At 36.6% G+C, this 65,977-nt stretch overlaps 4 protein-coding genes and 1 pseudogene across 4 annotated transcripts; 2 read left to right on the forward strand and 3 right to left on the reverse strand.

Moving 5' to 3' along the window:
* Nucleotides 1-6,685: 6,685 nt before the first annotated feature.
* Nucleotides 6,686-9,874, forward strand: LOC110705788 (COBRA-like protein 4). Its single transcript, XM_021883723.1, has 6 exons — nucleotides 6,686-6,986; nucleotides 7,080-7,159; nucleotides 7,534-7,990; nucleotides 8,563-8,710; nucleotides 9,018-9,295; nucleotides 9,383-9,874. The coding sequence occupies exons 1-6, from the start codon at nucleotides 6,935-6,937 to the stop codon at nucleotides 9,679-9,681; spliced, it is 1,314 nt and encodes a 437-aa protein (XP_021739415.1). The 5' UTR covers nucleotides 6,686-6,934; the 3' UTR covers nucleotides 9,682-9,874.
* Nucleotides 9,854-13,972, reverse strand: LOC110705786 (COBRA-like protein 1). The gene is made up of 6 exons (XM_021883722.1): nucleotides 13,585-13,972; nucleotides 12,243-12,322; nucleotides 11,358-11,814; nucleotides 10,953-11,112; nucleotides 10,582-10,868; nucleotides 9,854-10,468 (listed from the first exon to the last, which is right to left on the reverse strand). The coding sequence occupies exons 1-6, from the start codon at nucleotides 13,664-13,666 to the stop codon at nucleotides 10,176-10,178; spliced, it is 1,359 nt and encodes a 452-aa protein (XP_021739414.1). The 5' UTR covers nucleotides 13,667-13,972; the 3' UTR covers nucleotides 9,854-10,175.
* A 1,484-nt stretch (nucleotides 13,973-15,456) lies between these two features.
* Nucleotides 15,457-17,475, reverse strand: LOC110705281 (annotated as a pseudogene).
* Nucleotides 17,476-19,305: 1,830 nt separating this feature from the next.
* Nucleotides 19,306-20,915, reverse strand: LOC110705790 (COBRA-like protein 1). The gene is made up of 4 exons (XM_021883725.1): nucleotides 20,736-20,915; nucleotides 20,499-20,575; nucleotides 19,916-20,375; nucleotides 19,306-19,815 (listed from the first exon to the last, which is right to left on the reverse strand). The coding sequence occupies exons 1-4, from the start codon at nucleotides 20,800-20,802 to the stop codon at nucleotides 19,751-19,753; spliced, it is 669 nt and encodes a 222-aa protein (XP_021739417.1). The 5' UTR covers nucleotides 20,803-20,915; the 3' UTR covers nucleotides 19,306-19,750.
* Nucleotides 20,916-21,668: 753 nt separating this feature from the next.
* On the forward strand, nucleotides 21,669-28,241 carry LOC110705789 (solute carrier family 25 member 44-like). Its single transcript, XM_021883724.1, has 6 exons — nucleotides 21,669-21,997; nucleotides 23,857-24,238; nucleotides 24,712-24,908; nucleotides 25,240-25,381; nucleotides 27,429-27,582; nucleotides 27,676-28,241. Exons 1-6 carry the CDS (start codon nucleotides 21,939-21,941, stop codon nucleotides 27,699-27,701), a joined length of 960 nt encoding a protein of 319 aa, XP_021739416.1. The 5' UTR covers nucleotides 21,669-21,938; the 3' UTR covers nucleotides 27,702-28,241.
* Nucleotides 28,242-65,977: the final 37,736 nt, after the last annotated feature.

Here is a 65,977-nt window from a genome sequence, read left to right on the forward strand (position 1 = left end):
CGATAGTTGCGGACAGGTACGAGGTAGTTAGTCACGCCACCTATGCCCCTGGACGACTGGTTGTTTGTTTCCAGGCTAAGCGATCAGTCGGCCACTTTAAAGACTGGATCCCCTTCAACCAAGTAGGAAGGTGGTTTCCTACCTGCCTTGTTTGTTTTTTTTTTTAAGGCTAGAGACTCTAGTCGGTCCAGGCCGACTGTTCCCCTCCACATTTAATCTAGTGTGAACAGGCGCTGTATGAACACCTTTTTAGTTTTATACTAATTTTTTAAGGAGTGACCAAGTAAACATGATTGTTACCTAGTCGCCGAGTGACTGAGTAGTAGAGGTTCTAAGCGGTGGGTACCGGTTGTTCCCCTTTATTCGCCAATGTTTGTTGGCTATTAACTCATAAGATACCGACTGTTCTTATCCCAAGTAGTTCAGTCGGTTGGTTGACACGGATGGTTACTGCGAACACTTGTTTGACCTGATTAGTCAGTTAAGTGAGAGGTATCCTTGTTCAGGAAACGGCTACGTGGTTGTCTTGGTTAGACAGTCGTATAGGTGTCGTGTAATGATTTTATAGAACAATGTTCCACCCAAAAGGGAGCTGCTCTCTGCGACGAATTTCATCCGGATGGATGCCGTCGGACGCATGCTATAATGTTGGGACAGGTCGAATTAAACTTATATTTGGATCAGTTGGCTTGGCGCCTGGTTTGATCATTTCAGCCATGAGCCTTTGATAGTTCTTGGTGAACTGTGTTATGGGAGAGTAGCCGGTTGTGTGGAACAAGCGGCGTGCCCCTCTTAAGTAAGAATGAAAATTAAACATGGAGAGTAGCCGACTGTTTGTCAGTAGGCATGCCCCTCCTAGTACAAAATTGAATGAAACAACAAATTTTTATTAAGTAGCCCTCGACTATTTACATCATTCAAAAGAAATATTTCTTAAGATTATCAACATTCCAGGTTCGACGCAACGGTTGGCCGTCTGGTGTTTCCAGACGGTAGGTACCATCCCTGACCTCTTCATAGATTCGGTAGGGTCCTTCCCAGTTGGGAGTTAATTAGCCAGACTCATTAGCCCTACCAACTGCTTCCATTTTTCTAAGTACAAAGTCCCCCACTTTGAGTGGACGCCTGTGTACTTTTTTGTTGTATGATCTGGTCATTCTCAGGCGGTAAATTTCATGGCGCAAGACAACATTGCCCCTCCTTTCTGGGAGTGAGTCTAATGTCAGGCGCATGGCTTCCCAGTTTGCCTCTTCGTCATATAGCATTACTCGAAGAGTCGGCTCGTAGTGTTCAATTGGAAGAACAGCTTCCGCACCATAAGTTAGGAGGAATGGAGTTTCTCCAGTCGCCCCTTTTTCAGTCGTCCTAATGGCCCAGAGAACATGTGGTAATTCATCCGCCCATAGGCCGCCTGCTCGTTCAATCTTTTTCTTGAGACCGTCTGAGATGATTTTATTAAAGGCTTCTACCTGGCCGTTTGCTTGTGGACAGCCGACTGATGCAAATTGGTGTGCAATTCCTTGGTCACCCAACCAGCTTTTGAGAACAGGCGTCTCAAATTGGGGACCATTATAAAAAACCATAGGCATGGGAACCCCGAACCGAGTGATGACATTTTTCCAGATGAATGAAATTACATCCTTCGTCTTGATTCCCTTTACAGCCTCCGCCTCCACCCATTTAGTGAAGTAGTCGACTGCAACAAGTATGTACCTCCTTCCGCCTATAGCAGGCGTATAGGGACCCAGAATATCCATGCCCCACTTAGCAAACGGTAGTGGGCTATGAATGGTAGTGAGGTCAGTAGCCGGACGGTGAATTAGTTTGCCAAACATTTGGCACTTGTCACATTTTTTCACCATCTCCATTGCATCTGCTTCTAAAGTAGGCCAAAAGTAGCCCTGCCGCCTTGTCCGTTGAGCAAGCGACCTACCGCCTATATGGGAAGCGCAGTAACTAGAGTGAAGATCGTCTAGTATCTCTCGTCCCTTTTCTGGAGTAACACACTTTAAGTAGGGTTGAAGGTACCCTCTTTTGTGAAGTTCTCCCCTTATCATTTCAAAACTGGCTACCCGTTTTTCAGCGCAGCCGCCTGGTGATGATCATCCGGCAGGGTACCGTCTGTCAGATATGCCCTGATTGGATCCATCCAGGTTGAGCTTCTGTCTAGGATTCCAATAGGGTCTTCCTCGATGCTTCTCTTCTCCATTACTTCCCAAAAAACAGTTCGAGGAGTATCACAAAAGGCGGATGATGCTAATTTTGAAAGTGCATCCGCCTGGTTGTTTTCTGATCTCGGCACTTGAGTTAGATGAAAATCTTCAAGGGATCCGACTGCTTGTCGTACCGCCTGTAAATACTTGATCATGGCCGGATGGGTTGCTTCGTATTCGCCACTATACTAACTCACTATCAATTGTGAATCGGAACAGGCGTCTATCTTTCGTGCCCCTTCCGCCTTGCACATGCGGATTCCGGCTAGTAAAGCTTCATATTCTGCCTCATTGTTTGAGGCCTGAAAACTGAAGCGTAGAGCATACTCGTACCTGTCGCCCTCTGGCGACTGACATATGACGCCTGCTCCACAACCATTTGAAGTAGAGCTTCCGTCCACATATACCTTCCAGACTTGGTCTGGATCTCGAGAATCAGGGGGACGAGTCATCTCAACAATAAAGTCAGCAAAGGCTTGCCCCTTCACTGCTTTTCTAGGCTCGAAAGTAACTTCGAGGCTTTGTATTTCTATGGCCCATTTGATCATCTGGCCTGACGACTCCATGGTGGTCAGTGACCGCTTGATAGGTTGATCTGTATACACGACGACTGCATGTGCCAAAAAGTAGGGTTTCAATTTTTTAACAGCCATGAAGAGTGCAAGACCAAATTTCTCCACTAAGGGATACCTCAACTCGGCATTTTTCAGTACATGACTGACAAAGTAGACCGGGAGCTGACAGTCGTCTCTTTCAGCAAGAAGAACAGCGCTTAGCGCATGATCAGAGACGGCCAGGTACATGTAGAGTACTTCTAGGCAGAGGGTAACTGTTGAGTCGACCAGGTTATCAATTTTAGGCAGAGGGTAACTGTCTTTGGGGCACGCCTTGTTTAAGTCTGTGTAGTCTACACACATTCGCCAGGTGCCATTCGGCTTTTTAACAAGCACCACATTTGCAACCCAGTCTGGGAAGTAACATTGCTGAATGAACCCTGCATCAAGTAATTTTTTAACTTCGGCGGCTGCCGCCTGACTTCTTTCTTCGCCATGGTTCCGCTTCTTCTGCCTTACCGGCTTCTTTTTCGGATCCACAGCCAGTTTATGTACCACCAGGTCAGGACTAATGCCTGGCATTTCGTGGACTTCGAATGCAAAGATGTCCTTGTATTCTTTCAATAGTTTGTGAAAGTCGTCACCCAGGACTCTCAGAGCAGTCGTCCCAACTTTGACTGTTCGGTCAGGACGCGAGTCGTCTAAGATTAGGTCCGTATGCTCACCAGCCGGCTGAGGGCGGAATTCATCCGACCGCTCCTCTGCCAATGATTGCTATTTTCTGTCTTTTCTTGCGGCCCCCGTCTGGGCTGCCTTTCTCTTCTTGCCGCCTGCTTCTTGAACAAGCGCACTCTCCTTGACATTATCAAGGTCTGTTTTTCCACCACTTGACCCAGCGGCCATAACAGTGGGCTTGATATCCGAGAGATAGCACTCTCGGGCCATCCTCTGATCTCCCCTTAGGGACCCGACTGTTCCATCATCCCTCTCAAACTTGAGCAACATAAGAGATGGGATTATAACAGCCTTGGAATTATTCAGGGTTGGTCGTCCCAGAATCATGTTGTAGGCCGAGAGTTCTTCTACTACCAGGAACCGGACTACCATGTGTCATCCTTCCCCTTTTTCACCCAGGCGGATGGGTAAATCCACTCGTCCCACTGGGTGGACGACTCCTCCTCCAAACCCTACTAAAGGGTGGGATACCGGATGTATGCAATCAGTCTGATATTTGAGTTTTGACAGACATTTGCTACTGATAAGATCTGAGGATCTTTCGGTATCTATAAGGATTCGACCAACTCTCTGGTTGGCCACTTTACATTCAATAACGATAGGGTCGTCATGCGGCCCCCTTACCCCTCCTAGATCTTCTTCAGTGATGACAATCTCAGGAAATGAGTATTTGGAGGGTCGTTCTTGGTGAACGGAATTTACGTCTAGCCGCCTGATATTGTCTTTGTTTCCCCTAATAGTGGGGCCGCCTCCTGAGAAGTCGCCTGCAATGGTGTAGACGACTACATCATCTGTATCAGAGCTGTCGGCCTGTTGACTCTTTTTGGCCGACTGTTTTTTCGAGGAAGTGTTCCCCGTAGATTTCTTGACATAAGAGTCAAGATCGCCTTGCTCAGCCAGGCGGTCCAGATACCGCATGAGACTGATGCATTCGTTGGTGTGATGACCAACATCTTCATGATAATCACATAATTTTTCTTGGTTCCGGTTGCTTGCAGAACCCTTCATGGGGGCCGGCTTCTCAATTGAGATCCGTCCCTTGATTTCCTTTAGGATAGCTTGGCTATCCTTGTTAAACGCATACTTTGGGGAGTATGGTTTGAATTCTTTCCTCTTCTTCTGGGCCGGCTGTTTAGAGGAATCAGCCGCCCAAACCTCTTTTCAATTCTTCTCATCTTTGTTCAACGACTGTTTCTGTCGTCCTTCTCTTTTGTCGAACCTTTTCCCGTCCGACTGTTTTCCCGTACTACAAAGATCAGTCGCCTGTATAAAAGGCTTCCGCTTCAATCAAGGCCTCTTGAAGAGTCGCCACCCTCTTTCGAACCAAATCAAATTTGAATGTCTACCCGTCTTTGAGGCCTCTGAAAAAGTCAGTATAGGCTACCTCATCCGGTAACCCTTGAATCTGTATTCTCATCAGGTTAAACCGCTTGATGTAAGAACGAAGCCCCTCCTTCTCGCCCTTCTGAATCGTTCCTAAATCAAGGGTCGTCTTCTTCGCAGGTATATTCATGGCAAAGTTGGAGGTGAATAAGTAAGCAAGCGTCCTGAAGTTATTCACACAACCAGTCGGCAGGTTGCCGAACCATTGTTGTGCGATTCCTTTGAGAGTCGCTGGAAAACACTTGCACCAAGTGGGATCATCCAACCCTTGAAGGTACATCAGGTTGGTGAATGCCATCAAATGGTCTTCTGGGTTAGTAGTGCCGTCATAGGCGCCTACTAATACATTTTTCACTTTGGCCGGCTGAGCGGCTTCAGTAATTTCCTTGGAGAAGGCCGACGGCTGTTCCCCAAGTCTAAGCAACCGTAGCTGCCAGTCCATAGGTTGGACATTCTTTGTTGCATGCCCTCCAAACAGAGGTGGCTGCAAAAAGTATTGTTGTTGCGGTACAAATGGTAAGTTTGGTACCGCCTGGTCACTGTGAAAACCGGACTGACGGGAGGTACCGCCTGACTGACTCTCATGATGCGACTGAGTATACCTCATCGAGGTATTGCGTAGACTGTCTTGGAAGTCTGAAGTAGAGGCCGACTCTGACAATCGGTCATTCTTCTTCTGCTCTAGCAATAGCCGAGCATCTGTGTATGTTTTCTTCGACCCGTCCGCCTGAATATGACGAACAGGTTTCCTCTTTCCTGGAGTAGGAAAGCGGTACTTTGTGAAATCAAGGACAGGCGGCTCCCACTTCCTAGAGTTAGGATGAGGGGTCGCCTCTCGCCCTTGAACAGGCTTCCTCTTCCCTGAAGAGGAAGGTTTCTTAGCCGACTACTCCTTGGCCAGAGCAGGCGACTTCTTGTTGAGCAACTCTTGAATCTCTCCCTTGAAGCCCCTCATGAAGGTCACGAGTTCGTTTCTTGTAATGGGAGCAGACCGATCAGCCGTCTGCTGCTGAACAGGCGGTGCGCCGGCTAGATCACTGAGTCCAGTTTGAAGATCTTCCCGTTCTCTCCTTTCGGTATGACGGGTGCGTCGGGCCCTTAGGGTCCCGTCTGAAGCTGTGTGAGCTTCAACTTCAAATTCTTCCTCAGTATCATGGTCCGACTGAACTTGAGGGTCGTCCAGGGGACGCTTCTCTTCAGGAGTCGGTACAGACGTGGATGCCATCTCAGAAGTACTCTCCCCACAAACGGCGCCAAAATGTTTCGGGGTTTTCTGATGTCCTGCGGGAGAGTTACAATTTTGAGACTGGAACCGGACGCCTGTACCTGCAAAACAAACGGATGCTCCGGACGATTGGAGATCCGCCTCCGACGGTCAAGTTAGTACTTGATTAAGGAGTAATTAATGCGGAAATAAAAGTAATTGGGTCTCTCTAGGTGAGAGTGTTAAATGTGCGTCATCCCCCTTAATGAGGATTAATGGGCATATTTATATGCCTTGGGATGCGTGCCAGTACTAGGTTTAGGTTAAACCTAAGGCTGATTGGGCCTCCCACAATGATTGGGCCTTGTTGGCCGGTTTTCCCATTTGGCATGGGTGGACACGTGTCACATTGCAATTGGTCCAAGGAGGACGAATCTCTTGATGACACGTGGCAGGCTCCTATTGGCCTACATGAAGGACACGTGGCGAAACCTGGCTGGCCCACGTGTCGGATGCTGATTGGTGGATAAAAATCCCCTAATCAGACATCATATAAAGTCCTTCAACAACCAGTTGGTAGTAAAGCTTACCTTGCATTAAAAGTCATACAAAGAAAAACAAACTACTACTACTAGTCTACTACTATTGCACATTCCACAATTCAATCACCAAATTTTGCTTACATTGTTAGTACATTTTCGTAGTTTTTGTTTTAGATTTTTAGATCAGATCTTAGGCAAAGAGTCGAGGAACTTGAAATCGTTATTCAAAACCAATTGGTGATCAAAGAAGCTGTATCATATTTTAGGCAAGACCATTGTTTTTTGAGAGTTGCATATGCAGAAATGAGGAGTCTTATTATAGCATTTTGCCTTGTGACATTTCTATCTTATGCAGGTTAGTCTATGTTTTAATTTTCATTGAATTTTTTAACTTATTATAATTTTTTGGCCTAATAGTAGTTAATTTATGTGTTATTCTTGGATTTAGCTGCATATGATCCTTTGGATCCAAATGGGAATATAACAATCAAATGGGATGTTATGTCATGGACCCCTGATGGTTATTTGGTAAGTATTATCATTTTATTTTTATACTTGTCTACTAATATTTATATTATTTTCATGTTTTTATTAATGTATATTTTTAATTTATCAGCAAATAAATAAATAAATTGACCTTTTTGTTTAGGATATATCTCTCTTGGTTTCTAAACTTTAGATGCACAAATTCTTAAGAATAAGAACAGTCTTTGAGCGTATAGTTTCTTCAGATCCGTAACTATTAGTCATTTTACGACTTTAGAGTGTAGCCACCTTTTAGTTTGAAACAAAGTATTAAGGCACTTGATTCATTAATTAAAAAAAAAAATATAGTCTTAATAAGTATACAAAATTCAAATCTTACACTAACCAAAAATTTATATTGCATGATAAAAATGCAGGCAACAGTAACAATAAACAATTTCCAAATGTATCGGCACATAGGAAATCCAGGGTGGCAATTGGGCTGGACATGGGCCAAAAAAGAGGTAATATGGTCAATGGTAGGAGCCCAAACGACCCAACAAGGAGACTGTTCGAAATTCAAAGGGAACATTCCTCATTGTTGTGAAAAAACCCCAACAGTTGTGGACCTTTTACCAGGGGTACCCTACAATCAACAGGTTGCCAATTGTTGTAAGGGTGGTGTCCTTAATGCGTGGGGTCAGGATAAAGATGGGTCTGTTTCTCAGTTTCAGATTAGTGTTGGGCAGGCTGGTACTACTAATAAGACTGTTAAGTTGCCCAAAAAATTTACCATGTTGGGCCCAGGCCCAGGTTATACTTGTGGGCCTGCTAAGGTTGTTCCTTCTACTAATTTCTTGAGTACTGATCGTCGTCGTAAAACTCAGGCTTTGAGTAAGTTTGACTCTTATCTCTTGGTTTTTGCTTTTGTTTGGTTTTGGGTTGCTTGTAAGCTGATTATTGAATAATGATTAGATTATCACTAATTTTAAGTTTGCATGGTTAGGTTTGGGTTGGATCCTCCTCATTTTAGTCATTTCTTAATTTATGAATAGTCACGTAAGGAATTATGGATTAATCCTTTTATAAATTACCATTAGTTACCATCATGTATAACAAACCGTTAATATGAGATAATTGTTACCTATACGCTTATACTCAAGTGTCCGGTACAAGTACAATTTAGGAATTTCGGCATAGTTTTGCATTCACACTAGTTTCAAACTTTCAATTGTGATATACTCGTAAGAAACTTGTGCAAATGAGTGCTCATTAAAATAATTTTAAAAGTTTATTTTTATTTGTTATTTGATCAACTAAAGTATTAGTTAGAAAGTCATTTATTTGGACCAGTAATACATAGTTTAAATATTGTTAGTATGATTAGTCACATTTAAATTTGAAAATAACAGATTAACAAAAATTAAGTTACCTAAAATAATTACTTGATTGATTGTTTGATGCAGTGACATGGAACGTGACCTGCACCTACTCACAGTTTCTGGCGAGGAAATACCCATCTTGCTGCGTCTCCATGTCAACTTTCTACAATGAAACTATCACCCCTTGCCCTACTTGCTCATGTGGATGTGAACATAAGAAAAATTGTGTCAAGTAAGATTTTTTCTTCATCAATTAACTTTGCGTAAAGTCTATTCGTCTAGTCAGGATCAGTTTAGGTAATACGATCCTGTTTATGTCCGGTTTAACTTGTAGTATAATGATCATACATAATGTATTCAGGTCAAGTTGTTTTGAATTGGATTGGATTGGATTGTAGAAATCTGGAATGTGATAGATTATTAGGTCCTACTAATGTCGTTAAAAAAAAGTGAGAAAGCATACAAAAATATCCCTGGAGTATTCCACTAGTCCACTACCATTAGTGTTTTCTGAATTCTGACTCTATTATTCATAACAGGAGTGATTCAAAAATTCTGAGTCCGACAAAAGTGAATTCGCGGAGGAGAGAAAGCTCCTCATTGCTTCACTGCACCCATCACATGTGCCCAGTTCGGGTGCACTGGCATGTTAAGGTTAACTACAAAGACTATTGGCGCGTTAAAGTTAGCATCACCAACTTCAATTATCGAACAAACTACAGCCAATGGACTCTAGTTGCTCAGCACCCTAACCTGAACAAGGTTACTGAAGTCTTCAGCTTCAACTACAAACCTCTTGTTCCCTTTGGATCAATAAGTAAGTTTCTGACAATGGTTCTGATAGCTTCAGACAACAAATCATATACTTTTGAATTTCTGACAGTTTTTCTGATATTTATCGCAGATGATACAGGGATGTTTTACGGGCAAAAGTTCTATAATGATCTTCTGATGGAAGCCGGACCATTAGGTAATGTACAGTCTGAAGTCTTAATGCAAAAAGATGATAACACTTTCACCTTCAGGCAAGGATGGGCATTCCCTAGGAAAGTTTACTTCAACGGAGATGAATGCAGGCTTCCTGCACCTGATACTTACCCTTTCTTGCCCAATTCAGGACTTAAGCCATCAGTCTCAGTTTTCACGGTGATTTTGTCGTTTGTCTTGCTAATCTTCAGCTGTGGCATATTTTCTCAATTTTGAGCATTGTACTAGTTGACATAAAAATATCAGATGTGGAAATATATTTCCAGAACACGAGTAGTATTGGAAAATCAGGCATAGAAAATTCATTTTTAGTTTTGAACAAGAAGTCGAATTCTGCAATATGTAAAGCATCAGACACATGCTAATTTTGAGCAATGATAACATGATGGGAAGTATAAGTTAGAATTAAGTTCCATTGTGTGGTTGGCAATTTTTGTAACAACTGTAAGTTTTTTGTAACACAAGAAATATACAGAAAAGGATGATTAATACATTAATAAACTCGAGTATTACAAAAGAATGAAAACCAATTGGCAATGAATGCACCAACCTAATCATCAGACAAATAGCAGACTACACCCCTGAAGGGTGATCGTGCAGCTGATCTTCAAAAGGCCTCCCACTCGGTCTTCAAAGCCAAGTATTGGAATCAAAATCCATTCTGAATTTGCATGTTATATCTATGTACTCCGAGAGAAAGGTCAAGACTCTTAAACATGAGTAAATAAGAAAGCCAGGGCTGATAATAGTATCAATGTTGTAGTTAAGAGTGAAGAGTTTGGCCGAGGACTGGCATTTGGCAACCATGGGTAGGTATCAGGAGGTGGCATGACACAGTTATCGCCATTGAAGTAGATTCTGCGAGGGAAAGCCCAGCCCTTTTCAAATGTAAAAGTAGACTTGTCTTTCTGAAAGAGTAATTCAGACTGGACATTGCCCAATGGACCAGCTTGCATAAGAAGATCATTATAGAACTTAATTCCCCATAGCATAGCAGTATCATCTATAGAGCAATAACAACAAATCAGTTATTTCTAGAGTGAAACCAAATAAATCAAGATATGGAAATAATGAGCACAATTTTATTTCACTAGTATAGAGGATAGAAAAACTTACTTATACTCGAGTAAGGAGTAAGTGGTTGGTAACTGAAGCTGAAACTTTCGGTCAAATTGTCAAAGTTCGGATGTTGCACAACCAAGTTCCAGTTTGAGTAATTCATCCTATAGTTAAAGTTTGTAATTGTAACTTTCACTCGCCAATATTCTTTGTAGTTAGTTTTGACATGCCAGTGAATCCGAACAGGACACATATGGTTAGTGCATTGAACCAGAGGTGGCAAGATACTGTTTTTGTTCGAAAGTGCAGGAGAAACAACTGAAGCCAAATATGGGTTGTTCGGCCTGTCATCACAGAAAATGACAACTTTAAAATTTTCACAAGTTAAGTCACCAAGAAGAGGAATGTAAATCAAATAAAAAACTTACTCTACGCAGCTTCCAGGGTTGGAGGCATTGTTTTGACAGCCACAGCTGCATGTTGGGCAAGATATGATAGTATCATTGTAGAAGGATGAAAGAGATACACAGCACGTAGGAGTTTTCTGGGACAAGAACTGAGAATACATACATGTCACATTCCATGTCACTGAAACAATTAAAAAGAAAAACACAGTTTCAGAAAAGAAATCAGTAAGTTGACCATAACATTAAATGGCACATAAAAGATCATCAAAAACAGCAGTGATCAAGGATCTTTCGGGTTGGCAACTTTTTTTTCTTTTCAAAGTTGTGAAATTTATAGGACTTTAAATTATTCTTTGTTTATGATGCCATATCTGAAAACACAATACAATATGCAGTATTTATAATTGTAACTCCCAATTAACTTACTCAAAGCTTGAGTGGATCTCCTCCCATCTTGGGATTTGAATTTGCTGGGTTTAACAATCTTTCCCGGTCCACAAGTGTAGCCAGGTCCAGGCGCCTTTAGGGTGAAATTCTTTGGCACTTTGACTGTTTTGTTAGTGGTGCCTGCTTGTCCCACACTAATCTGAAATGAACTAATTGCAGTTGGAGGGTCTTGCACCCATGAACTCAGCACACCTCCCCTACAGCAGTTGGCAGCTTGCTGGTTGTAAGGAGTCCCGGGCATCAAGTCTACAACAGTTGGATCCTTCTTACAGCAATGTGGAATAGTGCCCTTAAATTTTGAACAATCCCCTTGCTCTGTTGCTTGGCCTCCCAACATGGTCCAAATAACCTCCTTTTTCGCCCAAGTCCATCCAAGTTGCCACCCGGGTGCTTGAATGTGGCGGTACTTCTGGAAGTTATAGAGAGTAACCACAGCCTAAAAGTCCAATTAAAGGAGAAAGACTGTTAAGAAGCAAGATAAGTATTTTTTTTTTAATCTTAAAAAATCAACAATTAAAACATTTTCCTTCTCATTTGCCTAAGATTTTACAAAACAGAAAGACTTATACTACTTCATACATAATCTTTAGCAACACAATGATTACAAAACGCAGTGCTAAACAGATACGTAGTATAAAAGAAACATGAAAATGAATAAACATCAGGTACATAAGCTTTCAGTTCATATACAAATTGGACACCGGATTAGCAACACAATGATGTCGTTGGATAAATAGACAATATGCTGAAGATTCCACGCTTCAAACCAAGGACACGGTGTTAGAAGAAAAGACAGCACCATATGTCTTTGCTTCATGAATGTACACAAATATACAAAGCCCCAATCAAGAAAGAAGTACTTACAACATAACCATCAGGAGTCCAATTTATGATATCCCACTTGATGGTAATGTTCCCATTTGGATCGAGAGGATCGTATGCTCCTGAAAATAACCAGAAACAAATTCATCAAGCTTCGTCTTAAAGTCCTCTTGTCGTGAACTCGTGAAACAATATCAATTAGTGACAAGAACATGTAGAGCACATCCTACTGACATTTATAACGTTCAAGTATTTAAAATGTGTATAATTCACAACCGTATTCATATACACCACCCATTTACTAAAATAAAACCATACTAAAAATCCCTAATTCGCCATTTACATGCAACCTAGGTGCTCTTAGGGTTGCAATTTTTTCAAAGTAACAACATGAGAGCCTTGATCCCAATCTGATTCGGACCGCGGGACGGCCACATGAACCAAGGTTTCACCTTCCATGGCCATCAACACAAATCCAGAAGTTTTTTAGGTTTTCAAAAATTCACAAATCACTAACCTAAGTTGACAATTATATTGCACACATTATCTGATTATCATAACTAGTTCACTCATATACAAGTATATGACACATTGGCAAATAAAATGTCATGATAGTTGAGGAATTATACAAGATATTACAAAATGGGCAAAGACAAAACAATAATAATCAGAGCAAATATTTCAATTTTCAGATACAGTCCATTTCAGATAGTATTTCTGGATATCATACAGTATTGAGGAAAGCATTTCCAATTTACAGAATCAATTTATAAGACGTAATTTCATGAAACTGTAATATTCCATGGACCCAAGGGCCAAGGCCAGGCCAAAACCAATCAAATTGTAAAGATATGAAACAGGGTAAATTCCAGCAACAACTAATTAAAAACAGTAGCAACATAAAACAAACAATTACTTGGTATATGTTTATAATACTAACAAAACCAACAACACAACATTCCAATTTCTGTTTTTTTTTTTTAAAGCATTTTTAGCATATTTTTTTTTTGGGATTTTCAGAAAAAACAAATTGCAAATGAAATTAAAAATAGTTATTACAGTCTCGAACTTTAGAATTGCAAATTCATGATCAAACCCCAACGTCAAAAGTTATTAAGTTCATTCTTAGTTTTTTTTTTTTTAAAAATTTAATTTTTTTTGGGAGTTTCAGAAAATAAAAATTACAAATGAAATTAAAAATAACCATTAAAGTCTCAAACTTCAGCACTACAAATTGTTGATCATACAAAATGGGTAAAAACCATTTGTCATAAAATCATCGAAATCATTCAAATTGATCAACAAATAACCATTAAAGTCTCAAACTTTAAGAAACCCAGAATCAAAATCAGTGGAAAAAGAGAGAGAGAGAAAGAAAGCTTACCTGTAAGGTTAATAGTAGAGCAAGAGAAGAAGATGAAAAAAATGCTGAAAAAACTAAAATTGCGAAATGAGAAGAAACCCATTTTGCAGAATTTACAGATGATAACCAGGAATTGAATTGAATTGAGAGGAGAGAGAAATAGTGAAATTATGAAAAAAAAAAAGAAAAGGAGTGGTGTGGAGTTGGAGGCTCAAACAAACGTAAAATTGGACTTCCAGTAGCTTCTGAAGTTCACGTGCCAAATCTTTTAAGAATTAATGGGAAGAGAAGAAAGAATTTGCACTAATTATGAACTACTAGTATGAGCAACTAGTTGAATAAAATTATTAATATTCTTGGTTCAACTTTTTTTGTTTAAGCATTGAATTTTAGAATATGTGTCTCATCCTTGGTAATGAAAATGACAAATTTGACAATGAGAGAGCGTGTTATTATTTGAAGTTATTATAATGACTTGAGCATGGTCCATGGTATGTGTAATGCCATAGATTCTAGACTTCTAGTGGGATGTCTTTTGGATTTTGGTTGTTTTTGTTTAGGAATAGGGGCAGCTTGATTTTACTATTCTATTCCAAATCTAATTTGTTACTAGTTTTGTTTCATATACGTAGTAAGTAATTAATTTGACAATTTCTTTTATATATGTAGTTGTCAAATTACGAAAAAATATTAATTTTTGTCAATGAATGTGATTGGTTGAGGAAGGGATTTCACGCTGACATCTCAAACAATTATACATATTCACATAACAACTCTTCTTTAGAAGTTACGCGTATATACTCGTATATGTTATATACTATTCTCCATCACCAAAACCCGTTAATTCATGAAAAATTCCCTAAATAGATGAGATAATTAGTGGCACAAAACCCACATGCACTACATTGATGGACAAGATTTGCTTAGCATGCAAGTGTTGCTTTAAAATTTAATAATGATAATCCATAAAGTTAAGAAGAAACTAAACTAAGGAAGTAAAGGGAGTTACAAACTTACAATGTTTTTGTATAGTCAGTGTCGTGTAAGAAGAAGCTACTAGATTACAAGTACATTAGTATTTGTTAAGTAGTGGAAGACAGTGCACTTCCAGCTTGTCTTGTGTTATGGTATATCCGTGTGAGATTATATTGACTCTTTCTTAAACTAAACAAACGCGCTCTTTTCTGATTTTCTATTTTTCTCCCTTTTTGGGGGTTTTTATTTTTATTTTCATATTATATGTTCAGCTGTGTCTTAATTAGTGGTTGGCTAATTTCCACGTCATTGGGTGGGTCATTGTTAAGAAAAAAAAAAAAAACTATTTTTGGATTTGTAGGCCCACATTTGCCTAACTTTAGGCAAATTGGGCTTGCAACTTTGTTTTTCATAACATTCAATTACACTATTTATTTTTGGTTGTTTATAGAGTTACATTGAATTGAATTACATAAATCGATCCACAAAGTAAACATTTGTAGTATTAATAATCTCTCTTTATTTTATAATTGCTCCAAACTTGGTCGTTATAATTTGGTTTTATGTTAATGTAATCAAACAATTAGAATTTGAGAGTAAATTTTACAAATAGTTTTCAGCATTATTTTGACATAAATTGCACGAGTACAAATCACTAAAATCAGCATGGCCATTTAATTATTAATGAGGTTTAAAATCAGGGCACTAAAAATTAAAGCTCGGCTTATACAACAACGTACACATAGTTAAAATGGATCTTTCCTCCCACAAAAATCAAAATGAAATTCATAACATACAACTTTAGTTTGATGCAATTGCTTGAAATGATTCTTATGAGTATGTGTATTCAACTACTTCATCATACACATTCACACATATGGGAGTAATGGGGCTGACTTGCTCTTCTCCAATACACTTTCATTGTGTTGTAGATTTCCGAGTACCAACATACTTGCATATAACCTTCCAAGTGACTGTCAAATGTGAAAATAATAAAATATTAACAAGTCAGCAACCGACGAATGTGTACTCTATATATCAAATCAACAATATTTAGTACTTGTATGACCTTATTTTGTATACTTTAATTTAATTTTTTATTTTTTTGAGATAAATTTAAACTCATAATTTTAAATGTGTAGAGTAACAAACTTACTTTTAGCTCGAGTAAACCTTCTCTTATCCAAGGTAAAATACTTGTTACGAGCAACCACCTTAGCAGGTCCGCAAGTGTAACGACTTCCGGGTGCCTTGAATGTAACCTTCTTAGGCAATTTAACCGTCCTAACACTAGTGCCTGCTCGTCCGACGCTAAGTTGGAAGGCGCTAATCGAATGAGACGACGGGTGTTGTGGAGACCATGAAGCGAGCACCCCTCCTCGACAACAATTTGTGACTTGTTTGTAAAAGGGAGTTCCAGGGCTCAAGTCTACAATAGTAGGGTTTTTATTACAACAATGTGGGATGTATCATTTGAATTTCGAGCAATCTCCATGGTTTGTCGCTTGAGCTCCTACTGCACTCCATATGACCTCATTTCTAGCCCATGTCCACCCCAATCGCCACCCCGGTGCTCGAATACTACGATGTTTTTGGTAGTTGTTGATTGTAATCGCAGCCTGTTTGCCAATTTTAATACGGCTTACAATATTGTACAAGTAATAAATTATTAAGTATTAGTCCTTGACTAATTTGTTTATCGAATTGAAGGACAACTTACAATGTAACCATCGGGAGTCCAGTTGACAAGATCCCACTTGATAGTGATATTCCCATTAGAATTTGAATGATCACCAGCTTCTGAATTGAAAATAATCCAAAGAATAAAATCAAGTTTTGCCTAGCTAGGTATGTAGGGGTAGAAAATGTTGTAACGCCTTCAAACATACACTAAGCAAAATATCATACAACAAGAATAGTACAATTAAGAATGTATTAATAACTAGTAAAAAGATAGAGAAGTAATTTAATAAGCTCACCTAGGTCTGCAAGGGCCAAGTTTAAGGAACAGAGAAAGAAAACTAGCAGGAAAAAGCTTAATAACCTCATACTTGTATATCTTATATTCTTATTAGTAGGGGGTATAAATCTGACCGATACAAAAGGTTGCAAAAGGTCTCTATATTTATACAACTTTTAATTGCACCGGAGAAGCTTACTTTCACGTTCCAAACTTTTAATCATGGGAAGAGTTGTACTCGTACTATTTATTTCGACATGGGGCCTAAGGACGTGTTTAGCATTAGCTTTTGAAATAGTTCTTAGTGCTTTGACTAACTGTTTATCCGAAAAAGGAACACATATAACGCTGTGGGAAATTGCTCATCTTCCAAAAATGACATAATAGCTACTGATTTATTAATACTCGTATTAGCAAAGTTAATTCCAAAATTAGGAAGGAATAAGACCTGTAAGATCAGGATTTGAGAAACAGAAAAACAGAACAAGGGAAATGCTGAGAATATGAGATACTTCAAAATTTTAAACAAGTACATACAATTGTACATGACTCAGATTGATACCATGTTTTGCAAGTACTGTAGGTAGTTTGTACCTTTGAGATGAAAAACGGAAGGGAGATCAGTATTTATTTATTTATATTTTCTTAATGCTATTTTTCCACTATCTTAATGCTTAGCAACTTGGTCGTTAATAATTATACAGGGTCAGCTTATTAGTATATAATGATTTGATTTTTTGTATCATAAGAAATTTGTTAAATAATGCAACATGGTTTGACTAACATGTGGACAACTGGACATGTGATGTGAATTGTATAGTTAATCCAAAATCTGAAGCTAGTAAGGGCGTGTTTAGCAATAAATTTTGCAATGATCCTTAGTGTTTCGAGTAACTATTTACTTGAAAAAAGCAAGACATTACATAAGCAAATTGCTCATCTTCTTCAACAAAACATATAATACCAAGCTGCTTCATTTTCTATGGGAGATTACATAATACTAGTATCAAGGAATAACTAAAGCAAAAAAAATCCAATCAAGATAGCTCTAAATCGCCTTCTCGAGCGTGGTAAGGCAACAAGTGGTTATAAAGTGCATCAGCTATCCGGTCTATGAAGTATATAATGAACGTAAAACCAACAAAAGCCCAAGGATCTACAAACAAACAAACAAAAAAAACATTAGTAAAATAAAGTAGTGTAAAAGTTTATCTAAAAAGTTAGTTCCAAAAGTAGGAGGGAATACCTGTAGGAGAAAATTTTAAGGAATAAATCATAAGAGCAAGGAAAATACATTTCAACATGGACTCTGACTCTATTCGAAGCCATGTTTTGAAAAAAAGTTTGAGCCTTTATTATGTTTATTATGAGATTTAACTGTGTTATACTTGTATAGTTGTATGTATATCTTAATGCTTAGCAACTTGTTTGTATATCTAGATTCTAGAATGACTTGATTTTCTGTATCTTGAGAAACTTTTTTATATTGTGCAATAGGGTTTGACTACCATGTGGATGTGACTTGCGTTGTCACTCCAAAGTCTGAAGTCAAACAACGTGGGTGTTTTTTAATTGCGGAAAGTGTTATCCTATTTACACTTGGATTTAATTATTTATTGAACATATCTCGATCTAAGAGCTTGTTTGGTAATAGCTTTTATAAACTTGCGATGGTTTTTGCTTTTTAGCTAGTATTTTGAATGGTCCAAATAGTTAGTAAGGTTTGTGTTTAACAATTATTTTTGTTGCTTTTGCAAAAGTGTTACATAAGCAAATTGCTCACCCTCTCCAAGTAGACAATATAGCAAGGTGGTTTATTTCCCATTTATGAGATATTACATTACATAAATTAAGAAAAAACTACAGATTAAAAAATAAAATTAAATAAACCCGAGTCAGCATTTATGGACTCAGATGATGCATACATAGTATTTGAGCGGATGATTAAGCGGCTAAATCACGATCGCGGCCTTCACCAGGTTGGTCTGGGGCATGACTAGGCGAGAAGAAGTCATCAACTGCACAGTCGATCCTTTCTATCAAGTATGGAATGAACGTACAACCAACAAATGCCAAAGGATCTGAAAAAAAAAAAAAAAAAGGATTTAGTGGAAAAAAATCTAGAATTTATCAGCAAAATTAATTCCAAATTTAGGAGGGAAGAAGAATGAGGCTGACCTGTAGGAGAAAATAAGGAATTGAAAAACAGAACAATGAAAATGGTAAGATACTTCAAAATTTTAAAAATGTGGATGACTTTGATTAATGCCATGTTTTGTAAAAAGTTTGAGCTTTTAATTTAACCTCGTTTCGGGCTGTATAGAAATCAAACTGAGATGAGATTTATATGTTGTGTTATAGTTGTATATCTTTAGGCTTAGCAACTTGGTTGTAAATAATTACTCAAGGTCAGCTGAGTATTGTTAAATTAATAATTTGAATGATATGATTTTTTTGTATCTTGAGAAATATTGTTGTGTAATGCAACAAGGTTTAGTTTATTATGTGGATATGTGTGATGTACCGATGTGAATTATGTATGTTATTACTCAATAGTTTGAAGTCAAACTACGTCGGTGATGTTTCTGAATTTCGAAAAGAGTTATGCTATTTACTTTGCATGTTTAGCTATTATTTTAGAACAGTTCATCATCTAAGGACTTGTTCGGCAATAATAATTAAGCTTTTGTAAATTTGCAATGGTTTTTAGCTAGATGTAACTAATGATAATTTAGTTAATATTACTCGATCGGTTAAGTATTAGTGTCCATGGGAAGCATGGAGGGAGAACTCAAGCTCTCTTCAATGATGGCTACTACGAGTAGAAGTTTCTACAACGATAACAAAGCTCCCCCAGACAGGATATCTTGAATACTGAGTAACAGACAACTTTAGCCAATTAAGACTAGACTACGCCTTTTCAAAAAAAAAGTATGGAACATTAAAATTAAAAGCCATAACATCCAAATGTGAACTTTAATTTATAAGATAAAAAGATAAGGAGCATCACTCCATCACAATTACAAGCTTATTATTACTTTGTTAGCTTATAGCCTTATATTAGCATTAAGATACACAACATCTGGCACGAATAACATCTTTGATTACATTTTTCAAAACAGAAAATAAAATAAACTATGTGAATTCAGTGGCAATCTGATTTGATTAGGGAGTGTATTAATGTAATCCGATCCATCCACGAGGAGAAAGCTGAGGCCAGGGAGCAGGGCTAGTTGCCGTGCTTGATCTTCCCTAAAACCCGACTTGTGCAGGAGATTTCCGGGCACCAGAATATACGCATGTAACATTCCAAGTCACTGTAAAGTGTTCACAGAAAGATGTAAATAATAAACTATAGAATGATTTGTGCATAACACAAAAATGTCCAGTTTTTACTTGGGTGAAAATAGGCCTTACTTATAGCTTGAGTAACTCTCCTCTTATCCGCTGTAAAAAATCGAGTAGGCTTAACTATCTTAGCAGGTCCACAGCTATAACCATCTCCGGGTGCCTTGAACGTGAAATTTTTGGGCAATTTGACAGTTTGAATGGTAGTGCCTTCTTGTCCCACCGCGATTTGGAAAGCACTCTTGGAACGAGCTTGATCATGTCCGGACCATGGAGCGAGCACTCCTCCTCGACAACAATCTTCGATTTGTTGGTTGTAAGGAGTTCCAGACATCAAGTCTACTATAGTGGGGTTCTTTATACAACTATGTGGGATGCTTCCTTTAAAATGTGAGCAATCACCTTGGTATGTTGCTTGAGCTCCTGTCATAGCCCATATCATCTCCTGTCTTGCCCACGTCCATCCCAATTCCCATCCTGGTGCTCGAATGCTACGATTCCTTTGAAAGTTGTAGATTGTAACTACACCCTATAGTAGGCCACGCCGTACATTTACAGATTAAAGGGTTTGATTTTGAATGCACCCATCAATATCAGTCAATGGTATGATACGATACGAGTAACAGATAAGCATTTGTTAAGAATTACTTACAACATAGCCATCAGGAGTCCAGCTTAAAACATCCCACTTGATTGTGATATTTCCATTTGAACCATTATTAGCCGCTTCTAAAAATAACCAATCAGTATTTTGGTACAAGATATAAAATTACTTCAAATTTTCACATTAGACAATACAATTCATAAAAATAAATGTTAAGTTGATTATAGCAGAAACAAAACAAGTATTCCGAATAATGCTAATGCAAGTAAAAGTGAGCGAGCTAACCTGTAGTAATGAAGTTTGAGAGATAGAGGAAGAACACAAGAGAACTCAAAAACCTGAACATGGGCATGATCTGAATTTGATAGATAATTATTTTTGTGTCACCTTGAATTAAGTGTTAGTTATTCCAAAAAAAAATACGGAGTAATACAAAGTGGAGTACTGTATTATTATTTTCCAAGTTTGAAGTCAACGATCGACCAGCCAATATGTGCTGATTATTCTCCTTTGAAGGCAACTATTTAAAAGTTTGAAGTCAACCAACCAGATATTGAGCTTAATGTCTTTGACCAATTTCATATATCTACAATATATATATGTAGTATTACTCTAGTTTTATGTATCTATGATGAAAATAAATACGGAGTAGTGATTTTGGAACTAGATAAAATCAGTTTTATTTTTCATTATTATTATTTTTTTTAATAACCATCTCACTTTTTTTTCAAGTGTTGAAGGAAAATGACTAAAATCGGACATATAAATCCTAAATAACAAAAAAGTTAGGCATATATATATACAGCTAAATTAATTTCATTGGAATCACTACTAAGGTAACCGGGTACAAGACATATGCTAATTAGTCCTATACAATTAAAAGCACGCGTAAAAACTTTTCTATTAAGGTTTTTTTCTTTTTTTCATTTAAAAATATTTTACATAGAAATATAATCAAGTAATGAGACTAATAACCCAATAAAAAACTCAAAAATGCATCTAAGCATCTAACCATGCACCCCCAAGTCCCCAACAAACGTCAGCAAGCACGACACGAAATTAGTAGGTTGAGACTAAGCCTGGACGAGCAGACGGCTAGACCACCTTGCACCATTGGCTCGTGGGGAGGCATGGTGATGCCAGCCTAGTTTTAGAAATGAGGACGTTTTTCTGACGTGCTAAACCACGTTTTTCCTCAATTTAGTAATCCCAATAATTTCCTCGTGAACAAACAAAGAACTCTTCTTTAAAAAATAAGAGAAAATTAAAAAGAGCAAAGAATACAACAACTTCTCTTCTTCTTTCATTTCTTTGAATTTTGATTTGATGGGAAGTTTTCACTTTACTTCATCAAATCAAACTCATTCATTGGTTCAGATTCCCAATTTTATTTGAGATTTTGACCAATTTTCCCCCCTTTTCAACTTATCTTCTGATTTTAGGGTTCTTTGATTTTTTTGTTCTTTAATTTAATTTTTCTCTATTCAAATGGGGTCGTCTGGTCCTCGAACTCCGGCATTCGGACAAACAGAGATTAATTGGGATAAGTAAGTGTTTCATTTATCATTTCCTTGATTATGTCAAATTTCCTCAATTAATGTTCATAAATTTGAGATTTCTTGAGCTTTTAATTTGCAATTTTAATGTTGCTGGATAATTTATAACCTAAATTTCTTATATTAGTTTCACTTAGTTAATTAAAGTATTTGGAGTAGAATTTTGCTGAAATTGAAGATTTGATGACAAACCTTTGTTTATTCGGTGAATCTTAGATATTTTAGTTCTTTAATTTTTCATGGATATATAATTATAGTGTTGAACATTTAAGTTATTTGGTATTTTATAGTTTAATCTGGCAAAATTAGGCAAAATTCTTGATGATAGATGCTGTTTTATTGTAAACCATGGAAATTAATGTGTGATGGACTAATGGAGCATTGCCTCTGAGGCGAGAAATTGAGAACTTTTATTGTTTTAGAGTTTCGGATGAGTTTCTTCAAAGAATTAATCTACTATATGAACTGATATATATATATATATATATATATATATATATATATATATATATATATATATATATATATATATATATATATATATATATATATATATATATCTGTTTTTCTTGTTTACTTGATAAGCTAAATTTGTACTTCATATTAGTTTTACAAAAACAATTAATCATACAAGATATCATTATCTTAGGATTGATGAGAAAAGAAATAGAGATGGTAGCTGAAATGGGATAGAATAGTGTATGTTAGTTTGGTAATTCTGAAGTTGATTGTGCAACTATCCAAAGAGTATTGGCTGCTACTTTGTTGGATTTACCAAGTTTTTTTTTAAATGGGTCCTCTTGGAGACAGTTGATGATTATGATTCACTGTCTCTGTTCCGACCTTTGGCAATGGAGGGTTGTACTTTTGAAAGGTTGATATTCAGTCCATAAGTACTTCGTATGTAGTAATGCTTCACGACCCATCGATTGCTTTCATTGCTAAAATAAGATTAATGTTTAAAGCGTAAAATTTCTGGTAACTTTGTAACTGTTATAATGATTGGAAGGCTTTATTAGGCTTAGAGTTGGTATTTAATTTGTGCTATGTGGACACATTCCCCAAAGTGGGAGCGCTTCTTGAATTTGATGTACTCTCTTTGTTTAAGTATGGTTTTAACAAGTTACAAACTTACAATGGTGCGTCACTCCACTCCCTTAAAAATCTGTTGTCGTGAGGGTGTTCATTGGAATATTGGGATTTGATACGCAGTACAAGTTTATCAGCATGGAACTTGACTTTACTGGGAAAGTCATAGTCACTCATATGGTGTAATCCTATAAACAAGTATGTAAGAGTGCTAGAATAGTGCCCTTGTACAACCTCTTATGATGTCTGCAATATCGGCCAATAGGTTTCAAAGGATATTCTAGTTCAATACTTGTGTCATAATTTCACGTTTCTATATTTTCACCTTTTCAGACTTTATTCTTCATTTATGCTGCCTCAACTAAAGAAACAGTACCTCTGGCCTTTACTAGTGTTGTACATAATAGGGTGCCTTCTTCATTAATACATATCATGTTGCCTGACCTTTTCCTGAATGTTTTTAACAAGCCGTATTTTGACAACGATTAGAAAACCTACAACTTTATTGAAGCCTCTTATACAAAAGATCTCCACCCTTGTTTTTTATTCTTTTTTATATAAATATTGAGTATTTTTTGGTCTGATCACATTAAGTCACTGTGAAATATTCTTATGTCTTTCTAAGATATTTATTGCATTGATTTGATTGTATTGGAATGTATCTATCCTTTTGGACAATAATTACAGTAGCTTTCTTCTTAACCCTGTTAAATGTCTAAGCAGTTTTATTTTAAAATTTTGCTTTTTATAATTTTTTGCAGACTTGACAAGACAAAATTCTATGTTGTTGGAGCTGGGCTTTTTACGGGAATTACAGTAGCACTTTATCCAGTTTCTGTTGTTAAGACTAGGCTACAGGTTGCTTCCAAGGATATTACTGAGAAAAGTGCATTTTCAGTTGCCAAAGGCATATTGAAAGCTGATGGTGTACCTGGTTTGTATAGAGGTTTTGGTACTGTCATCACTGGTGCAGTTCCGGCCCGGATTATATTTCTTACTGCTCTAGAGACTACTAAAGTGGCGGCATTTCGGATGGTTGAACCACTTAAATTGTCTGAACCGTCACAGGCAGCCATAGCAAATGGTATTGCTGGCATGGTTGGTTCACTTTCAGCACAGGCTGTGTTTGTTCCAGTCGACGTGGTATGTATCTGTTTCGAGTAGTTGAAACTAAGCTTGAATATAAATTTGGGTTTGTTCTATTATAGTATCATTGTAATTGAACAAGTACCTATAATTAGGTCAATTCTGTGATGTCTCTGACAACAAGTTTGTGTGTTTTGACTGTGGCATGTCTACTTTGTGAGTATCTACTTTTGTAACAAACATTATTGAGTCAAAGTCACTTAGAATCCAAATTACTTGTGTGATCTTTTGCTTTCATGAATATGCTCTTCTTTGTTGTCCTGTCAGTTCTCAATTATTTAGAAAGGCTATGCTTATGTGCTTTTCATAGAAAGTTGCGATTATTTATTAACTTCTCGAGGCCAAACTTCTGTTGCTTTTTCATTTGATAAACACTTTTATTGAAAGAAACTTAACTGTTAACTTTTACCTGATTCACATTGACTATACACCTTGACCCTTTGTTTTTTCTTCCTACCTTTGAAAATTAGGTTAGCCAGAAGTTGATGGTACAAGGATATTCGGGTTATGCAACATATAATGGGGGCCTTGATGTTGTTCGCAAGGTTGTTAAATCAGATGGTGTTAGGGGACTGTATAGGGGGTTTGGTCTATCAGTGATGACATATGCCCCTTCCAGTGCTGTATGGTGGGCCAGTTACGGCTCTAGTCAACGTTTATTTTGGAGGTAAGGTATAAATCTCTATAGAGTTTAATTCTGAATTAAGGCCTAGTGATAATTTGTGTTTTATTGAGACTAAGTTGCTGTATCAATATAGTGAAAGTGTAAAACTTTGCTATATGTTAGAAGTCTTAGTACTGAGGTCTGAGGAGTTACTTAGCTTAATTTGTGCTGTTCAGAAGTGGTCATTATGAAGATGTGTCCTTAAGGAATTAAGAGTGTCAGTATTTTATGTGTCATATTTTATACCAATCATAAAACATTATAGTTCTGTCTTCTTCTTCTTTTTTTTTTTTTTTTTTTTTTTTTGGGGTTTAAATGCTTTGTATATGTTCAGCCTTCTAGGAGATGGAACTGAGCAGCAAGAGGTTCCTAGTCTAGGGAAAATTGTGTCTATTCAAGCTGCTGGGGGTGTTGTTGCTGGTGCCACGGCATCTTGCATCACAACTCCGCTAGACACCATTAAGACTCGTTTACAGGTAAAAGAAAATTCTGCTTTATATCTCAGTGCTGTTATGTTTATTTTAGTAGATGTGTTTGCTGCTTGTGTGCATATCTCTATTGTAGGTAATTCATGTTTATTATAAATTTGGAAATTTTGCGAATAATTACCATTTAAATAACCACTTTTGAGAACAACTACCATTTAAAATTTTCTTTGAAAAAACTACCACAAAAACACAAAGTTTGAGTAGCACTACCACATTTATTGTTTCCGGCAAGAATCTCCGTTTTTGGGGCATATTTTATAAAATTTCCCTCAAAAAACCCAAATTAAATGATAATATTGCACTACATTAACTCTTAATTGGATTATACACTTCAATTGCCCCAAATCCTCCAATTTCGTAAAGCCCTTAATTCAATATTTTGACTATAAACCCTAAATTTAAGATTTAATTGAGAAATTAAATAAATTATAATGCAAAATTAAAGATAATTGACCTATAATTGTGTTTTTACTATCGAAATCTTTTGTTTTCTATACCACAATTGATTGAAATCTTATAAACTAGGCTTTCTCAACCGGAAATTCTTTCCGGAAAATAAAAGTGGTAGTGCTACTCAAAGTTTTTGTGGCTTTGTGGTAGTTTTTTAAAAGAAAATTTTAAATGGTAGTTGTTGGCAAAATTTCCTATAAATTTTGATATAAAAATTAAGGGGATGGTATTGAAATTAGCTTAATGTCATGTGAATATCCAAGGTATTGGATTTCTATTAGCAATCTTTGCTTTCTTCATTTTTTCAATTATTCTCTTTGTACTGAAAAGTTTTTTTATTGTTTAATATGAACCAACAGTGTAAGAACTAAATTCGGACAAAGACAATATCTCCAACAAATATGCTGATAGGAGTGTGTTAATTAATTAAGAAATTTTTTATTTTATTGGAGTTGCATTCATGGAAGTGATGGAACATTGTGGAGGAAGTCCCTTGTATGGTGAACATGGGACGAAAACCTCTTGTCCACCCTTTGAAAGATATGGTGAGAGGACCCTTTGGTTTCTTCAATCTTGGTAGTCTTCTGGGGCAATATATTTATGGTGCTAGTATATCACTAATGCCTGTGAGGTATCTCTACTCAATTGAAAAATGAGCAAGTTAATCTTAGCCTATTGAATTCTGAATGAAGCCTCCTATTGGTGACTTTTAAATACTTTGACTTTCGAGAACTAAGATTATGTTGATCCCTTGCAAAAGTGATTTTGTTTTGATTGCTATTATCCACTCTTGGGAAAGCTTCCTAGATCATGCTTACTAGTCAACTAGAAATTTTAGTTCTTCTTAGACAATGTAGAAGTAGAAGGATATATCATCCGTGGCTTGTAAAATAGGAGATAATATCCATAATCATGATTGATTGTTTAGCAAATGATGTAATTAATGTAGGAGATCTTGTCTAAATATGGGTGAAACTTTTGGTAGAAAATGGAGGAAAGTCTCCCTTTACATTTTAGGTTCATTGAGTAGTAATCCCTCAAAAGGGGAGGGGACTTATGCCACTTGTATGCCTTTAAGCAGTGACCACTGTTAATGCTTGACTGCTTGTGCCTCCACTTAGGTCAGCTTGCTGCTGCATCACCCCTTAAGTTTGCTTAATTTTGCATTGCTCCATATGACTTTGCTTGGAGTTGTGGTTCATGGGCATGGTCACTTTGGTGCTAAGTGGTTATTGATAGGAACTTGCCTTGCCAATCCAGTCTCTTACCATGGTTGACCTTGGTGTATCGGTATGTGATGCCTTGTGAATTGTGCTTGGCTTGTTGGGTGATTGGGCAAGGCATGTTCCTTGCTTACAAAAGTGTCTATTCATTGAGTTCTCTAGGAGCAGATCAAAATAGTTCCAACATAGCTGTTAGAAAATTATTAGGAAAGGGAGAAGTAGGAGACTAGGAGGATGCTTTACTGGTAAGTGGATCGTAATCCACCCATCAAGTCTCGGTTTGCTTCCATATATTACCCAGGAATCTTTTTGGATATGTATATGTTGCAATTCTGATCGTTTGAAAATTTGTCACATTGCAGGTAATGGGGCTAGATAAGAGACAGAACGCTGTTCAAGTTGTAAAGAAATTGATTGCAGATGATGGTTGGAAAGGTCTTTATAGAGGTCTAGGTCCAAGATTTTTCAGCATGTCCGCTTGGGGAACCTCCATGATACTGGCTTATGAATATCTGAGTATGGATTCTTCTCTTTCAGCAGTTCCTTCTTTGTTGTCACAATTTTGATTTGTCCAATAGAATTGAACACCATTCCTGTAATTGTGTGCAGAGCGGTTGTGTGCAAAGGAGGACTAGATTCACTTGACAACACATTTGCTGACCATTTCATTGCTGTGAAAGATTCAGCTTACTCAAAGTGGCTATAAGATTTTATTCGCCCTTGGCTTTTTTAATTGCCCATTCTTCTATCAACTACCCTCAACATTTACAAGAAACTTTTTACAACTTGGTTTCATGACCTCAGTATCCAGCCTTTGATAATCGTGCAATGAAGATTGGTTACACCTACTGAATTAGCAAGTTGTATTTAGCTGAACGTTCGTGTTACTCATAACCCGTGAGAATGTCCGTTATCAGGCATGGTTTTTCAATACCAGTGACGTGTTTTTTGTATGCATAGATTAGAAAGTTGCAGGAAGGAGTCATTATTTTCTGTATATCTTAATGACCACAAATCATAGAAGTCATGAGCTTACACCCACAAGGGTGATAGCGAAAAATTCTTTTAACTTCAGTCAAAGTAGCTGTTACAAGGAAGATGTAGCTTTTCTGTGATATTCATTCCTTTTTTCAGAATGCTTACAGATAATAATGTGAAATTCTTTTAGCTCACTTTGTTCTTTTTCTTTTTGGACTGTGTCTGTGCAAGATTGTAAATCAGCTACAGATACTAGTCTAAGCACTTTGGATGAGGGCCAGCATAATCGAATTTGTGCTTAGCATTGATTTTTTTTTTTTTCCTGCCCGAATGCCATGGATCTATACCCCTTTATCATGATTGAAATCACTACTTGTATGAGTTGTATCCCCGAATGTATTAAGCCATGGATTAGCAGCAGGTTTTACCACGTTTTGACTTTTGGTTATGAAATTGTTGAGTGGTGAATAGAGTTGTCAATTCACGTAAACGGGTCGGGTTTGGGTTGGATAAGAGTATTTCGGGTCAACTCGGGTTGGGTCAATTCAGATTAATTCCATAACCTATGCAGGTCGGGTTTGGGTCGAGTCATGCTTGAGTCGGGTCACGTCGGGTCAAACTTCTTATCGGGTTTAGGTCGGGTTATATTCGGGTCAGGTGAACAATGAATTGGGTTTTATTCGGGTTAAAACGGGTTAGGGTAATTCTCAGGTTTGAGTCGGGTTCGATTCAAGTCAATAATTTGCGGGTTAGAATCAAGTCGAGTTATTCTCAGGTTTAAGTCGAGTTCGGTTCAAGTCAATAATTTGCGGATTATAATCAGGTCGAGTCATTTTCAAGTCGGGTCATTCTCGGGTTTAAGTCGGGTTCAGTTCAAGTCAACAATTTGCGGGTTATAATCAGGTTGGTTCATTTCCAAGTCGGGTCATTCTCGGATTCAAGTCGGGTTATGTCAAGTCAATAATTTGCAGGTTACAATCAGGTCGGGTCATTTCCAAGTCATATCATATTCGGGTTCAACTAACTATAAATGTATAATTATCATTTTTATCAAGCTAATTATTTCCTTTGACTATACTATATATGGCAATATACTAATGAAACTATAGTCTATAATTTAGGAAGATAATTATCTCCTTTGACCATACAAAAAATATATACTATATTTAACTCTTAAATTTGAAGATGATGCTCCTTTCTTTTGCTGGCCTAGACGACTTAGTCTCCCAAGACAAAATGGTTTGATCAACTATAATATGGTGGTCTAAATTGCATTTAAGGTGATTTGAAATCGGGTCATGAACAATTTGGGCTGAATTTAGGTCAGGTCAATAACAAATCGTGTTAATTTCAAGTCGGGTTAGTAACAAATCGGGTTGAATTTTTTTGGGTTGGGTAAGTAATAGGTATGGTAAAATTTGGGTCGGGTCAATAACAAGTCGGGTTGATTTCAGGTCGGGTTTGTAACAGATTGGATTTAATTCGGGTCGGGTTAAATTCAGGTCAGGTTAGTAACAAGTCGAGTTAAATTCGGGTTTTGACGGGTTAAAGCGGGTTTGGGTCCATTTCGGTTCAAGTCGGGTTCGATGCAAGTTAATTAAATTGGTTGTTGTAAACCGGTAAATCGGTGCAAGTTGTAAACCGGTAAATTGGCCGTTTAAAAGCAAATTGAATGGTTCCACACACCCAATTGGGCTCCCGGATGGTATTAGGGACCATGGTAAAAATTTCGACAATTTTTATTTGCGGGCGAAAAAAAGTCAAAATTCCAAAATTGAAGGCTAATATCCACGCTTTTTGAGAATTTTTGGAGGTTTCGGGGCCTAGTGTCGAAAAGTCTTGAAATTATATGGGATACATCTCGGGGTCAGTTAATGCCGTTTAGAACTTGTATGATCATTATTTGTTGTTATAAATGTTTGTGGTAGGCTTGAATTAATGAAATCGGTGCAAGATGTAAACCTGTAAATTGGTCGTTTAAAGACAAATTGGATGGTTCCACCCACCCAATTGGACTCCCGGAGGGTATTAAGGATTAAGATAAACATTTCAGCAATTTTTATTTAAAGGAGAAATAAAAGTAAAAAAAATCTTATATTGAATATTAATATCCACGTTTTTTGAGAAATTTCTAAGGTTTCAGGGCCAGGTGTCGAATAGAAATGAGATATTATTAATTAGATACATATAGGGGTCATATAATGACGTTTGAAACCATAAATGACCATTATATGTTGTCATAAATGTTCGTGGTAAGCTTGAGTTAATGAAATCGGTGCAAGTTGTAAACCAATAAATTGGCCGTTTAAAGGCAAATTGGATGGTCCTACCCACCCAATTGGACTCCCGAAAGATATTAGGGATCATGGTAAACATTTCGAAAAATTTTATTTTCGAGCGAAAAAAAGTTAAAAAAAATTCCAAAATAGAAGGCTTGAGATTTTTGAGAAATTTTGGAGGTTTCGGGGACAAGTTTCGAAAAGGCTTGAGATTTTAAGAGATGCATCTCGGGGTCATATAATGTCGTTTGAAACCATATATGATCATTATATGTTGTCATAAATGTTCGTGGTAGGCTTGAATTAATGAAATCGATGCAAGTTGTAAATCAGTAAATTGACCGTTTAAAGGAGAATTGGATGGTTCCACCCAACCAATTGGACTCCTAGAGGGTATTAGGGACCATGGTAGATATTTCGGCAATTTTTATTTCCAAGAGAAAAAAAGTCAAAAAATTCTTAATTTGAATGCTAATATTCACGCTTTTTGAGAAATTTCTAATTTTTCGGGGCCAAGTGTCGAAAAGAAATAAGATTTTATTAGATACATCTAGGGGACATATAATGACGTTTGAAACCATAAATGACCATTATATGTTGTTATAAATGTTTGTGGTAAGCTTGATTTAATAAAATTGGTGCAAGTTGTAATTAAACTGGTAAGTTGGCCATTTAAAGGCAAATTGGATGGTTCCACCAATCCAATTGGACTCTCAAAGGGTTTTAGGGACCATGGTAAAAATTTCGGAAATTTTTATTTTCGGGCGAAAAAAAGTTAAAAAACTCCAAAATTGAAGGCTAATATCCACGCTTTTTGAGAAATTTTAGAGGTTTCGGGGACAAGTGTCGAAAAGGCTTGAGATTTTAGGAGATACATCTTGAGGTCATATAACGCTGTTTGGAACCATATATGTGTAGGAATTTATAGGTACTACGCAGCGGAAAAACATGAATCTTATTCAATCAAGTACCAATCCCAAGAAGCACATGCATAACACACAATACACATAATCATACCTTTGACGCGTGAATTCCACGAAGCTATTCGACAGGCAAATCAGGGAGAGAATAGAGCCCCAAGCGTTGCTCCTCTACTTAGTCCACGAGATTCGAACGAGCCGTCCACCAATACTAGATTGGTCGAGTGATTGAGGAAAACCGCGATCACCACCTTTATGGACAACCCGACCACCGCACGAACCACCACCACCACGACACACCACCGGCGCCTGGGAGGAGGAGAGAGCCGTGTGAGAGAGAGAGGACTTTTAGAGGGTTGGGTTTCGTGTTTGCTAATTAGGATTTGATCACACTGATCAGTTAATTGCTTCCTTGCATGCAAACCTAGGCACCTAGTCTATTTATATATAATCACATTATAATTAGACTAGGGCACGAAGCCCAAAACTCCTTCTAATCCATAACATGGCCGGCCACCTAGAGTGATGAGGCCCGTGATGGGCCTCGTCCTCTAATGCTCGATCTAGCCCTTTTGTGTGACCTTATAGGATCCGTCCAATCGGGCTTTGGGCTATTTTACTATTCCAAAGATCGTTAGTACCTCTATCTATGGCAAAACGACGACCCAAATGTACGAACTTAATTATCTCCATAATTTGATCCATTTATATATCTAGTAATTGCACACGACGAAGACATAACTCCTTGAATCTCCCACTTGTCTGAGACAAGGGTGCAATATTCAAATTCCTTATGTCAATATACGTGTCGATTTGATAATATGATTGCATCACATGTCGAGATCATATTAATCTACAAATCGTTTCTTGAAATCTGAGTTAGAATTACAAAACCAAATGATTACTGTGTAATGCATTTGAACGCGGCCACGTATTTCTGAATTCTCCCTCTTCAAGCGGCCATGACACATTTCCTAATTTAATAGGTAGACTCTATCCAATCTTGTGGTAACATGACTCCCACTCAACTTCTGAAATAACCGGGAAACACCCTTCATAATCTCCAGTTACGGCTAGACGTTTGAGTGTACCACAGTCACAACATCCATTGAATGAAATCAATGTTCCACTCATGTCAAAGGAATCCACTAATATGTACAGAAGCTCTATACTTGAACTTCAAAGTAGGTCAATAGTTCGATCATGCATCATTCATGCATATCCAAGTGATTGACCGAGCATCACTATGCCCCTATAGCCCATGAAACTGCGCTATCTAATCAATCTTACATGCTAGTTCATTTATTGAAATCATTTATGTCCACTTTAATGATCTTGAACTAGGAACTTAAATAATATATGAATTTTGTTCACCTGTGGGGTTTTAATACACCAGGTCATCAACCTGATGAGCCCATCAATTCATAATTATTTTGGACATTTTATTTAATTTCCAAAACCATAATTAAATAAGAGAAATAATAATTTCTATTTTAAACATAATTTTGCAAATTGATGCATTTCTTATGTAATATGTTTTCTCAAAATATATACAACTTAAATTACATAACTTGCTTCAATCCTAAGACTTTAATATGACTCTCAAACCTTAGTCCATGGAAGGGGTTTATTGATTTCTCACTCATAATAAAACTTTGCAGAACTCGACCTTCCGTTGGTCAATGATCTCATAATTGAGGTGATATCTCATATCCTTTTGTTTGGATTCGTGATGTGACTCTGGCTACTTTGTTTTTGGGCAAAGGTGACCTGTTAGTAACATGACACTTTAATCCGAACTTCCTCTCAAACTATCTCACTATAGTTTAATACACATATTCTGACATTGAGTATGCAACAGTGCTCTGCTTTGAACTCTTCAAGATCACTGTCCTTTTCCATCCAGACACAAATATGCATTTAGATTATCATCTAGAATCATCTTGCCTGTTTGGAAAACTTGCATTTGTGTAACCTTTTGACAACTTGCTTAAATTACCATTTAACACAATAGCTAGAAATATTCGTTTAGTGCTTCTCAAGTACTCAAGGATCTGTTCTTGGTAATTCTCCGTATGCTTATTCTGAATTTGCTTGAAACCTGCTACATATGCACAAGTCATATGCAACATTTTGCTTTGTACATTTCATGGCACATATGATGAACCTTTTGCAGAAGCATAAGGCACACTATCCATACAACTCAACTCTATTAGCTATTGAAGGCATTGAGTCTTACTGAGTGTATTACCATGAAACATGGGAAGATATCCTATCTTAGAGTCTTGCTTCATGAACTTGTCAAGATCCTAATCAACATAAGTCTCTCGATTCATTCCAATCATTCTTCAAGATTCACTTCATGGATCTTAATTCCCAATATGTACTTAACATCTCCTAAGTCTATCATATTGAAACAATCTTTCTAACCACTGCTTATATCATTTCATATGAACTGTATGTCAACTAAATAATAGACTAAAAGACCAATTTCTCCCACTAAACTTCTTGTCTCTACAAGAATTATTTCATTCTACTAAGGAAATCAAACTGTTTGATTGCCTAATCAAAACGAATGGTCCAACTCCTTAATGCTTACTTCAATCCATAAATGAATTTCTGAAGTTTGCAAAACTTTCTAGGAATTTCTGAATTTCAAAACTCTTAGGATGTATCATATACATTCTCAGCATCAAGAACATTTCATGAAAGTGATTTTGATATCCATTACTAGAATAATCCAAATAGGCTTACTCAACTAATAGGTTTGACCCTATTTGTAAGACTATTATGGACTAACACATCTTTACAAACATGGAGTCCATACTGGAATTAATGGCTTTAAGCCATTTCCTGAGTTGGCATTTATCCAAAGCTTGCATGTAGGCATGGGTTCCAACCATTCCAATAGGAAAATATTAGAATCCACCTTTTCTCAGAATTTCAACAAACTGTTTGTTTTGATCCCAAGTAACCTACGATAGGTATGAGCGACAATAGAATTATTCTCTTCAACTCTTTGAAGCCTTTCATTCTAAAGGGACGATAGAAGCCTTGCTAGTGGAATTAGCTTGCTTCGACACATGTTTTATCAAATTAGCTGATTTCATATGCCTTCGTCTCTGATGTAGTGTTATCCATATCCATTTGTTGCTCGTCTCGAATCTCATCGAGATCTAACTTTACTCCCACTTGGCTTTGTAGGAAGACATTCTTTCTATAAAGACACTATCGCGAGCAACAAACACTTTGTTTCTACGCGATTGTAGGAATAATACCTCTTAGTTTCCATGAGAAAACCCATGAAAAACTACATTTCTGATTTAGGGTGCATTATGTCATCTTAGTAAACATTTTACATTGATTTCATAACCCTTAATCCTGTTTAGAAAAGATAACTTTTGGAACATTTCCAAATCATAACTCTTATGACATCTTTTCTACTGCTTTGGTTAAGTTTCTGTTTACTATATTCGCAATTATTGTTGTACTAATGCATATCCTCAAAACAATATTTGTAAATTATTAAATTTTGGATCAAACAATGGGAAGCAAAGTTCGATTCATTCTTCATAAACATACACTTTAGTTGTAAAGTTTCTGGATTGTGAATTAAATCAATCCCTCTAGATGATCATTCCTTTTTGAGTTAAATATTTATCACAACAATCATATTGTGGTGTTAAGTTGTTTATCTCAAACTGATTTTAGATTTCATTTTTGGAATTTTGAACATTTCAATGTTTCCAAGCTTTACTTCATTAAGTAATTATCGATATATTTACTTAAATCGTTAGTAAAAGCAATGAAATAGTTAAATCTTTTGCTAATTTTGAACTTATTGGTTCACATACATCATATGTATGAGTACTAAAAGGTCATTTTAGCTTCTTTTACCCTTTCTACTAAAAGGCAACTTGGTGATCTTAACTTATCAAGCATGAATTCTAATTCTCAAGTGATTCATAATCATATAAGAATGAGATTCCATCCAAAACTTTGAATGTGCAAATGGTTAATGTCACCTAACCTTACTTGTTATAAGTAAGTGTATTTTGAATCATCTAAATTTTACTTTTGTGATCTACTTATATCAATGTCATAAAACAAAATTAACTCATATCTAGCAAAATGAAAACAATTTATTACCTTGGTCATGGATCAACACTTGTCCACGCCAAGTTAACCAAATTCAGTATTCAAAACAAGAAAACCAAAATATTGTCTCATCAAAACTGAAAATTGTTCTAAACTCATGATAAATAATCAAAATTTAAAACTATGAAGCTATCTCTGGCCACTCAAATACTTCTAGTGCACCTTCAAGCTCCATTTCCATGCTAGCTTCACTTATTTACATTTCCTGCGCAACATCACTATGTTAAGCATTGCAACTTGGTATCATATACCTAAGTGAATGTTTAAAATGTTTATAACATTATACCTGAGGTTGATGCTCCATTATTCTTGAGGAAGTCATGGTATTTATGGCAATTTCGCTTCCAATGCCCCTTCTTCTTGTAGTAAAAGCATTCACTTTCACTTGCAGCCTTGGGCTTTGGAGTCGTCTTTGGCTTTGCAGGAGCCTTGGAAACTTGCTTGCCCTTGCTCTTAGAACTAGCCTTTTGCCCCTTCTTCTTGAACCCCTTTCCCTTTTGAATCATAAGAACTTCCTTCTTGGGTTCCTTAGGGATTTGTTTCTCAACACTAACCAGCATTGCATGCAATTGATTCATAGACTTTGCAGTGGCAGGCATGTTAAAATTCATGATAAACTGGTTGAAACTTTCTGGTAGTGAATGGAGAATGATGTCTGTTGCCAAATCATCACTATATGGGTGCCCCAGTTTCTCCATACTTTGAATTAGGCCGATCATTTTGAAAACATGATCATGAACCGTGGCACCTTTCTCCATCCTACAATCCAAAATCTCACGATGGAGCTTATACCTTTCAACTCTAGCTTGTTTCTTAAACAAGGCTTTGAGTTCTTGCATGATTGAATAGGCATCCTGGTCCTCAAAACGCTTTTGAAGACTAGGCTCCATGGTAGCAATCATTAAGCAAGTGATAGGTATAGCTCTGTCATGAGCTTCCTTGTGCTTCTTGATCTCTGCCGCAGTTGGATTTTCTGGCAGAGGTCTTGGCGATGGGGTGTCAATGATATCCTTTTTACCCTCAGATTTCAGAACAAGTCTTAGCATTCTTTTCCAAGTGGAAAAGTTATCCCCTGTCAACCTATCCTTCTCAAGGAATGGTCGAAGGTTGTAAACGTTGTTGTCATTGTGATTACGGCTACCCATCTATGTCAAAATAAGGCAAAGTTCAATAATTATGTTTAATTTAAAATTAAAGTACCATAAACGCATTCATTTGGTAATTTTAAAACACTTTATTCAATAATTAATTGATCCCAATTGAATTTTAAGTGATTCCAAGATCCTTTATTTGTGTAATAATTGACCGGACTTTGGCCCTACCATCAACCATTACATTTTCAAGGTGAGTAAACTCTTTACTGATTACAACTCTTGTAACTCTTGTTTGAATAATTAATCATCACATGTTTAATTATTACCCTTAGCTTCAAGGTTCTAAACTCTTTAGGTAACCTTGTTGAGTATAACCAATTAAAAATGTAAAATTTGTTTTACCCCCACTCCCCTAAGATATAATATGACACCTAGCTTTGGCATGACCCATCATAAATATCAAAGGTTTCATCAGGTTTTTAATTGGAAAAGTAATCTCAATATTAGTGGGACCTAGATTTATTATGTTGTGATTATTTGGTGAACTGTAGCGCATCATCAATCAACATAAATAAAATCTAACACTCATAATCTACTAATGCAATAAATCATGACATAGTATGTCCCCTTAGTCCTAAGAAAACTAGAAATGAAAAAGCTCCCACTTGAATCATCATGGATCTCCATCCACCTTGCTCCTTTGGGCCTTCACGTAGTGACTTCGAATCAAAAGGCCTCCCCCTTTTTCTCATTTTGTTTGAAGCGGGCCCCTAGACAAGCGGACCTAATTTTAACAGCCGGTCATGGGCTTCTTTGGACTAACACTATTTAAATAACTATTCTATTTACTTTAAATAAAAGTTACAAAAATACTTAACGGTACGCAAACCGTATTTAGATTACAAAAATGCATCACGATGCGCAGATCGTATTTAGGAATCTATGGGCCATACTAGTCTATATATAGCAACATAATATCATATATTATAAAAGTGTCATATAATAAATTACTCAACATGCTTGTCTAAACTACAACATTGAATGTTCATAATAAAGTCAACGCATTTCCTAAAATATCTTATATTTTAATCATAATTAGACAATATCATATATTATTCATGACCGTTTATTAAATATCATATATTTAATTTAGTCATGAGATAGAATCAAATCATATTTTAATCTAGAAAGATAAATCATATTTAATCTTTCATGATTATCCTAACATGTTTAGGAGATTCTATCCTAATTACTAGCCAATCAAATAATTTTAAAATCAATTATATTCTAATCTAATTATGGGATAATCACATTATTCAAATCAATTATTATCCTTTTGGAATATGCTCAGAATATCCTAATCAATCTTATCCAAAATTAACCACTTTAAATGGGATAATTACCAATTTAACAACTTTAAATATGGATAATATCAAATATAACAACTTTTGAATATTTGATTTTATCCTAAAATAATAGATTTTATCCAAATAAAACCAATTTTATCTTTTAAAATAAAAGATCATATTTTCAAAATATTTTAACTTATCCAAAATAAAACTAATTTTATCCCAAAATAATTCATAATTATCCTGAAATAATTTTTAAAATAAGATAATTAAATATATTTTTTTGAAATACAGCAAGCCACCACCGCCGGCCACCATAATAGCAGCCACTGCCGCAAGGCAGTAGCGGGCAGCTGCTCTGGCAGCCGTGGCAGCAGTCGTGCAACACTTGCACGCTGCTGCCCACAGCCACCCCGACCGCCTGCCCTCCCTCCCACCCTCTCGGACTGCCACCTGGTCGGCAGCCGTCGTGGCTGCGCCACCCAGCCGCGGTTGCCGACCAATTTTTTTTTTTTTGTGTTTTAATTTAATTAAAATAACACTTATTAAAATTAAATTAAATTAGTCCAAAAGATTAAAATTAAATCACATTCAACTTTAAAATTAGGGTTCTTCATAAAATTAATCCCAATTTAATTCTAACTTTTAAAATTAAGTTGATCATCATACATAAAAAAAAAAAAATTTATGCATAAATCAATCCGATTAAAATTATGAAACATAAAATAAATCGAATTAAATCAAAATCAAGCACAAAAATCATATTTTAGGGCTAGGATTTTCGAAAAATTCGAAATTTAGGGTTATGGGGTTCGAAATTTTCGAACATATTAGGGCTAAAATTCGGTCTCTTCATGGCTATTTTGAGCATAATTAAATCACATTTAATCGATTCCAAAAGTTTAATCACATTAAATATAATAATTGAACCATAATTAAATTAATTTCTCCCTCTTAATTGATTATAAAATTAACGTGGACATCAAATAATCGTATAATTATGATCTAGCGCGTTCATGCAAGAGGCTAACTGATACCACTGTAGGAATTTATAGGTACTACGCAGCGGAAAAACATGAATCATATTCAATCAAGTACCAATCCCAAGAACCACATGCATAACACACAAGACACATAATCATACCTTTAACGCGTGAATTCCACGAAGCTATTCGACAGGCAAATCAGGGAGAGAATAGAGCCCCAAGCGTTGCTCCTCTACTTAGTCCACGAGATTCGAACGAGCCGTCCACCAATACTAGATTGGTCGAGTGATTGAGGAAAACCGCGATCACCACCTTTATGGACAACCGACCACCACACGAACCACCACCACCACGACACACCACCGGCGCCTGGGAGGAGGAGAGAGCCGTGTGAGAGAGAGAGGACTTTTAGAGGGTTGGGTTTCGTGTTTTCTAATTAGGGTTTGATCACACTGATCAGTTAATTGCTTCCTTGCATGCAAACCTAGGCACCTAGTCTATTTATATATAATCACATTTGTAGACACCCATTTGTGTCTCCCCAAAACCAAACCCAGTGATGAGTACCTTTTGCGTCGAATCATAATCGAATGAAGTGAAAGTGTGGAATGTCTAGCGTTGCAGATAGTTTTAATTTCTTTTCTTTTCTCTCTGTTTTTGAAAACTTATTTTAAGAAAACAGTAAATACAGTTTGGTTGGTCCATGATATGGGTCCAACAGTAGTGTAGTTGGATGGGTCTTGCAAATACCTTTCCAACGATATATTATAAGCCCAATTCCGATGAATATTGAGGAAGTTATGGCCAATTTACCAAACTGGACCCGGTTTGAGCCTAATATGCGGCCCAATGATCTAGAGGAGGGCCTATTATTAATTATCATTCCTAAAGCTATTAGGATTGATTATAGTCTTCTAGAATACTCTAGAAGGTTCTTTTAAATCCTAATGGAGTTAGGATTGATAATTGTGTTTTAAAGAGTTTGAAATTGAATAAAACTACTCCTTTTAAGAATCCTTGTTTTGTACGAAGTGGAATATATTCAGATTTTATTTTCGTGCCTCATAATATTTATCCAAATTTTATATGGTTAGATAGATATTTAAATTATCTTTCCAATGATATATTATAATATTAAATCCGAGTTATAACAAAAAAGATATGAATGAGACATGAAACATTATCCAAAACTGAAACCCTTCCACTATTTTGACCATATCTTTTTATCTACAAAATATTTTAATCTGATTCTAATTGGGTTAAAAAATATACTTTAAGAGCTATCCAACGACATATTATATGCCTGATTTGGAATTCCGGATCAAAAGATATGATAAAAACAAAAACGCGTTAAAAACGGGCCTGGCGCCTGGTGCTAGCCATTGGCGTCTGGCGCCAATGGCCAATGCCTGGCGCCAACCTCGTTTTGTGTGCGCCAGACTCTGTTTTGTTAATTTTATCTTTTTGGCTGATTTTCTCTATAAATAACGTATTAAAACTCCGTTTTCGATAACCAGAATTCATCAATTCTTATTTCAATTCACCAACTCTCATCAAGATTTTCTTGATTATTCTCTCTATTTTCTAAACTTTGTTTTCACATACAAAATTCCACATTCGCAAGATCTAGAAACATCTAGCCATATTCGAAGTTGCCTTCGCCCTAGACGTGAAAGGTTTTAATTTCTGAGGGTTTGGTCCCTAATCTCTATTTCAATTATTTAATTTAATTGTTTTGATTATTATTTTCCTTGAAGTTACTAACGTGTGTATTTTGTTATTAGAAAGAGGTACGAGGCATCCAAATAAGTACTTTAATTGTTTTAATTGATATTATGATGTAGATATCATGTTTATATTGTTATTATGATATTCCTAGTTTCATGTCTAGGGTATTTTTAATATCAAATATGATTGTTATGATGCCTTTTATTTTCTTCCTAATATTAATTCATGTTAGTATCATGTTAGGGTTAAAGATTTGATTTTTAATGCTTAGTGACATGCTAGGGTTTGTTATTAATCTTGTTAGTATCATGCCTAGGATCTTGCTATGCTTTAATATGATTATGATTATGATTGATATTATTATTATTAATGATGTTGATTATTTATTATGTTTCTTGATACATATTATTTTATATTGTTATTGCTTGATCACCTTTTATGCATGTTTAAAGGGAATTGGTACTTGTAATCACGCTTAATAAGATAATTAATAATCTTGTTTAGGGTTAATATGATTATAATTGAAGTGATCGCCAATAATAGTTTATTTGTGCATTAAATTCAACCAACATAGATTAAACAGGTTTAGGGTTAATCCTATTGATGGTATGTTAGTCAGAAAGCGCACATGAATACGAGCAGAATAAAGTAGAGGTCTATTATTAGGGCAGGTTCAATCTCTTTAAATTGGATTTGTACCATCATCCCCGAACCCTTATTTGGTTCATGACCTTATGGAGTTGACGATCTCTTGGATCGTTAACGGGTGTAACCTTCACCTCGTGAACGATTTACAAGTTCCTCAAAAACTTGTTGGCGACTCTTTTGCTCTATCTTCTTCCCTTTTGGACGCCACCGTACTTTAGTGTATGATCAGAGTGAGGTTCAAGCTAGTGGGATTTTAAAGGCTTGAAACTATTCCCTACAGTTTTTAGCGACTCCATTGGGGAGGATTTCTATTTTAATTCCTGAATTTGTTTCGGCAATGATTTAGAATGAGTGGATGAGACTCGAAAAGTTCTATGTATTTCATCTGCGTAATTTTGATTAACATTATTGTCATATGCATAAAAAGGTTCTCATTGGAAAGACCATCCGTAATGAGTCAAAAATATAGGATTTTACACGTAGGAAATTTGAGAAATGTCTTTCACAACTAGGACTGAAATAACACCGCGCGAAACTGGAAGATTTTATCGAGCACAGAAAGCTGCTGAGGCATGTGGGAAGTAGCGTCAGGGGCCAGAGCTTGGCGCCACACTTTTAGCCGTAGCACCAGACGCTAGTATTGGCGTCAGGCGCTACAGGTAAAAGTTGGCGCTAGTCTCTGTTTGCTGGCGCCAATTTCCCCCAATACCGAGCCAGAAATATGCGTTATAATTTCGACCGGTTTTTCGTATTGTTTGCTCGATCCTGCTTCCTGATTGAATTTTTTCTCACTTTTCTGAAACCCATATGTGTTCTACATATGGACATAACCCTCTGGGAATTCATGCTCTATCTACCCGATTGAACGCTCCTGGCAACAAAGGGTACATCTGAGATGTTGAATTCACCAAACCATGGAAGTGAGTTTTTTCTAAAAACTCGCGGTGTCCCATCCACACGCGCTAACCCTTCACGGTTAGGCTTCTGCGCGGTGCATCCATACAATTAACCATGGACTCTCTTTGACTAAACCATATCCCGAACTTTAGAGAACTAGAGCCATAGTTAGGTTGCAAACTCATTGCATCATATTGTGTATACTTGACTAATTGTGCATTATTTGTTGTGCATACTCTATGTGATTTTTCCTAACCATTTGTTTGACTTGTGTTAAGACTAAATAAACTGATTAATGACTAAAGGACTTTTTTTAATTAATTAATTAATTAATTTGAGCTAATAAATAAACATAAAAATCGAGTCATAGTTCCTTTAAGTCAACCCGGATTTTTTATTCACGTATACTGCACAAACGTCAACTTGTTTTGGTCATATCTGGAGTTCTAGAAAGAACTACGAGTTGTAAAACCTTTGGATCTGTAGCCCCGAGTTTTATCTTTAATTCGGCGTTGGTTTCATCCCAATTAGAGTCGCAGATAAAATGTTATGACTAAAATACCACAGTCTGTCCAGTTTAATGCATATACGTGAAGTCTTAACTTAGTCTTTGCTTGAGTCTAGTTACATAGTCTAGCCACATGGTCATTACAGGAGTCTTAACATGTCACCTAAACTCACTAGTCTTAGCACACACTTTGAGTATACATCACCATGGCCATGTCTTAGGTTCACGCATGAGTCGGTCTTTTCCGTCATTTGAGTTGGGGGGTACATTCTATTCCTAATTCTTCATATCCCTCCACCTCCATCATCTTTTTCTTTTTTCACATTCTATTCCAATCTTTCTTCACTTCCTCCATCCACTGCACGTTGAATAAAGTTTGAGTCAAATAATTATCAATAAATATCCCCAATTTCCTTTTCCACAGTACTTGGTCGAGGAGAGAAGGGCGATTAATCAAGGACAACACCTTTGTTCAAGTCTTACTTTTTGATAAACCGATTCGTCAAAAGAGAAAGGCTAAGAAGATAATGGCAACTCAAGAAGAAGTCAATGAGCTTAGGAACCAATTGGTTACCATGACTGAAACACTAAAGCTACTTACCCTTAAGGTCGATGATCCCGTGAAGCAACAACGGATGGATCTCATGCAAGAGAGTCTAAGCAAGCTATCTAGTGACTATAAATTTCAGGGCATGAGTTCGCAAGGGGTCTCGCTGGACAAGGAACTTCTTCCGCATAAGTACAACGCCACTGACATCCCTAAATTCAAGGCAACAGATAACCCTTACTTCCATCTAAGAGCTTTTGAAACTATAATGAGCATTAAGGGTACCGATAAGAAGGTTTTTCCCTCTCTGTTCCCACTATCTCTTGAAACCGTTTGCCAACAATGGTTTTTCTCCCTTGACAAGGAAAAAACCTCTACCTGGGAATCAATAGTGAATGCTTTCGTTGATAGGTACAAGTGCAATATCCAAGTTGAAACCGACCATCGACAACTTGAGATGCTAAGACAAAAAGAGAATGAAGGATTTACTTCTTTCTTTAATAAGTGGAGGGAAACTTCCGCCAAGATGATTGAGGTCCCCACTGAAAAAGAATCCGTGAGGATGTTTATCAAGAATCTCCAAGAAAAGTATTCAAAGCACTTAAAATATCAACACAACTTGAATACTTTCAAGGCCGTCTATGACATAGGTATCGAGATCGAAGATGACCTCGCAAAGCAAAAAGCTACTAACAATAGCAACCACGGTGGCTGGAAAGGAAAGAAGAGCGACAATCCTTCTTCTTCCGAAAACACCCACTCTAGTAATAATGTTAGTACCTTTGACCATAATGATGTCTTAGCCATGGACAATCAAGGATCTAAAAGGAAACCCAGGCGATAGTTCACATCCATTGGAATGACCTACGATGCTGCTTTCGATCGTCTCTATGATCGAGGATTAATCAAACCTATTGGCCCTACCGAGGATCCAACACCAGAAAATCGATCTTCGAGATGGAATCCAAATTCCTATTGCAAGTACCATCGAGGAAACGGTCATACCACCGATGAATGCTACAGGTTTCAAAATCTCATTCAAGACCTCATAGAAGCAAACAAGGTCCCATTGCCTCTAGCTAGCGAGAAGACTGGGTGATGATGAAGCAAATGACACAAGACAAGAGGCGTGCTGCAACGACAAGATTTCATGGCCTCTTTTTCTATTTCTTTTTTCATTTTACCCCTTCCCCAATAAGTCTAGCATAGGTGTTATTTTAGATGAACTACTACAAGAGGGGGGGGTGAATGGTAGTAGGTTCCAATCGCGAAACTTATGCGGAAATTAAAAACAAAACGTAAAGGAACTTAAAGCACAAAGCAAGTTTTACGAGGAAACCATCCAGTGCCTAACTGGAAGTAAAACCTCGGCCCTATTGGGACTTATAAACAAATTCCACTATAATAGGCAACTCTCCTAGTACAACCTATTACACAGACCTTTGCTTTGCAAGTTCCGCCACGGACACTTGACTCTATGATAGGACACTTCCTACCAGACCTAAGACACTTCTCAGGACCCTTTTTCTCCCTTTACCCAGGAAACTTCCTAGGTGACCCAAGACACTTCTCAGGTTCCTTTCACTCACTGTGCACTCACAGCTACCACTCGAATTTTACCAGATTTCAAACTCATACACAAGCGTGAATTTAAGAGAATTCACAATCTCACCCCAAAATACAAAACACTCAAAACCCTTTTTCCCATTACAAGATCTCATCGAATATCCCTAAATACATATCTATGAATAAAGAGATAAAACTAATATGTTGAACACTCAAGATCTGTCTGGAACTCACTGGACGTACTGTAACCAAAAACCTGATAGGAACTTTGACCAGGAGAACTGACTTAGCTTCGTGGTGAAGGATAAAACCATTAAGCACGACCACTAAGCTTCATCAGCCTCAACTTTGAATGAATGCATATGAGCATATTTATAGTACACTCGAATTATTCATTTCATCTTGAAAAAGATAGATTTTCTGAAAAGATAAGTTTAAAAGATATTTTCTAAAAATCAGTTTTCCGAAAATATATCTTTTTGTTAAGAATAAAAACTGTCAATAATAATAAGATAAACTTAGCATAAAATCAGATTTTATTCAAAACTTATCTTTTTGTTTAAAATACTTTTTAAACAATCTTATCTTTTTCCAAAAGGGATTTATTAGAAGATAAATATCTTTATTCAGTAAAACCAAATCCCTAAAAGATATGCACGTTTAAGGTAAATATATATATCATTAAAACCGACTTTTAACGACGTTCATACTTAAGTTCCTATTAGGTTCCTGAACTCTGACAGTCTCTGAGTTCCTGACAAGTCAGTTACTCTAATTTCATTGACTGTTTGGAATTCACCTTGGTTCTATATAGACTTGTTCCAGACCGACTTTTATGTCCAACATACTTACATGAATCCTAGAGCAATATACTTCTATTTCTCTGTCTTCATGTTGCTTCTCTGAAACTCTTGTTCTGGAATCCTGTAGTCTTGATATATTCTGGATCTTTAGGGTTTTCCCCAGCATTACACCGAAACCAGGTCGTTACAACCCGTTTTGAAGTTCTTGTTAAGAAACTTCTGGAAGTTCCATTTCTGGAACTCTTCTTCTAAATTTACTTGTATCCTCATGGATCCTCTAAAGTTCCTCTGTTTCAATTCCTACTTCAGCCCTCAACGCTTACTGAACCTGCAAACATCACAACACTAGAAAATCCTTATTAAATGGAAGTTTGCTCAATTCTTAACATCATCATCAAAACCTCATAAGGATCAACAAGTTGTCCCTTTTTGATGATGACGAACTGAGCAAACTTCTGAGAATAACAAAGTAAAACAGAAGGTTAGTTTTTTATTTATAAAAACAATAAAGAAAACTAAACTAAATTAAAAGACTCCTACACATACATAACCTATATATGTATAGGATACTTACCTTATGAAGCTAACATATGTAAACACATGTTTACATAGTTACCTTCATGGTCCCTTAGCCATCATCATGCTTATCAACCATAACACTTATCGTTGTTCTTGTTCCTCTATTGCTTATCCTATATTGCTCAAGTTCCTTACATATATACCTGTCATTACTCAGGTTCCTTGTATCCTGTTCCAAGCATAATTTGCTTTTTCTATGCACAACTTAACATACACGTTAGATAGATAATCATCATTAGTTTATAATCATCAAAACCTAATTGCTCAACAATTTCCCCCTTTTTGATGATGACAAACTATTGATGCTCATCACATATTAAAGGATAATCGTTGTACATTTATTCCCCCTTAGTTTTTCAAGGAAATAACATTTAAACAAGTTAAGAACATACACAAGAACTTAATAGTTAGGAACTTAGCAATACACATCATTTATCAATATATAAATACTTTCAACAATCATGATGTAATAACTTTAGACTTAATTACTGCATACCATAAGCATCATACATATTCTTCCCCCTTTTGTCATTATCAAAAAGGGTATTGTTCCACACGTTTGTTTTTCGTAAATTATATGCACTTAAAGTCATATGTCACACCTACCACCATATAATAAGTAAGTATATACTAGTTAAACACTTGTTGTTCCTAAAAGCCTCAAGGTACTCACTTTTCAAACACGGATACCATTTCCACACTAACTTCCAACTCACAATCCAAAGGCCCAACTTCAAAACCCTTAATTGAACTTGACAAATAAGAAGTTAAAATTCAAGTAAAGATCAGAGCTAAAAAGTTAGAAATGGATTGCATGAATAGACCAATTAAAGCGCAAGCTTAAAGGATATATAAAGAAGCATATGGAACAAAATAAGTAGAGGGAACGTGAAGTGGAATTTGTGCTCTTCGTTTAAACCTTTTGAGATGAGAACCGCCACATTGTACTTTATCTCAAACTCTTGAATCTCCTATTGAACACAACACATATTCATCTTGCCAATTGATAACCAAGTTCCCTTACCTTAACCACCAACTTCTTTGAGGAACATTCTCCATACTGGAACTTAAATAGATTTCAGTTTCATCATAATCAAGTTCCTTCGTCGTTTATTATTGTTCCTTCACTAGCTCACCAAGTATACGAGTACACGACATCAACATAGTCAACATTCTTCATATATAGATACCCAGGAAATTAAATATTTGATCACCCTTTTTCCTTTTCTTTCTCCTTTTTTTTTTATTTTTTTTAAAGGGTGTCATTATACAAATTTTGCATGCTTTCCTGGAATAACACATTTTAAATCAATGAAGATATTACTCACTCATACACTTGAGTTCCACAACCAGATCTGAACCATTTTGATTTCTTGGTTCCTACCTTATTCCCCCTGAGTCCCTTACCATTCTTCTTCCTTTATCTTCAACTTCCTCCTCAACATATAATCACCATTTTTTATGTTTCATCAAATCATTAAAAATCATAAAAAGATGATCAACAAACTTAGAGCACATGGGAATTAAGAATAAGAAGTAAAAGTGTGTGAACGGAAAGAGGAAATTGAATTGGGTGAATAAGAATCTTCAATTTTCTAAATATAAGACAATTAGAGTATATGCAACACAGACACACAACTTAGAGTTGTAGAATAATGTTGCGATCGAAGATATATGGTGTGGATGCTTGAAAGTTGACTAAAAGATAGGTTAGTTCCCTCTGAAATTTAAACAAGTGAGTTACAAACGGTCTGGGAACTTACCTGTCTTGTTCCACCAAAGTTTCTTCCATTGTTCCTTTGGCAACTTAGGAACTTCGTGTTTGACAGCACCCATAGTTCTATTAAGAGACCTCTAATACTATTAGGCAAGTGAGTATGTCTTTTACAACACAAGAACTAAGTGTGACACATAAACAATAAGCGCACATTCTTTACTTTATGTTTAACATGCATAGGAACCCCAACTTGACATAACTTAAGGGAAAAATACTTTATACTCATGTTATATTTCATCGAGTCTTGTTCCATTAAGCAATAAACAAGAATATGATAAGTCAAGACACAACCATAAGAGAATCAATTCACAAATTCACATATTGCATCCATACCAAAGATATATCAATCCAATTCATCTAATGCCGACATGTGAAAGGAACTTATATCTTATATAGTCTCATATCAATAAAGATGTAACTATTAATACATAGGTTGATATGATGGCTTACCTTGGAGTTCTTGAAGTGGTTATTCTGTTCCTTGATGATTTCGAATCTAATATGAACTTCCACTTCTAACACAAGTTCCATTGTCAGTGGTTAATGCTTAAAAATATATTTTCTTATCATAGATTAGCAAAAATCAATGCACAATGTCTCGTTAGTTGTACCAAAAATATAATTAATGTAAGTAAGTACAACTAATAACTCAATCCATCTTGAAAACAAAAATTGATAATTTTAAAGCTCAATTTTCAAGAAGGAACTTGGATAGCAATCTATCCTAGAGTATGTTCCACATAGACATCTATAACAAAATGTTATACAAAAGACATCCAAGACATCCATGTGGTACAACTCTAATCCCATATAAACAACAAGATAAAATAATGTTCAATTACCTTCAAGTCTAGCTACACGAGCAATAAGTTCCTTAAAAACAATACATACCTTTGTATTGGTTGTTTCCTTTAAGAACCAACCTAGCTTTGTTCCATTCACGTGCCTTACTCAACAAGCTTTTTCCAGAACACCCTTTTTGATCTCCGACCCTTTTTAGGTGTTCTAGAATAGGTTTAGAATGTAATACACACCTTCTTCCTTTTAAGCTCATCGAGTTCCTGTTGCACATCTAATCTTCAAGCTACATCCTCAAATCCTTCAATGTCGTGAGGCTCGGCCTTGGTTACATATGCATATAAGACACTTTAGTTCCATAGTTTGTTGAGATATTGCTGGTCAGAACAAATATTATCTCAGCTCTGGAACTTCGTTGGAACTTGCTTTCTTATATTGAGTTCATTGAACTTTGCTGCATGAGTTGGAACTTAACATCTAAAAGTTCCTCAACATATGTAGCTATCCCTTGCTGTTATTCTTAGTGACATATTTCTTTACTAGGAACTCAGTTAGTTCTACAGTAACTTGTGAGTTCATCTTTATAACCTGTTTGATGGGAACAAACCTGTTAGTCTCAAAATATGTTCACTTATGGCACATTAAACATGATAGTGTCAACTCTATATGTTTTACTAGTCTAGGCGTTTATGGATAAATCGCCTTGGTACTTCTATCATCAAACATCCCTAAGTAGAACATAGGGTGTCTTGTTCATCAAAGATCTATTGCTTCAGTGTTGATGATGTAGCCAGAGACATTGAAAACTATTCTAAAGAACCTGAAAAGACCATTAGTATATAATTTTGTTCTCTTCTTGTCTTTCATGATTCAAAATTGGAAACTTGTTGACAATCCTGTGTTCCTGCAACAAACACTAAACATGACTGGAACTAGGTTCCATTGTTAGATCTATAATCTCATAAGTGATGAATACTTAGCCACATACCCTGTGATAGAAAAGACTTTCAATAAACAGTTCATCATCTCTTCTATTAAGAAAAGAAACCAAGTATTCATTTGCTTTCATTACTTATAAACAAGACATCTCTTTCAATTAGTCTCTACATATCACATGGTAAACATATCCATATCACTAAGATCCAATGGATTAGTGTTGCTTACCATCTACCTGATGTTGAAAGAGAATGTAACATGTGTTTCATTCTCATGCTTCTCGATCTTAACCTGTTTGGAACTTACATGTACATATACCTATTATCGAGTTCCTACTAGGTTTATCAAGCATGAAAAGATTAACATGTTCACAGTTTGAAGCATAGAGGTATCTCATCTTCAATAAAACCTAGAAATGTCAGGTTGTTGTTAGGAATCACCTTGAGATCCACAAATGATGTGTTCCCTTTTTGACTCCCTTCATATGTGACATTTCCACTCTTTATTGATGATGTCATTTTGAAGCCATAAAACAACTAGAGTTACAAGCAATTGAAAACCAGAATGTGCATTAAAAACTTGACAAGAAAAATATTCACAATGGGATAGGAACTTGACTTACTAACTTCCTGTTATGTAGAAATTTTACCTTTCGTGTTAGTATTATAAGTCAAAGTTCTTCCATTGCAGGTTTATAGCAAGAGATACCTTGATTTGGCTATCATCATCTCTTTTGGATCCTCGCTGTCGAGATAATGCAAGTTCCCTCCTATTATAAACCTTCAACTCTTCCATGTTCCTTTTGACATAAAGTTGGAACATGTCCTTCTGGTCCTTTAGACCGTTGTATCTTGGGTAGAGGAACGTGTTGATTTAATCTCAAATTCTTCAACACCTTGTCAAAGTCCCTCATATTATCATTCAAAAGATATAACCTGAAAGTTCACAACCCAAGAGATTCCTTTGTGCCTTTAAAATGTCAGTAGGTTAGTCAAAAGAGGTAGATAAAACCTAAAGCATAAAAGTGTTAAAACATAAAGTTCCTGTAAGAATACTCCCTTTTAGATGTCGTTCCATCAACAAAATGATGAATCTCCAACACGCAGTCAAAGATAATCATCTTAACTCATTATCCTTCATAAGAGTCTGCTACAGGAATTAATGCTTTGTTCCAAATAAGAACTTAACTGGAACTTGAACAAGAATCTTTACAGGAACGTATACGCTAACTCCTATAGCACCTTGATATAGAAGCTTTGTTATTCCTGTATCCCTAATTCGTTTTATCATTCCAAGTTCACCAAGTTCCAACCAATTTAAGCACTGAGCTCCTAATGGAACAAACTTTTACGCACCAATTTGTCTCAATGGACAAACCTACAAAACAATGATTAATAACTTGCACAAAGCTAGAAGAGAAGTTAGTTTGTCATGATATACATTATAAACATCCAAACAACTTCTCTTTTCATCCATTCACAAATAACCTTCATAAGATTAGGGAATTGAATTTCAATTGGAATTTGTGAAGGATTAATACATACCAAAAGAACATGACCAATATTTACAGAGAGATGTATAGGCAACTTACACACTTATTCATGTTGTCGATTCACCTACTACAAACCTCTTATAAAGGCTTTCTAGTGAGAGGAATTTGCACATAATTGCTTATATACAAACAACCAAAGTTCATCATTATTAATAAGTTGTCTCCACTCACTTAGCCTGCAAAATCAGTCATCTTTTGGCTTTGGTTACCCAATTTATATTGGGTACTTTCATGTTAGTAATAGACATTAATAATCCATAATTAAAACAACTACGGTTAAACCAACTATCTTTACTAACAATAAACATCATGTGTCTACATAATAAATATTCAGAAAAACACATACACATGATAAGGTCATTCTTTGGAAAATATTCAAAATATACGTTCATTACCTTGCCCAAAGAATTAAGTTTCCATACAGGGATAATCCAGGTTCCAAGAGACCAAATATGCATAATTCTACATAATACGTTCCTTGAACTATTTCCAGTAAACCGATTCTTTAAAAATAAATCAATTTGTAAATCTGACAAATACTTTTCACTCTATAAATCAAATTTGAGGTTACACAAAATTGATTTGCAAACTTTCAAAACAAAATCCAAAATTTAACTAGAAATACTACAAGGAACTTGTACACATAATGTCATGCATATAATCAAGACTTCAAAGACGAGACACTTACCTCAAAGATGTTCATCTTTGAATCACATCTGCTTCACAAGCAGACTTTGGTCTTCACGTGGTATTCGGAACGTTCTAGGGTTGAGTTCCATTCACTGCATTCCTTGTAGATATCCATCCTAGCCTGGAACTTGCTCCTCGGGGTTACCCGGTTTATCAAGAGCACCTGCTCTGATACCAATTGTTATTTTAGATGAACTACTACAAGAGGGGGGGGTGAATGGTAGTAGGTTCCAATCGCGAAACTTATGCGGAAATTAAAAACAAAACGTAAAGGAACTTAAAGCACAAAGCAAGTTTTACGAGGAAACCATCCAGTGCCTAACTGGAAGTAAAACCTCGGCCCTATTGGGACTTATAAACAAATTCCACTATAATAGGCAACTCTCCTAGTACAACCTATTACACAGACCTTTGCTTTGCAAGTTCCGCCACGGACACTTGACTCTATGATAGGACACTTCCTACCAGACCTAAGACACTTCTCAGGACCCTTTTTCTCCCTTTACCCAGGAAACTTCCTAGGTGACCCAAGACACTTCTCAGGTTCCTTTCACTCACTGTGCACTCACAGCTACCACTCGAATTTTACCAGATTTCAAACTCATACACAAGCGTGAATTTAAGAGAATTCACAATCTCACCCCAAAATACAAAACACTCAAAACCCTTTTTCCCATTACAAGATCTCATCGAATATCCCTAAATACATATCTATGAATAAAGAGATAAAACTAATATGTTGAACACTCAAGATCTGTCTGGAACTCACTGGACGTACTGTAACCAAAAACCTGATAGGAACTTTGACCAGGAGAACTGACTTAGCTTCGTGGTGAAGGATAAAACCATTAAGCACGACCACTAAGCTTCATCAGCCTCAACTTTGAATGAATGCATATGAGCATATTTATAGTACACTCGAATTATTCATTTCATCTTGAAAAAGATAGATTTTCTGAAAAGATAAGTTTAAAAGATATTTTCTAAAAATCAGTTTTCCGAAAATATATCTTTTTGTTAAGAATAAAAACTGTCAATAATAATAAGATAAACTTAGCATAAAATCAGATTTTATTCAAAACTTATCTTTTTGTTTAAAATACTTTTTAAACAATCTTATCTTTTTCCAAAAGGGATTTATTAGAAGATAAATATCTTTATTCAGTAAAACCAAATCCCTAAAAGATATGCACGTTTAAGGTAAATATATATATCATTAAAACCGACTTTTAACGACGTTCATACTTAAGTTCCTATTAGGTTCCTGAACTCTGACAGTCTCTGAGTTCCTGACAAGTCAGTTACTCTAATTTCATTGACTGTTTGGAATTCACCTTGGTTCTATATAGACTTGTTCCAGACCGACTTTTATGTCCAACATACTTACATGAATCCTAGAGCAATATACTTCTATTTCTCTGTCTTCATGTTGCTTCTCTGAAACTCTTGTTCTGGAATCCTGTAGTCTTGATATATTCTGGATCTTTAGGGTTTTCCCCAGCATTACACCGAAACCAGGTCGTTACAACCCGTTTTGAAGTTCTTGTTAAGAAACTTCTGGAAGTTCCATTTCTGGAACTCTTCTTCTAAATTTACTTGTATCCTCATGGATCCTCTAAAGTTCCTCTGTTTCAATTCCTACTTCAGCCCTCAACGCTTACTGAACCTGCAAACATCACAACACTAGAAAATCCTTATTAAATGGAAGTTTGCTCAATTCTTAACATCATCATCAAAACCTCATAAGGATCAACAAGTTGTCCCTTTTTGATGATGACGAACTGAGCAAACTTCTGAGAATAACAAAGTAAAACAGAAGGTTAGTTTTTTATTTATAAAAACAATAAAGAAAACTAAACTAAATTAAAAGACTCCTACACATACATAACCTATATATGTATAGGATACTTACCTTATGAAGCTAACATATGTAAACACATGTTTACATAGTTACCTTCATGGTCCCTTAGCCATCATCATGCTTATCAACCATAACACTTATCGTTGTTCTTGTTCCTCTATTGCTTATCCTATATTGCTCAAGTTCCTTACATATATACCTGTCATTACTCAGGTTCCTTGTATCCTGTTCCAAGCATAATTTGCTTTTTCTATGCACAACTTAACATACACGTTAGATAGATAATCATCATTAGTTTATAATCATCAAAACCTAATTGCTCAACAATAGGCACCTTTTATTTTCTTATAGATTAATTTTGTAGATTTTTCCTTTTTCCCTTTTAATAAAATGAGCATTTATTTCCTTGCACATGATCATTTCATTACATTGCATTAAAAAAAACAAAAAAAAAACATGTCGAATTAAGCACGGGTATACTAATGATTTGAGGCACTCCTTGTAGCCACATCATATCTCCTTTCGCCCTTTAATTATACAATCCTTTCTTCATAAACCACTTTGAGCCTCGTCTAACGATAGACCTTTCTTTTTTTTTTCAACCCACATCTATCTAACCTTGGGATAGGATGGTGTGCAGCTTATGCAATTTTCAAAGAATAAAGCTTGAGTGATTTGACTAATTCAAAAGATAGCAAAAGCAAAAAATAAATAAAAGTGTACGAAAGGGCAAGTGTTCCAATGTCTATGATATGATAATATCTTCGATAAGAACACGTCTCAGATTGCGTCTCTTATCGAGTGCTCGGTACCGTGCCTGAGAAACATGAATGCCAAGTGAGTGATAGACCGCATGATCGGGATTGCCCACACTTTAATAAAATAAATGCTAAAGCAAAATAAAGAGCTAAAAAAAAGAGTAGAAAACCTCAAGCATGAAAATACAAATATTCAAAAGCAAGGTTGCACACCTTGGGGGCTTATTTAGGGTCTTAATCCTTTATTCCCTTCTTCTTTAAACCTTTAGCCTAACCACGTTACAACCCTTAAAAAGACCTTTTTGAGGTATACACACTTGTGCGAGGTTTGGCTAGAGCTACGTTCGGCCTGATTCCTAACGGATACGTAGGCAATCTCACATCGAGGTGCGGCCGTAATAAAAATGCATTCATATTCACATTCACACACTTACACCATGATCATATCAAGGGATCCTCTGTGCTCATCCCTATTCATTTAGAGCTAGACTTGGGGGCTTGATCCCTACATCATTAGCTAACCTAGCCTAAGAGTCACCACCATTTGACTCTTTTAACAAATAACATCTTCCCACACACTTAGCTCTTGCGGCCTAACTTTAGTGTCACTTTCACACACATCACAAATACATGACCGAATATATTTCCCTTAGGAACCCTTTGTCATGGAATCTTAACATAACGCTGAAGCATGCCTTATCAACATCACTCATCAATCATAATTGTCATTGCATCACGAAGCATGAAGTGCTTAGCCTCCGTGTCTAAGTTACCCAAATACTTTCATCATTGAGTCAACCATTGAGATAGCCTAGGATGGATTAATCCTTGCACCTTTAGAGACAGTATCAAACAATATTTGAATAATCTCATTCAACATGCATCTTCACTTTTGATTCTTTTCCGCGACTTTCTTTTTCGGGAGAAAGTCGGTACCCTCCACAAAAATGACCGAAATTTTTTGCTTTTTTGGCATTTTCGAGTCGCACGATCACATTACAATGCACACACGAGTCATGTACAAATTGAGTCATGTCATTTCATATCACTTTGATTTGAGTCACACATGTCATTTCACTTTGAGTCGAGTCAACCTCGAGTCAGTCAATCACATCGAGTTAAGTTTATACCTTGAGTCGTGTCAAGTCAATGAGTCAAGCAACGCTAAACCTTAGGTTAACCCTAAGATAATTAAAAATATTGGAAAAGTTCTATAGTAAAAAATAAATACAGGTGCAGTAGAATAGGGAAGACCCTACTCCTATTCCTGGCGCCAGAGATATCTCAGCAACGACAGAGCTCGAAGCCTCCCAGAAAGGTGATTTCGACCTCATACATCAATTTCGGGTTCCTTGGTACGCCAGTTAGCCCCTATAAGCAATTTGACATTATTAGTAGTCGGCTCGATTACAATCGTAGTAAGTGATTGACTTGACAAAAGATCGTCTCACTTAGCTTAAGCGCCTAAGTATTGGCTCATTACAAACACCAAAGCATCGGTTCAAAAGCAAGCACTTAAACGACAATATTTTCAAATATGGATTGTCGCGCACTCTTATTAAACGACAAAGTTTTCCAAAAAAAATTGGATTGTCATCCCGAACTGACAATATTTCCAAAAATGGATTGTCGTGCATCTTCTTCAAACGACAATTTTTCCAAGATTGGATTGTCATCTCTGGCAAAGTTTCCAAGCGTGGATTGTCGTGCTCCTTCTTTGTTTGGCAATTTTTTTCCAAGTTCGGATTGTCATCGCTGGCAAGTTTTCCGAAATTGGATTGTCATACACCCAGTTCCCTATAGCAAAATTTCTCAAAGGATTGTTGTAGGTTTCTATTCATCATAAATATCGGCAAAAGTTCCTCAACGTGGATTTTCATTCATTTCATTAAGTGGCAAATTTTCCCGAAGTGGATTGTCGATCGACTCTTTTTTTGCAAATGTTCCAAGACGCGGATTGTCAATAGTGGCAATATTTTCCCAAAAGGATTGTCGCACAGCGTTGGCAAATTTCCAAGGTGGATTGCTTTCAAAAGTTATATTCCAAGATGCGGATTGTCGATCGTAGCAAAGTTCTTATGAAAGATTGTTACGAAGTATTGACAACTTTCCCAAAAATTGGATTTTGACAAATTTTCCGAGATACAGATTGTCGCTTCATCGTGGCAACATTTCCAAGGATAGATTGTTACGAAGCATTGACAAATTTACCTAAATCGGATTGTCATACATCATACAAGAGTTGTGTTGGCAACTATTCCCAAAGAAAAGAGGATTGTCATCACAGCAAAAGCACCGACATACTAGTTCACAAGCAGCAAAGTACTGACGTACTGGCATAGCAAACATTAAGAAGCAGTGATCTTTTCGAAGACTATCACAGTGGAAATTAGAGTCATATCAAAAAGAAGCTCTTTGTTCAGAGACGAGTGAACATCGAAACAACAAGGTGGCGTTCCCTGGATTATGGAGAGTTGTCACAAACAACTGAGGAATGTTTCAAGAGAAGCAATCTTCGAGTATTCCCTTGGATGTGGAATATTATCATAGCGGAGGAAGTTCGTTTCAGGCGAAGCAATTTTCCAAATTGGAAACAGTTACGGGCGTAGCGGTTTTCAAGCGGGATGGCATTCTCTAGCTTGTAGGAGGTCATCAAAACAACAGCAGCAGCAACAATCGGTTACTTTCAGAGACGTGTGCTTGACGGTGCAAGATACGCGTTTCTTAACTCTTTTATTTGTTTAACTAATGCTAGTTTTGCAGGTATCGGCGTTACAAGAGTGATTTAGGATCGCAGAACGTTCTGAATCATTCTCCGTCCCTATCGATACTTTGACTTTTGTTTTTGAAACTTGCGTTTCTCCAAACTCAGTCAAAGTGGGGGCTTCTGTAGACACCCATTTGTGTCTCCCCAAAACCAAACCCAGTGATGAGTACCTGTTGCGTCAAATCATAATCGAATGAAGTGAAAGTGTGGAAAGTCTAGCGTTGCGGATAGTTTTAATTTCTTTTCTTCTCTCTGTTTTTGAAAACTTATTTTAAGAAAACAGCCAATACAGTTTGTTTGATCCATGATATGGGTCCAAAAGTAGTGTAGTTGGATGGGGCTTGCAAATATCTTTCCAACGATATATTATAAGCCCAATTCCGATGAATATTGAGGAAGTTATGGCCAATTTACCAAACTGGGCCCGGTTTGAGCCTAATATGCGGCCCAATGATCTAGAGGAGGGCCTATTATTAATTATCATTCCTAAAGCTATTAGGATTGATTATAGTCTTCTAGAATACTCTAGAAGGTTCTTTTAAATCCTAATGGAGTTAGGATTGATAATTGTGTTTTAAAGAGTTTGAAATTGAATAAAACTACTCCTTTTAAGAATCCTTGTTTTGTACGAAGTGGAATATATTCAGATTTTATTTTCGTGCCTCATAATATTTATCCAAATTTTATATGGTTAGATAGATATTTAAATTATCTTTCCAATGATATATTATAATATTAAATCCGAGTTATAACAAAAAAGATATGAATGAGACATGAAACATTATCCAAAACTGAAACCCTTCCACTATTTTGACCATATCTTTTTATCTACAAAATATTTTAATCTGATTCTAATTGGGTTAAAAAATATACTTTAAGAGCTATCCAACGACATATTATATGCCTGATTTAGAATTCCGGATCAAAAGATATGATAAAAACAAAAACGCGTTAAAAACGGGCCTGGCGCCTGACTCCAGGCATTGGCGCCTGGTGCTAGCCATTGGCGTCTGGCGCCAATGGCCAATGCCTGGCGCCAACCTCGTTTTGCGTGCGCCAGACTCTGTTTTGTTAATTTTATCTTTTTGGCTGATTTTCTCTATAAATAATGTATTAAAACTCCGTTTTCGATAACCAGAATTCATCAATTCTTATTTCAATTCACCAACTCTCATCAAGATTTTCTTGATTATTCTCTCTATTTTCTAAACTTTGTTTTCACATACAAAATTCCGCATTCGCAAGATCTAGAAACATCTAGCCATATTCGAAGTTGCCTTTGCCCTAGACGTGAAAGGTTTTAATTTCTGAGGGTTTGGTCCCTAATCTCTATTTCAATTATTTAATTTAATTGTTTTGATTATTATTTTCCTTGAAGTTACTAACGTGTGTATTTTGTTATTAGAAAGAGATACGAGGCATCCAAATAAGTACTTTAATTGTTTTAATTGATATTATGATGTAGATATCATGTTTATATTGTTATTATGATATTCCTAGTATCATGTCTAGGGTATTTTTAATATCAAATATGATTGTTATGATGCCTTTTATTTTCTTCCTAATATTAATTCATGTTAGTATCATGTTAGGGTTAAAGATTTGATTTTTAATGCTTAGTGACATGCTAGGGTTTGTTATTAATCTTGTTAGTATCATGCCTAGGATCTTGCTATGCTTTAACATGATTATGATTATGATTGATATTATTATTATTAATGATGTTGATTATTTATTATGTTTCTTGATACATATTATTTTATATTGTTATTGCTTGATCACCTTTTATGCATGTTTAAAGGGAATTGGTACTTGTAATCACGCTTAATAAGATAATTAATAATCTTGTTTAGGGTTAATATGATTATAATTGAAGTGATCGCCAATAATAGTTTATTTGTGCATTAAATTCAACCAACATAGATTAAACAGGTTTAGGGTTAATCCTATTGATTGTATGTTAGTCAGAAAGCGCACATGAATACGAGCAGAATAAAGTAGAGGTCTATTATTAGGGCAGGTTCAATCTCTTTAAATTGGATTTGTACCATCATCCCCGAACCCTTATTTGGTTCATGACCTTATGGAGTTGACGATCTCTTGGATCGTTAACGGGTGTAACCTTCACCTCGTGAACGATTTACAAGTTCCTCAAAAACTTGTTGGCGACTCTTTTTCTCTATCTTCTTCCCTTTTGGACGCCACCGTACTTTAGTGTATGATCAGAGTGAGGTTCAAGCTAGTGGGATTTTAAAGGCTTGAAACTATTCCCTACAACATTATAATTAGACTAGGGCATGAAGCCCAAAACTCCTTCTAATCCACAACATGGCCGGCCACCTAGAGTGATGAGGCCCGTGATGGGCCTTGTCCTCTAATGCTCAATCTAGCCCCTTTGTGTGACCTTATAGGATCCGTCCAATTGGGCTTTGGGCTATTTTACTAGTCCAAAGATCGTTAGTACCTCTAGCTATGGCAAAACGACGACCAAATGTACGAACTTAATTATCTCCATAATTTGTTCCATTTATATATCTAGTAAATGCACACGACGAAGACATAACTCCTTCAATATGATCATTATGTTGTCATAAATGTTCGTGGTAGGCTTGAATTCATGAAATCGGTGCAAGTTGTAAATCAGTAAATTGGCTGTTTAAAGGTGAATTGGATGGTTCAACCGAACCAATTGGAATCCAAGAGGGTATTAGAGACCATGGTAAACATTTTGGAAATTTTTATTTCTGGGCTAAAAAAGTCAAAAATTTTCAAAATTAAAGGCTAATATCCACTCTTTTGAGAAATTTTGTAGGTTTCGGGGCTCGGTGTCAAAAAGGCTTAAGATTTTAGGGGATACATCTTAGAGTCATATAATGTCGTTTGGAACCATATATGCTCATTTTATGTTGTCATAAATGTTCGTGGTAGACTTGAATTCATGAAATCAGTGCAAGTTGTAAATCTGTAAATTGACCGTTTAAAGGCGAATTGGGTGGTTCCACCCAACCAATTGGACTCCTAGAGGTTATTAGGGACCATGGTAAAAATTTCGGAAATTCTAAATTCCGGGCCAAAAAAAGTCAAAAAATTCCAAAATTGAAGGCTAATATCCACGCTTCTTTAGAAATTTTGGAGGTTTCGGGGCCCGGTGTCAAAAAGGCTTGAGATTTTAGGGGATACATCTTGGAGTCATATAATGCCGTTTGTAGAGGTGGCCAGTGGGCCGGGTTGGACCCAGCCCACCCTAACTCGCACGGCTGGTGGGTCACGTGGGTCCGACCCGGTTTCAATCCGGCACAGCTCGGATTTAATCCGGGTTGTGTCGTGGGTCCAAAATTTTCGACACAACCCATTTCAACCCAGCTCAGTTTAACCCGTTTGATTCGACCCAAATCGCACAACCCGTTTTGACTCATTTAATTCGACACACCTAGCCCGTGAACCCACCTAACCCGACCCACCTGGCACAACCCAGCCCGCACGGCCCACCCGCACGAATGACCCACCCAACCCGCACGAGCCAACCCACCTAACCCGCACGCATGACCCACCCAACCCGCACGCATGACCCACCCAACCCGCACGGCCGGCACAACCCGCACAACCCGCACGGCCCGCACAATTCGCACGACCCGCACGGCCCGCACGGCCTAACATCCATTTTAAAAAAAAAACGGCTAGTTTTTTGTATCTAACGGCTAGTTTTTTGTATCTAACGGCTAGTTTTTTAAGTGTATGATCATCCATTCTATTTTTCCTATAAATACCAATTCCATTTCACTCAAATTTCCACACAAATTCAAGCTTTCTTTCTCTCTTACTTAAAAATTCTTATTGTTCTCAAATTCTCAAGTGTTATATAGAGTTATATTTTTGTTAAAAAAAATCTCCTTAATATTATTATTAGTATTCTTAAGATTCTAAAAAAAAAAAGTTCTTCTCCATATTATAATTAGTAATCATACAAAAAAAAATGAGCTCAAGAGGAGGAATGGGAAGGAGTCAAAGTGGTGGTCGAAGTGGTAGCCAAAGGAGTGGTGGTGCAAATTTTTCGTATGAAATTAATACGGAAAATTTAAACCAATTTGTCAATGAATATGGAGATTATGGTTTAGGAGATAGGCAAAATATTCAAACGTCTCCACCACAACATTTCTCCCACGAGTCCCACCAATCATCAAGTTCAACTATGCCACCTCCATCGCAACCAACATCTCAACCTTCATCTCAAGGTAATTTCTAATTAAATTTTTATTGTTATGAATATTTAAAAAAACTATTATTAATGATTATAAAGTTAGTTTAGTTTCCAATTTTCTATGATTTACAATTAGTTAATTACCATGAAAAATGCGTTTAAATAAGTATAATTAAAATATTTAAAATTTAAAAGCTTATTTTCATGAATAGCATTTAAAAATTAATTTTAATAATTTGATTTATGAAAGGTGGTGGCGGTGAAAGTAGAGGTCGAGCACATTTTTCTTGGGTGTGGAAACATTTTGAACGAGTTGAGGTCACACCCCCGGGATGGAAACCTGGTCAACCAAAGAGGTTCACGTGTACATGCCTAGTTTGCAAGGCGCTAGGTGCAAATGTCAAGTCATATAATTGGAAAACGGGAGATGGAACCGGAACCTTGAGTCGGCATTTGCAAAATAAACACGACTTGTTCGAAAATGGCCCCCGTCCTTTGGGGGGGTGGCGTCCAAACACAATTGGGTGGATACATGAACCAACCCGGCGGAGGTACACCTTTCATTTATAATAAAGATAGAATGATTAATGAAATGAGTACTTTAGTTATTGCTAATGAATACCCTTTTAGTTACGGTGAAAATGCAAACGTTGAGCATTTTAATAAAGTTGCATTACAACCTGCATTTACTCGTGTCCCCCGAAATACCCTAAGACGTTATACACAAACTTCTTATTATAAGTATAGGAGTGGTTTGATTGAATTATTTCGTACTTTTGATGGTCGTGTTAGTTTTACAAGTGATACATGGACTTCTAGTTTTGGCGAACCTTTTCTTTGCATTACTGCTCATTGGGTGGATGATGATTGGTTTATTCAAAAACGTATACTATGTTTTCAAGCTATGGAAGAAAGGCATACCGGTTTTAACATCAAAGTTCGTATTTTGGATTGTTTAAAAGAATTTCACTTGAATAATAAAGTTTTTTCTTTGTCTCTTGATAATGCAACTGCAAACACAAAGTGTATTGACTATTTGAAAAATGACTCCGAGTTGAATTTGTTGTTGGGTGGTAGTCTCTTGCATGTTAGATGTTGTGCTCATATTTTGAATTTGTCTGTTCAAGAGGGTCTCGCTGAGTTGCAACCATTGCTAAACCCAATTAGAACAGTTATAAAATGGATTAGGATTACTCAGTCAGTTAGAAGAAAGTACATAGCTATGTGTAAAGAGAGAGGTCTTAAGAAAAGACAATGGTCTATTGATACCCCTACCCGTTGGAATTCTACTTTCAAGTTGTTGAGTGATGCTATAAAGTATCGTGATATTTTGACCCAACTTTACAATGAGACTCGTGTTGATCCTACTGAGTTAATAACCGAAAGTCATTGGACTAATGCTTCTTTTGTTCGTGATGTTTTAAATGCTTTTGATAGTGCAACTCATATTTTCTCTTATATTTATGAGCCTAACGTTCATTTAGTCATAATTGAGTGTGTTAAAGTTGTTCACACCATCGAAGAGCATATGAAGATTGATGGACTTCGTCCCGTTCTTGATAGCATGAAACGTAAGTGGCATACTTATTTTAGTGAATTTCCAATCATTTATGGAATTGCTGCTATTCTTGACCCCGGTGTCAAAGCTGAAGGTTTGGAAAATCTTTTAGAATTTTATTATACAAGTTTAAGTATCGATTATGATGTTAGTGAATATATTAACAAATGCAAATCTGTTTTGGGAGACCTTTATGATCATTATGCATCTATTTATGGTTTTGATTTGGCAACACCAACTACTACTAGCACTTCCGATTCTAGATTTGGTTTTCTTGATAAAGTTATGAAAAAAAAAACACAAAGCATCTACATCATTCTCATCATCATCTTCTTCAACACTTGCTATTAATGATTATTTGTCATATCAACATGAGACCAACAACAACTTTCAAATTATAAAATGGTGGCAAGAACATAAAAAAAGTTTTCCTATATTGGCGAGAATTGCAAAAGATATACTTGCAGTTCCCGCTTCATCTGTTGCTTCCGAGTCTGCTTTTAGTGCAGGTAGAAGAGTGTTAGATGAAAAAAGATCTCGCTTAACTCCGGAAAGCATTCAAATTTGTGTTTGTAAGAAAGATTGGGATCAAGCTGAAAGAAGAACTCAAGGTTTAAAGGAAGACGAAGACGATGAAGATGATCCTGTGATGATATTGGAGTCGTCAACGGATGATGCAGCTTCCGGGGATGATGATGCAACAAACATGGGTGGCTAGAAAAGTCTAAATCAGGTACGCTAAGAACTACGTGGGCTTTGATTCTTTCGGGATACGTAGGCAACTTATTTTTCGAAAATTACAATTTAATTGCAAAATTAAATTTTAGTTTTCTAAAGATAGGTCCAAGCCCCCCCCCCCCAAATTTCAAAAGAAGTACAATATAAGAACTACGCTGGCTTTGATTCCTTATTTTATAATATAAGGATACGTAGGCATCTTAATTAAGAGCAAGCCATCAAATTGTTAATTTTGTAAAAATTAAAACACCACACAACCCACCCGACCCTAACCCACGAACCCACCCGACCCTAACCCACAAACCCACCCGACCCTAACCCACCTAACCCACAAACCCACCCGACCCTAACCCACTAACCCACCCGACCCTAACCCACCTAACCCACAAACCCACCCGACCCTAACCCACTAACCCACCCTTCGACCCACCCTAACTCACTAACCCACCTTGACCCGTCTAACCCACGAACCTAGCTCGACCCACCCATGACCCGTCTAACCCACAAACCCAGCTCGACCCACCCACGATCCGTCTAACCCACAAACCCAGCTCGACCCACCCACGACTCGTCTAACCCACGAACCTAACCCTGGTGTGTCCAACTTCTCCGACCCAACCCACGACCCGGCCCACCCTACCCTACGTGTGTCGTTCCGTGTGTCATGAAACCCCAACCCGCGACCCACCTAACCCTAACCCAGCTCGCACGACTCGCACGGTGGACACCTCTAGCCGTTTGGAACCATATGTGCTCATTATATGTTGTCATAAATATTCGTGGTAGGTTTGAATTCATGAAATCAATGCATGTTTCGGCTATTTAAAGATATTTAAAGATAAATTGGATGGTTCTACCCACGCAATTTGAGTCCCGGAGGGTATTAGTGACCATGGTTAAAAATTCCACGCTTTTTGAGAAATTTCGACGGTTTCGGGCCCCGGTGTCGAAAAGATTTGAGATATTAGGGAGTGCATCTCGGGATCATATAATCTCGTTTGGAACCATAAATGATCATTATATGTTGTCATAAATGTTCGAGGTAGGCTTGAGTTAATGAAACCGGTGCAAGTTGTAAACCGATAAATTGGTCGTTTAAAGACAAATTGGACGGTTCCACCCCTATTTGGAGTCCCGGAGGGTATTAGTGACCATGGTAAACGTTTCGACAATTTTTATTTTAGGATAAAAAAAATCAAAAAAATTCCAAAATTGAATGCATTTATCCACGCTTTTTGAGAAATTTCGACGGTTTCGGTTCCCGATTTTGAAAAGACTTGAGTTATAAGGGAATACATCTTGAGATCATATAATGTCTTTTGGAACCATAAATGATCATTATATGTTGTCATAAATGTTCGTGGTAGGCTTGAGTTAATGAAATCGGTGCAAGTTGTAAACCGGTAAATTGGTCGTTTAAAGACAAATTGGATAGTTCCACCCACCCAATAGGAGTCCCGGAGGGTATTAGGGACCACGGTAAAATTTTCTAAAATTTTTATTTTCGGATGAAAAAAGTCAAAAAATTCCAAAATATCCACGCTTTTTGAGAAATTTCGACGGTTTCAGGCCCCGGTGTCGAAAATACTTGAGATATTAGGGAATACATCTCGGGATTATATAATTTCGTTTGGAACCATAAATGATCATTATATGTTGTCATAAATGTTCGTGGTAGGCTTGAGTTAATGAAATTGGTGCAAGTTGTAAATCGGTAAATTGGTCGTTTAAAGACAAATTGGATGGTTCCACCCACCCAATTGGAGTGCCGGAGGGTATTAGGGACCATGGTAAACATTTTGGCAATTTTTATTTCCAGATGAAAAAAAGTCAAAAATTTCTAAAATTGAAGGCTAATATCCACACTTTTTAAGAAATTTAGACGGTTTCGGGGCCCGGTGTCGAAAAGACTTGATATATTAGGGAGTACATCTCAGGATCATATAATGTCGTTTGGAACCATAAATGATCATTATATGTTGTCATAAATGTTTGTGGTTGGGTTGAGTTAGTGAAATCGGCCGGTGCTAGTTGTAAACCGGTAATAAATTGGCCGTTTAAAGACAAATTGGACGGTTCCACCAGCCCAATTGGAGTCCCTGAGGGTATTAGGGACCATGGTAAACATTTCTACAATTTTTATTTCCGGGCGAAAAAAAAGTTAAAAAATTCCAAAATTGAAGGCTAATATCCACGTTTTTGTGAAATTTTGGAGGTTTCGGGGACAAGTGTCAAAAA

Source organism: Chenopodium quinoa, unplaced genomic scaffold, assembly GCF_001683475.1.
Source record: "Chenopodium quinoa cultivar QQ74 unplaced genomic scaffold, ASM168347v1, whole genome shotgun sequence".
In the NCBI taxonomy this organism is placed as follows: domain Eukaryota; kingdom Viridiplantae; phylum Streptophyta; class Magnoliopsida; order Caryophyllales; family Amaranthaceae; genus Chenopodium; species Chenopodium quinoa.

Bases quoted from the DNA above. Each gene is read 5' to 3' on its own strand.
- LOC110705788 (XM_021883723.1), top strand. From the start codon at position 6,935: ATGAGGAGTCTTATTATAGCATTTTGCCTTGTGACATTTCTATCTTAT. The intron at 7,991-8,562 runs GTAAGTTTGACT...TGTTTGATGCAG, and splicing joins TCGTAAAACTCAGGCTTTGA to TGACATGGAACGTGACCTGC. The intron at 8,711-9,017 runs GTAAGATTTTTT...TATTCATAACAG, and splicing joins CATAAGAAAAATTGTGTCAA to GAGTGATTCAAAAATTCTGA.
- LOC110705786 (XM_021883722.1), bottom strand. From the start codon at position 13,666: ATGGGTTTCTTCTCATTTCGCAATTTTAGTTTTTTCAGCATTTTTTTC. The intron at 12,323-13,584 runs GTAAGCTTTCTT...GGTTATTTTCAG, and splicing joins CTCTACTATTAACCTTACAG to GAGCATACGATCCTCTCGAT. The intron at 11,113-11,357 runs GTAAGTTAATTG...TAATTGTTTCAG, and splicing joins GAGATCCACTCAAGCTTTGA to TGACATGGAATGTGACATGT.
- LOC110705790 (XM_021883725.1), bottom strand. From the start codon at position 20,802: ATGCCCATGTTCAGGTTTTTGAGTTCTCTTGTGTTCTTCCTCTATCTC. The intron at 20,576-20,735 runs GTTAGCTCGCTC...GGTTATTTTTAG, and splicing joins CTCAAACTTCATTACTACAG to AAGCGGCTAATAATGGTTCA. The intron at 20,376-20,498 runs GTAAGTAATTCT...GGCCTACTATAG, and splicing joins GGACTCCTGATGGCTATGTT to GGTGTAGTTACAATCTACAA.
- LOC110705789 (XM_021883724.1), top strand. From the start codon at position 21,939: ATGGGGTCGTCTGGTCCTCGAACTCCGGCATTCGGACAAACAGAGATT. The intron at 25,382-27,428 runs GTAAAAGAAAAT...GTCACATTGCAG, and splicing joins CCATTAAGACTCGTTTACAG to GTAATGGGGCTAGATAAGAG. The intron at 27,583-27,675 runs GTATGGATTCTT...AATTGTGTGCAG, and splicing joins ACTGGCTTATGAATATCTGA to AGCGGTTGTGTGCAAAGGAG.